General features: G+C 36.8%; 3 protein-coding genes across 4 annotated transcripts in view; 1 reads left to right on the top strand and 2 right to left on the bottom strand.

Annotated features, from left to right (window-relative positions):
- Nucleotides 1-218: 218 nt before the first annotated feature.
- On the top strand, nt 219-4,212 carry LOC131144245 (uncharacterized). Its single transcript, XM_058092772.1, has 8 exons — nt 219-497; nt 589-678; nt 1,801-1,860; nt 1,973-2,012; nt 2,112-2,205; nt 3,477-3,536; nt 3,610-3,701; nt 3,809-4,212. Exons 1-8 carry the CDS (start codon nt 388-390, stop codon nt 3,893-3,895), a joined length of 633 nt encoding a protein of 210 aa, XP_057948755.1. The 5' UTR covers nt 219-387; the 3' UTR covers nt 3,896-4,212.
- A 26,792-nt stretch (nt 4,213-31,004) lies between these two features.
- LOC131144244 (protein LOL2) lies at nt 31,005-62,866 on the bottom strand. 2 transcript variants are annotated; one of them, XM_058092771.1, is made up of 4 exons: nt 62,610-62,866; nt 58,768-58,875; nt 35,131-35,240; nt 31,005-31,298 (listed from the first exon to the last, which is right to left on the bottom strand). In XM_058092771.1, exons 1-4 carry the CDS (start codon nt 62,707-62,709, stop codon nt 31,227-31,229), a joined length of 390 nt encoding a protein of 129 aa, XP_057948754.1. In that variant the 5' UTR covers nt 62,710-62,866; the 3' UTR covers nt 31,005-31,226. The 2 variants fall into 2 exon arrangements, with proteins under 2 accessions (XP_057948754.1, XP_057948753.1); XM_058092770.1 differs by lacking the exon at nt 31,005-31,298 and having other exon boundaries at nt 34,902-35,240; nt 62,610-62,843.
- Nucleotides 62,867-66,032: 3,166 nt separating this feature from the next.
- LOC131144243 (DNA-directed RNA polymerase II subunit RPB2) overlaps nt 66,033-72,089 on the bottom strand; it is a 14,372-nt gene continuing 8,315 nt past the window's right edge. The window contains exons 14-26 of the mRNA XM_058092769.1: nt 70,486-70,641; nt 70,294-70,398; nt 70,047-70,172; nt 69,841-69,918; nt 69,645-69,740; nt 69,450-69,565; nt 69,279-69,348; nt 69,142-69,195; nt 68,901-69,044; nt 68,455-68,754; nt 67,159-67,581; nt 66,862-67,000; nt 66,033-66,585 (exon numbers count right to left, since the gene is read on the bottom strand). Coding sequence (XP_057948752.1) covers nt 66,881-67,000; nt 67,159-67,581; nt 68,455-68,754; nt 68,901-69,044; nt 69,142-69,195; nt 69,279-69,348; nt 69,450-69,565; nt 69,645-69,740; nt 69,841-69,918; nt 70,047-70,172; nt 70,294-70,398; nt 70,486-70,641 — 1,788 coding nt within the window. The 3' untranslated portion in view covers nt 66,033-66,585; nt 66,862-66,880. The remainder of the gene's footprint in view (nt 66,586-66,861; nt 67,001-67,158; nt 67,582-68,454; nt 68,755-68,900; nt 69,045-69,141; nt 69,196-69,278; nt 69,349-69,449; nt 69,566-69,644; nt 69,741-69,840; nt 69,919-70,046; nt 70,173-70,293; nt 70,399-70,485; nt 70,642-72,089) is intronic.

Genomic DNA, 72,089 nt, shown 5'->3' with positions numbered 1-72,089 from the left:
CAAGAAATTGACTTCACTTATTTCATGGATGATTTTTCATTCAAAAGCGAAAAATTACAACCATATCAAACAAGATTATATACTTAATTACGCTTTCCAACCAAGTGAAATACCACTAAATCAATTGCCATCTTCAATGGGATATAAATAAAGCAATCCAAAAGTGAAAAATAAATAAATAATAAAAAGTTTTTTTAAGAAAATTGTAGTGGGTTGGGGGGGGCGGGGGCACATTTGACATTTGATGCCCCCTAAAGATCTCCCTCTTTCAAATTTTCAAATTTCTGCCGCGAAGTGAGCTGCAAACTTTCGCCCTTTCGAGCTCTACGATTCGCCATCGAATTTCCACAACCATCTCCTTCTCCATTCTCCGATTCCAGAGCTGCCATGTCGGCTGCCAGAACAAGCGGGAGAAAACGCCGATCGGAGCCCCAATCTCCGAAATCCATCGAGCGAGTCGGACTCGAAGACGACATCTTCGGTCCAGATCTCTCCAGGTCCGTATTCCGATCTCCGCTTGCACCTCTCCTCCATGCTCCGTCGGTGAATTTCTGTCTTCGTAACTGTTGATTGTGTTGAAACGTTCAGTGACATCAAAGGCATCATGTCGGCGCTGTACCAGATCAGAGAGAAAGCACAAAAGGACGGCCAGAAGAAGAATGAAGAGACAATATCAAGGTTAATTTAGCTCTTTCTGCTTAGTTCTGAATTGACTCCGCCGGATATGCTTCTGCATAAATTACATTAAAATATTTTAATTCCTATATGTTCCGATTTATTTGCGTATACGATTTCTTAAATGATGCTGATAGCTCCGACTACACTACTATTTTTTATATGTTATTATCAGTTTTGCGCAGTGACTTCATGGATTTTAAAAATGAAATGCATATACATACAGTGAATTTGACGCCTGCAATTATTGCAATCCTGTTTCATTGGTTTATTCAGGAAGATAAATTTAAACGGGTAAATGCACTAATTCCTAAACTGAAGTCGTATCTAGAGGTTTATTATTATTATTATGATTGAGAATATGCACACAAATTGATTGATAATAAGCTAATTAGAATAACGCTGTGCTATAATAATAATAATAATAATGAGGCTGATTAATCTGGAGAAGTAGTTTTCTTAGGAAGCCTAACATTGTCTAGATTTTGATGAAGGAAATGGATATACTCTGCTTGCTTTGCCAAATATCACAGTTGTATACTTCTTGCATCAGAGACGTTCTAATAGGCTTCACTTTGCAGCCTTGAAATCTATCAATTAAATCATTATTTGATTGCGGTGGGACCAAAGAAGATAAATGGAAAATGGATATCAACATAATTTGAGCATCGTAGAAGTTTATTAGTGTTTCATTAATTTTTTTTTTTCAAAAGCTCTAAAGGGAATGTAATTTCCGGCTTACTAGACGAGAAGGGAAGTACGTCCAGAATTCTGACCAAACAGTACCCCAATTAAATTTTTATTTCTGATTCGATTACTGTTAAGAGCTAAAACTGCTTCAATTTTGACTCTCCAAAGCAATTCTAGTCAACAGTTTTGTTAATTAAACATTGTTTAAGATCCTATATTAAAAGCCAAAAAACTCAATAAACAAGCTAAATAATTGTAGAAAGTTATTTGAGTTAATTTTTCCATTAAGTAATTAAAAACTTTTGGTTCTTTCATGTCTTTTCCTTTTTTCTATTTTCTCTACAACCAAGCGGAAGCTATTTTAGATCTTTTCTGTTGTCTGTCCGGCAATATCACTCAAAATCATTACGGAGGTAAAATGACTGTTCATAACAGTGTGGCTGCAGAGATCAAGTCAGTGTTTGCTGAGATGAAAGCAAAATTTGAGAAGGAAAGGTGAGAAAGGAATTCCATGATTTCATGTGTTTGATATTTCCCCATAATAGTTGCTCCTGTTCCTAGTCGAAAATACACCAAACTAACTAGTACTTGTGTGCTTCTCACTCAGACAAAGTTTTGCCAAGGCATTGTCAAAGAGTTCAAAAGAGGTCCTAAAAACAAAATTCAAAGTGAAATTGTCTTTAATAAGATTGGAATTTGTGCTTTGTGTTTTTATTTATATGAATCACGTAGTTGCATACCTGCAGTGTGAAAATTCCTTGAAGATCGAAACCTCGAAGTTCCAAGCACTTTGGGAGAAATTTTCCAAGGAGAAAGTAGCACATCTGCAGGCCTTAAAAGGTGCACTCCATTCACTTCATTGTCTGGTGTAGTGCATCATTGGACAAATTGCATACTTCACTATTTTCCATTTTTCCTTCTGTATTTTTTTTTTTTTTTTAATAGTGTGGTTCATTGCAACAGTCAGTGAAAGATTGCCCGTCTTTTGTTAACTCCAACAAGTTTTAGCATATAAAATCACTTTACCATTTCTTTGGACTTCCTGTGTTTTCTTTTCTTTTCTCTCATCATGGTAGTTTTTTATTTTTGGAGGTAAGTAGCAGATCTCATCATTCTGTCTTGACAGCTAACATGTTTTTCATATTATGAGAAAGGGCAGTTATTGCATGCTTTAGAGCCAGCTCATAAAATGTCACATGCATTTGAGGTTCTCTGCTTCCTCTTGTATATAAAACAGCAGATAGTCGTCTCTTATGCATGAGCCCACCAACAGGTCAATCTCCCATTTGTAGCAAATAGAAACACTAAGCTGCCTTTATTTTTCTTGATTTTCTATGTTAAACTTGATATATTGTTGGTCCACAACCTAACAGCTTAAGCTTTTAGGTAAAGTGGTAATCTAACATGGTATCAAAGGAGGTACTGGATTCTAGTCTCATGGTATGCATTTATTTTATGGTATCTAAAAATTTATTGTGTATGTATCTGTCCACATGCTGTCGGGCTGCACGTGTGGGGGAGTGTTAAAACTTGATATATATTGTTGGCCCACGACCTAACAGACCTTGCAAAAACTCAGTTCCCCTTAATCTTTGGTCAACTTACCATTGTTTTATTCATTTTTGCAGAATGATGTGGTTTTGTTTCAGAGACTCTAGTGAACATGTTCATGAAGAGGATCTTTTTATTTGTCCTAGCTTTTCTTAAACACAAAGGGGGTTTTCTCTGGTTTGAGGGACTTCACTGCTAACTATAAGCTGTTGCAAGGATTGCAATTACCAATTTCATATGACCAGCCAAAAAAGAGAACCCATTTCACATGAATCATTATAGGATTGAGGAAATACTGCTAAAGCAGTATAATGCGACCCTGGTTTGACACAGCTTTCACCGTCTTGCATGATTGTAGCATACAGATTTCTCCACTGGAGAGCCATGACCTTTAAATTTATCAGTCAACTTGATAAGAAAATGGAATTTAATATATATTCATGTGTTTACTAAAAATGTTGAACATACGAATCGAGAAAAGCATAGATTTACGAAGAATACAGTTCCAAATGACTGCATATTTCAGTTGTTTTGGTGCTAAGATTAACTCTATTTGACAGATACGATAGCCAAATACGAAGAAGAGAAAGAACGATTGTTCACGCGTTATGAGCAACAGAGTGAGCCGCAACATGCTTTTCCTCTATTTAGTTAAAACATAATTCCATTTATATTATTATGAGCTATTTTCAGGGAAGAGAGAAAAGAACATGATATCTGAACAAGAGAAAGCTTGCCAAAGTAAAATTTCTGAATTGGAAGAATCCCTGAAAAAGAAGAAGCAGGTAAACCAATCAAGTGCCTAGTTACCCCCCCCCCCCCCCTCTCTCTCTCTCTCTCTCTCTCTCTCTCTCTCTCTCTCTCATATGTATATATGTTGTTGGAAATGCAGGATGACAAAACTTTCAGCATTTTGAGGAAGACGCTGGGATCATTGCTAGGAAATGCGTCAGATGAAGACTTTCTGCCTGATGATTGAAGGTTCTATGGCCTACGGTGGCCCTCTGCTGCCGATATCCTGCTGTAATAACTCTGCCATCCTTTCTGAGTAAAAGGGGTAATTTTTTTTTTTGAAAGAAAAAAAAAAAGCTTATTATTTTCTTCCTTCTTTTCCCCCCCTTTATTTCCTATTCTAGAACTCTTTAATTCCCACATTCATGCCCCACGAAGACCTTAGTTTGTTTCCAAGATTCCCTCTTCTTTATTTCTTCCCCTTAAACAATGATAAACAATCCGACTAGTATTTTGGTAACCACAAAAAAAGAAATCCATAATATGATGGTTATTGAAAGACAATTCAAGTGCTATGTTTTTTACATCAAATTTACATGCACCTGAAACATAAGTTTGGTGTTTGGCTTATTATTTCTTCTTTTTTTTTTTCCATGAACATCAATTTTCGAATGCCAATCCTAAATTTCTAAATCTATTTTAATGTAACATATAAATATCAAATTTATTTTCAATTTATGATGTAAAATAAGTAAATAACTGTTGTGTTCACGTTCATGATCTGACAGCTAATTGTAAAAAGTTACATTGCAAAAACACAATATATTTCATAAATTCATAAATAATAACAAATATATAAGGCAAAAAAGACAATGCCGGATCATTAATACAGAGAAAATATAATAAAAAAATATTTTTTTTTATTTTTTTTTTCTGAAACAAAATTCTTAGTTCAAATGCGACCTAAATGTGTGGAAAATAAAAACTTAGAAAAGGTGAAAGATGTTTACTGGAAGGGACTTGTGTTGTTACAAGCAATAAGCCTCTTGAAAAGAAGCACGCGCAGTGTCCATCCCTCCAATCATGGCTTTGAACCACTTTCCGCGGTAGCGTCGGCTTGTTTGGAAATTGAAAATTGTGGTTGAAGCAGAGCCCACCATGGCCGACAAAATTACATCAAAAACAAAAACATGATTGTTTCAATATAATAATTTTTAATGAATACGCAGGCGGCAACCACCCAATTCTAGCTTTGATTTTGAAAGCTCAAGTACATCTGCCCTTCTGCAAAGGGCAAGAGTTACTGATTGTTCAAGATACCTACTTCATATTAAAAATCATATAAAATTGGATAAAAATTAGTAAATTTTAAATTTAATTTAAGTGAACATGAATATAAAATTCAAATTGGAATTCCGAATCTCTAAATGTAAGAAAAAAATGAGGAAAATGCTACAAAACTTAAAATTATTTCAAGACACATTATAATGTTGTTTTCCTTAAAATGTTGTATGCCTCCACCAAATTGGTGTGTTTTAAGTCACCAAATACGTTTTTAAGATACAATGAAGTCCAAATTATGATTTGATATCAGTTTGCGTTATATGCAAACGAAAACTGATCACAAACACCCTTAAAGTAATCTGAATAAATTTTTTGGAATTCTATCTCTGCAAAAAATAGAATCCAGATTTTTAAGAGATATATAATTTGGGGAAGAATTTGAGAGAAAGTGAAGTAGAGAATGATGAATTTTCTTGTATATTTCATAGAGCTAACTTTGTCTTTATATAGACAAAATCGTGCTTCTTCCGATAGGTTGCATCTGTTCAATGTTGTTTAATGCATCAGTCGACTATGCCTATTCTGTTTGAATATTTGCAAACTCAAAATGGGGTTAGTCAAATGTACCTGATAGGGTCAGTCAACTGTGCTTATTTTGTTTGAATATTTTTAAACAGAAAAGCACTCTAGTCGCTTGATGACTTATCATCAGTCGTCTGACTTAATCTATATAAAAATATAAGATTAATGACCTTTCCTTTTTCACTTTTTCTAATGTGGGATAAACCCACATAACTTTAAATGTTTTAGAAAATTTATTAAAGGAAGATTTTGAAAAACCCACCCATAAAATCATATATTTTAGAAAATATTTCAACATTCTAGAAAAATTGTTCAGATTACTCTAAGGGTGTTTGTGATCAATTTTTGTTTGTGTATAATGCAAACTGATATCATATCATAATCTAAGCTTCATTATATCTTGGAAAAGTATTTGCTGACTCAATACACACCAATCTGGTGGGGGCAAATAACGTTTTAAGGAAAACGACATTATAATGTGCCTTGAAGCAATTTTAAGTTTTACAACATTTTCCTCATCTTTTTTCTTACAATCTTAAAACGTTATTCCAAAATGGTTGGTTTTTCAACCTTGAGGGAGTTTGCTGCAGATTTTGTTGACTTTTTGAATCCAATACCTATTTTGATGCTGACAAAACACAATCATCTTATGTGTGTTATTAAGTGATTGAGCACGATTCTATTTTAACACACACATAAGGAAAAGGGAAGATGGAAGTCAAGACGCTTAAAACTAGACAATCTGACACATTCCATAAAGATAAGGAGCAAATAGTAGAGGAAGCAGACATATTTGTTTTCAATTGTAATGCATTTAAGTTTAATCTTGTGGGTCTGTAATAATGGTTTGTAATATTTGCATCTCATGCATGATTTGGATTTAATGCTCAAAAGGTCATAGACTAATCGTAGGGAACCAAACCTGGACCTTCGATTGATTGACGCAGAATTTTTGGACTTAATTTAAAAGCCTAGGCCGTAGACTGACTCTTGGTCCCCAAGCACCTCATGACAAATCCCCTATAACTCAAGAGTTATAAGTATATGAATAGGGGTGACTATTTATCAAAATCAGGATCAAAATCGAAGCTTGAAAGGGCTTCGGGCAACCGAACCTTGGCGTTATAAGTGCCTTGGTTGACCGAACCAGACTAGGTCAAACTGTTGACTATGGCTCGAGCGATCGAATTGAAATTGAACTGAATGTCCACAGTCGACTGAAATTTAGAGCTCTCACTTTTTACCTTCCCCAGGCGCTCAAACTTGTAGTTCAAAATTGGCTCGGGCAACCAAATTGCAAGGTTCGACAACTCGAACCATAGATTAGGCGCCCGAAACCAAGAAGGTTGGGAAATCGCTCTCGCATTCAGCCAACTGGCCTTCTCTCGGCCAGCTGAACCCAAGAACAACATTGTGTCTGTTCGGGCAACCAACCCTAAGGATCGGGCGATCGAACCTCTTGGGTTCACTTAATTTAACAGCAATAATTGGGGTTAAAACTTGATTAAATATTTTTAAAATAACAAATAAGTCCCCAACAACTATAATTTGTAGAGTACCTATAAATACTCATTCATTTGCTTTGATTAAGAACGAGATTAGCAAATAGATTAACAAAAATTCTCTCAAATTTTATATACTCCTATTTGCTTATACTTCAAATTTTCAAGCCAAATATTTCATACTCTCTCTTACATTCTTTGCTAAAATTATTTTGAAAAAGAGAGTTTCATTATCTTACACTCCTCTCTTGCAAATTTGATTGCAAGATTGAAGAGTAGTCTCTATATTGCTATGAACATTTCTATATACTATTTTTAATCTTATGATCTCACATTTCTATACTCATTGAAAAAAACTTGCTTGAGAGTTAGCTTGGTGATTTTCCCTTATTATTTTCATATTGATTTACATTGTTGTGGGAAAATCTTACTTTAGCTTGTGAGTCTCTTGCATTTTGATTGCAAGACTTGAAAGCTTACATTTATCTTTGATAAATCTTTTTAGTAAGCTATAATCCATAACCTCTATGATGCTTAATTTGTGAAAAATATTATTGAAGCATTTTCTTAAGGTTGTTTAGATTTTGTGATTGCTTACATTGTGAATACATATTCTAGAATCAAAGGCCTTACTCACTCACACGTATACTTTGATACATATCTTGCTGTGAGTAGATACACTTTTTATAACAAATCTCACTTGAGCATTAATTCTCTATCATATGTGAGTGCATTGTTTACTGTGCTGAATTGTAGTACATATCTGCTTGTGTAGAAGTATTTGAATTGTACGCAAAAATTCTTATAATCTGTTGTATTCCAAGCGTGGCATGAAGGGGTGTTGATCTAACCCTTAAGAATCAGGTTGTAAAGGTTGGGGTCAGCCCTACAAATTTGACCTGAGGTTTTCTCTTGCCCAATAAGGAAAGGGGTGTTGTATTTGGTGTCGTTCGACCCGCAAGTAAGCGTTAGTGGAATCCTCATAGCTGGTGTGGCTTGAGGCGGCGATGTAGGCATAGTTGGCCGAAACCCGATATCGTATTTTGTGTCTAGCTTTCTCTTTCCTTACACTATTTAATTTCCGAACTTATATGTTTTTTATTGATTATTGTGAATGCTTAGGAAATACTGAGATTGCTTTAATTGTTTAAATTTCTACTTAGTTTAATTTATTGTTGGAATTGGAATTTGTTTATAAAGACCCTAGGTTGTGAAATACTGTTGTTTATATAAATTGACCTAAGAAAGTTTAGATTTCCAATTTACTCCCCCCCCCCCCCACCCCAAACCCCCTCACATCTTAGGAATACACCAATTCCAACAGATTTTGTCAAGCTTGAACGATTCAATGGAAGCAATTTTAGGCGCTGGCAGAAAAAGATGCACTTCGTTCTTGCGGGTCTCAAAGTAGTGTATGTTCTGACCACCCCTAGACCTGCTATGGATGAGAATGAAACCTTGGCTGAAGGACGTGCAAGGCTTAAATGGAAGCAAGATGATTATACTTGCAAAGGCCACATTTGCAATTCAATGTCAAATAATCTATTCAATCTCTATTAGAATATGGCTATTGTAAAGGAGTTATGGGATGCACTTGAGGCTAAGTGTCTCACAAATAATGTGACTAGTAAGAAAAATCCGAATGGTAAATTTTTCAATTATATCATGGTTGATAATAGGTCTGTTGTAGAATAGTTTCATGAAATTGTGCACATCCTTAATCAGTTTAATCAGCATAACATGAAAATGGATGAATGCATTTCTGTTTCATCTATTATTGATAAGTTACCTCCATCATGGAAAGATGTTAGAAAATCTTTGAAGCACAGGAAGGATGATAATAATAGGTCTGTTGTAGAATAGTTTCATGAAATTGTGCACATCTTTAATCAGTTTAATCAGCATAACATGAAAATGGATGAATGCATTTCTATTTCATCTATTATTGATAAGTTACTTCCATCATGGAAAGATGTTAGAAAATCTTTGAAGCACAGGAAGGATGATATGTCTTTTGAACAATTGGGCCAACATTTCCAAGTTAAGGAAGTGTTCAGGCAGAACCAAAGAGGCGCAGAAGAGCATACTTCCAAGGTGCATGTGATGGAAGAAGGAGGCAGTTCTAAAGAACCCCAACATCCCAAGAAAGGGAATTCAAAGAGGAAGTACAATTCTGTCAAGAATCAAAATAAGAAAAAGAAAGGTTCAAGCTTCCATTATGGAAAACCCGGACACTACAAAAGTGAATGTCGTCTTCTCAAGAAAAAGCAAGATGAAACAAACTCTAACAAGTTTGTGACAATGATTTCTGAAATCAATGTTGTTGAAGATGGTTGTGCATGGTGAATTGACTCGGGTGCAACAAGATATGTTTGCAAAGACAAGAGTTCATTCTCAAAGTATGAACCAGTGGAAAATGGCAATGTTTTCTACATGGGAAATGTGTCCACTGCTGTAGTCAAAGGTAAAGGAGATGTCACTTTAGAATTTACTTTTGGAAAAAGTATGACTTTCATTGATGTATATCATGTACCAAAAATTAGAAAGAATCTAGTTTTTGGAAGCCTACTTAATAAGTTTGGCTTTAAGTTAGTGTTTGAATCTGACAAATTTGTACTCTCCAAGGGTGGAGTCTGTATGGAAAAAAGGCTATATGTATGAGGGTATGTTTAAACTTAATATCAATAAAGTGAATGTTTATGGCATAATCGTTTAGGACATATTAATACTACAAAACTACATGATATGACTAAAATGAAATTAATTCCTAAATATGTAAATGACATGGATGACAAGTGCAGTGTATGTATTAAAACCAAAATAACTAGAAAACCTTTTCCTAAAAAAACTACTAGAACTTCTTCTTTACTTCAATTAGTGCATAGTGATGTATGTGATTTGCATGGTACACCTACCATAGGAGGCAAAAAATATTTTGTAACATTTGTAGATGATTTTTCTAGATTTTGTCATGTTTATCTTATGCATACTAAAGATGAAGTAATTGATAAATTTAAGATTTATAAGGTAGAAGTTGAAAACCAATGTGACACTAAGATAAAGTGTCTTAGATCGGATAGAGGAGGTGAATATCACTTCCCCGCCTATCGTGAATCAATAGGTGTGATACATGAAATTTCTTCAGCATGTACTCCACAACAAAATGGAGTGGCAGAAAGGAAAAACCGAACATTGGTTGAAATGGTCAATGCCATGATGTCAAATTCAGGAGTAAGTAGTGGTTATTGGGGTGAAGCCTTACTAACTGCATGTCATATATTAAACGGAGTTCCTTTTAAGAGGACTAAAACTTCTCCATATGAGTTATGGAAGAAAAGAAAGCCTAATTTAAAATATCTTAAGATTTGGGGCTGTAGAGCAATTGTAAGGCTTCGTGAACCTACGATAAGGAAATTAGATGAGCGAGGAATAGAATATGTATTCCTTGGCTATGCTGAACATAGCAAAGCTTATAGATTCTTGGTAATTGAACCAAATGATTCTATAGGAGTTAATTCAGTGATAGAATCCAGAGATGCAGAGTTCTACGAAAATAAGTTCACTTCCATACAAAGGGTTAGTGATCAAAATAAATCAGTGGAGACTTTGAAACGGCTTTGTATTAGTGGTGGACCTTCTGAACCTAGGAGGAGTAAGAGGAGGAGAACATCAAAGTATTTGGGACCAAACTTCATAATCTACCTAGTAGAAGGTACTAGAGAATCACATTCTAGACAAACTATAATGACACCAAGCGTGGAATCAGATCCTCTTACTTATGAAGAGGCAATGAAGTCTCAAGATTCTGCATTTTGGAAAGAAGTTATAAATGATGAAATGGATTCTATAATGGGTAATAAAACCTGGAAATTGGCTGATTTACCTCCTGGTTCAAAACCAATAGGTTGTAAATGGATCTTCAAAAAGAAAATGAAGGTAAATGGAACAATTGACAAATTCAAAGTAAGGTTAGCAGCTAAAGGCTTTATACAAAAGGAAGACATAGACTACTTTGATACTTATGCTCCAGTTGCTAGAATTGTAACTATAAGAGTCTTGCTTGTCTTAGTTTCCATCTACAAATTCGAAATCCATCAAATGAATGTAAAAACTGCATTCTTGAATGGAGAATTGGATGAAGAAATTTACATGGAACAATCTGAAGGCTTTTTATGCCAGGAAATGAATTTAAAGTATGTAAATTGGTTAAGTTTTCTTTATTGACTTAAACAAGGCCCAAGACAGTAACAAGAAAAATTTGACAAAGTTATTCTTTCTAATGGATTTAGAATACATGAATTTGATAAATGTATATATAGTAAGTTCGATAGAAATAAAGGTGTAATTATTTGCCTATATGTTGATGATATGTTAGTTTTTGGTACTGATATTGAAAGTATTAAAAGTGCTAAGAAACTGTTATCATCTAATTTTGATATGAAAGATATGAGTAATGTAGATGTTGTAATGCCCCGACCCGCCACGAAACCCGGGGTGATACTTAAGTGACGTCTGAGTACTTGATACCATATTCATAATATAAATGCAGCAGAAATAAATGATACATCCTCCAAATACATTACCAGAATTCTAAACTACTAACACACATAGAAGTCTCCCAATATCTATATTACATCCCAGCCAAAAGAAAGAAACCTAATTAGTCCATATGTCCGTATTACATATCCAGGGATTTCAAATATAACTGAATACATCAGAGTTCTTAAAGACACTCACAAAAACTGAAACTAACTATCACCCCACCCCAGAGCTTGCTAAGCTCGATCTCGAGATGGTCCTAAAAATGATATGTATATTAGGGTGAGACACTTCTCAATAAGGCATATTAAGTTAATATCAGTGTGTGGCCAACGTGAGTTTTAGTGTATACCAAATATCATCATTTGTTAAATAATCACAGTTATAAAAACATTCACAAACCTTACCCACACACACACACACACACATAATTATTATAAGCGAAAGTTCCCGAGGATAGGGGAGATTACACACTCATACATGTAGCTCCCCTCTACTCTAATACATTATACAACCCGGTATGACTACAACTGATACTTATTAGGGTACTCGCCTTTCTCAGCAAGCCCTCGGGCGTAGAGTTTACTTTGTCATAAACATTCATGCATTTTAATTAGTAAACAAATACTCACACCTTTACAGTTGAAAAATATGATTTTACTTTCTCTGTATAAACTAGTTCAATAAATAATAATACCATTTACATAAATTAACAGATATGCATAAAAGACACACCTTGAGACTAAACATCATTTACTTTCCCCATGGTACGGGTTGTGCAGCCTAAAGGCTAGACTTATGCCCTCGGGAATTAGCCCAGACACAGTCAAAGTAATCATCTGCAAGTACGTCTGCAGGCATCAACAACTCAGTTGCAGGTCCGCTAGCCTTACCACTTTCTCGTTCAACCCCCAGGAAAGGTACTTCATCCTTACGCAAGCTAAACGGCGGAGACCACCCTACACCTCTTAATACAGTGTGAGCGCACACAGTCTCAATAATTCCCTAGCAACGGTACCGTGCTCACAATACAACTGGTCCTCAAGGTTCTTAAATCATATCATGCAATTTAAGTAATAAAAAATTGTAGTATAAATCCCATTTTATTTACAACCTGCCTTTTAATAAAACCAGGCCCCCTAGTCGTCAAACAAAACCCGGCTCACAGCCGTTAAATAAAACCCGGCCCTCAGCCATCAAATATAACCCGACTCCTGGCCGTCAAGTAAAACCCGGCCTGCAACCGTTAAATAAAACCCAGTATTTTACAAAGGCAGTTCCAGTATATTTCACAAACAATTCGGTATTTTTCACAACCATACCCAAATTTAGTTATATCATAACCCGTACCTATTCACCTGCCACAGAATTTCAATATTTGAACATAGTCATTTAAACAATCAAGAAAACACAGTAAAAAATTCGTAAGATAAAACCTAATTTTCCATCGTTCGTTTTATCAAAAATACCATATTATATATCATAAATTTATAAAGTCGACTTTGAACAGTCGATTTTCGAAATAATCCTTCAGATCAAGTATATATATATATATATATATATATATATATATATATATATATAAAGCAATTTAATCGGTTCAAACTTAATAAAAGCCTGACTTAACTTAATCCCCTTATCTGTTTTCCCGAAACTACACTTGCAAGAATCCCAAAACTGCGCCTATAGCGCTCACACGAACCTTAAATTCATAAATCCTAATTTAATCAACTCAATCCCGGGTAAAATACTATTTAAACATTTCCTAAACCCACAAATTTCAAATAAATAATAAAACTTTCAAAAACATCAAATTTGCTTAATTCCCTAAATCTTACCCTAGCCTTGGAGTGGTGTCTGGAAAGTCCAGTTCAAAAATCTACTCCGCTAGACTTGTAGAGAAATGCTCCTAGATCAACGTGGTAATTTCTAATCGTCAGTTTGGCTAAAGATTGAGGAGAAATTGAGGAGAGTGAGTGAGTTTACCTTATCCCAGGAGTGGTGCCTACGACGCTTCTATGACAAATCCACTCTGGTTAAAATGTCGGTGGCGGAGAATGAAACTCAGGGGTATTTTCTGTTCTTCGATCGGCGCACGTTTGGCCAAGGAAATCGAGAAAAGAGAGAGAGGGAAGGCGGAGGAGAGAAAGAGAGAGACGCCTGCTCTCTATATCGTGAAATGGAAAATGAATCTTCCTTTGGAAGATTTATTTGCTTTACTTATATATATATATACCCAGAGGATATCATAAATTTGTCGTGGAATCTGCCGAATGATTGCAGATTGGCTGGGATTTCTAATTGGCTGGATCATCAAGATGAGCGTACGTCTCCTGAAGTGGGAGGAATACAGTATGTACCTACAAAACAGAGATATACTATATATACCATAATACATGAGTATTAAAGGATGATGGTTTGATAATGTAAGGATTGAGGAAAGGGTATGATGGGAAGGTTAGATGATGGTCTATCAGGCTAGCATAGTAGCCATAGAAGGTCTTTGCATAGGATTTGATTTTGGATGCATCATTGGTCTTAGGAAGTATTTCTGGAGGGAATTGTATCTGGGTAGAGGCATCAAGAAAGAGGATATCTGGGGATGAAGAGGATGATGAGGCCATGAGGATAAGCGGAATGGCTCGGTGTCTGGATATAAGGAAGGAAGTTTTCCGAGGGCGAGATAACATTTCGGCAAGAACATTGTGGTCGCCTTTTATATGCTTCACAGAGAAGTCATATCTGGAAAACCAATCTTTCAGTCTGAGAATCTGTGGATCAGGGAGAATCTTGTTCCGAAATTCAAGCATCTTTGGGAAAGATGAGTTATCCATTTCGATTGTGAAGTGCTTTGATCTGACATAGAAGTCAAATTTCTGAATTCCATTTTTTACTGCAATAATCTCTTTGAACACAGTGTGATAATGCTTCTGGGATTCTTTGAATTCTCCACTTGCATATCCACAATAGGATATTTTGTTGTCCTTATCTTCAAGCAGTAAAGCACCCCAATAATGGTCACTAGCGTCTGACTAGAGGATAAGATTTCCTGTGGATGGAATAGTCAGAGGCGGTGGCTCCTTTGCAGCTTTTTTGAGGTGTCTGACAGCTCGTGTCTAGTCAGGGCCCCATGGGGGTGGTTTCTTTTTCAATAGCTGTGATAGGGAACTGGTGAATTGACTTGCATGCGAGATAAAGTCTCTGATGTAATTAATGATGCTAAGAAATTGTTGTATTTCTTTAACAGAAAGATTATCATCAGGAAATTGTGATAATTGTTCAGCAAGATAAGGACCTGGGCAGATGGTTCCATGGGATATCTTCATTCCCAAAAAATCAATTTCGTGTTGTCCAATCATACTTTTCTTTTCTAACAGTATAATCCCAAATTGTGAGGCCAGCTGGTGAAAATGTCCAAGGAGGTGATAATGATCTGCATGACTTTTGGAAAATAATAAGATGTCATCAATGTAGATCAAAGTACTATGCAGGATAGGATTGAAAATCCTGGTCATTGCCTTTTGAAACAGTGATGGTGCAATCTTCAATTCGAATGGTAAAACAGTCCATTGGAACTGTTCATTTGGAATACAGAAGGTTGTTTTGAATCTATCATCCGGATGAATTCCAAGTTGCCAAAACGCTCCTTTTAGATCAAACTTAGAAAATATCATGGCTTCAGCAAGATGGATGAACTGAGTTATGGCCTTTGGAATAGGGAACTTATCATCCCTAATAAACACATTTAATGACTTGTAATCAATAACCAATCTTTTCTTTCTCCTGATCTTTTCTGATCTTTTTTCAATGTAAATTGCTTGGCATGCCCAAAAGGAATTGGTTGATTCAATTAAACCTTGTAGTAATAATGAATGACATTCTTCTCTAGCAAGCTTAAGATCTGATGGAGTCATACCCGGATGGGTGGCATTGGTTGGACTTATATCTTCATTGAGTTTGAAGGGGATGTGAATGAAGAAATATGGGTTTTTCCAGAGGGGATGATTATGGATGAACTGATCATGACTTTCAGCACAAAGTTTCAACAACTGTTTTTGTATGGGTTGGAAGTTAGGAAAGGAATAGGAAAGAGAATAAATCTTGTCGATCAGGGTAAAGGCTTTGAATTCTTTTTTGCACCGAATTCCTATAGGAAGAATCCTTAGGGATTTTGAAAGACAGTGACATCCCATCCTAAAAAAACATCTTTTTTAAGAAGTGGACTTCCAATGACGTGAGTCCAAATGATGCAATTAGGAAGAAGTTTAATCCCAATTTTTCTTTTGGAAATCAAGGTGGTAGTGAAAATCTGGTCATTTACAGCTCTAAAGAATTGAGTATGGGAAGACCAACAATCTGATGGTAGGACTTTTGGATTAACCATGGTCTTATGGGATCTCGTATCAATAAATGCAACAGCAGGTATGGGTTTACCATACTTTTCAGGAAGAAGCTGGATTTGAATATGAGGACTTATCTGAGAGTTTTCAGATGATAGAATAGGCTGGATATTGAATATTTCCTCTGACTGGGAATCGTTTTCTAAATCGGAATTTTCAAAATCAGTGAGGACAAGGATTGTTTCTTCAATTATTTCTTCTTGTTTTGATAGGACAGATTCAGCATCTGCATCAAGATCTTTGGCTTGTAATTGTTGGGCGAGTTTCGCAGACTTTGTTATGTTCATCGGGCACTGTTTGGCATAGTGTCCTTTCCTTTTGCAAATGAAACATCAAGGAGATTTGTCATGTCCTTGTTGATCCTTCTTCTTGAACAATCTGAATTTCTTTCTTTTCCTGGAATTTTTCCTGAATCTTTTGTCAGAACCATAATCTTTGAAGTGTTTCTTCTTTTTAAGACTACAGATGCAATCCTTTTCTTTGCATTTGATTTGAAGATACGACTTCTTGCATTGTTTAGTGAACTTGTGGTTCTGTTTCATCATCTTCAAGAATAGTTGATGAGTGTCACATAATTTCTCAAGAGAGGCTAAAGCAAGTTGGTGAATTTCTCCAAGAGAAATATCTCTTAAAGATCTTTGAAGAGCAGAGAGCTTTCTTGTAGTTCAAGTTGAATGTCTTCTAGGAGAGAATTAATATAGACCTGTCTGAGGTTTTCATCATTCATTTGGCCAAGAAGATAATAACGTCTGTACATTCTTTGATAATGAAAATCAAGATTTTTCTTTTTAACGAACAACATCTCATTTCAAAGAATTCCTGTCTAACTTCATTAGCATGAGTATCAGGGTCTCCAATAAATTCTCGATAAAGAACACCAAGGGCTTGAGAAGGAGACTGCGATCTAATGAACGTCAGCTGTCTATATTCACCAAGACTTTGAAACCAATCTCTTAATGTTCCAGTGAATCTAGAAACGAATTCAAATAGAACAGTCTCAAGATTGTTTCTTGGTTTAGATAGTTGGAGGTCAATCCAAGCACCAAATTCTCCAATTCTATCTCTCCATTTAGTTGGTGATAGACCTTCAAATGAGAACCAAGGACCATTCTAGGGAACAAATTGCTTTAGGACTGAATCAACCAGGGTTGCCGGGGCTGATTCAACTTCAATGGGTTCTTTTACAATGGGAGTTGTAGTCTCAGTCTGTTCATTGAATTCCTGGGTTCTGGATGATCCAGGGTCAGTTGGTGTTGCCATAAGCATATGTGAGAGATCTATAATCTCGTCATCTGATGTGGACAAGGCTTCTGACAATGCTTCAGTGGAAACATCACTGTCATTTTCTTCAGTGGATGCTTTAGAGATAGTTGGAATATTGTCAGCAAGCATTGATGGTGGCTGATCCTGGGATGGAAAAGGTTGTTTGAACTTTTGGTCAACAAAAGTGGGATTGGAGGATTCTGTTTTGGGCAGAGCTGAGGATCTTGAAGAGGAAGGTTTGAAGGGTGGTAGGAGAGAATTTCTTTTGAGCATTTCAGCTGTGGATTTGAAATGTTTGGAATAATCTAGCATGTAAGAGGGAGACGGTGGTGAATGAGATGGGAAAGAGGAATAGGATGGTGAATATGGAAAGGATTTAGGGACATAGGATACTGGAGGAGGACGATGGAGATCTCGTTCCATCTTAGATAATTGATCTTTGAGTTTGTTAATCTCAAACTCCTTCTGATTGAACATAGGTAAAAAATATCCTTCATCAATGTATCGTCTGAGCTCAATATCAAGATTAGCAATCCTTCTTTCCAGGCTAGTGTACATCTCATTAAGTTGAGAATCAAAATGATCAAGCCTTTGATTTATTTGAGTGCATGAGAAATAAGTTTGTCAACTTTATGATCAATGGAAGATAAAGTTGAATTCTGAGATCTAGCATTCAGAGTTTGCCAATTTAGAACTTGCTCTGCTTGAGTGGGAGGCTTTCTGGAGCCATCTGGTTGAACTTTAGTGTTTTGAACAAAAGGTCTAGAATGAATGTTTAATTTTGGATGTGTTCTGGGTTCCAGGGGTGGAAAATTTTTGTCATATGGAGAAGCCATAAAACAAGGACTAGGTTGGGTCTGGATTTGGGTAGGTACTGGGTCAGGTTCTTATGGAGGAAGTAATCCTTCTTGATGAAGAATTTCAAGTGCTCTGTCATAGATCCATAAAGGTTTTGGTTTAGGATCTGGACACCGGATTCCTATCCATAGGCTGCTTGGGTCATCAGGCTTTCTTTGAGGAGAAAAAGGTTTACAGGATGGTTTGGTTTCTTTCTGGTGTGATTTGTGGCAGTCACAATCTGGATCACACATCATAGAGTCGACATCCCCGATAAAGTGGCCATTAATCTTGTCAGCATAGATGGGAGATCCATCTGGATTGATACTGTCAATGGGAATGTCATCTTCAAAAGTGACAGGCTTCATCATCAAGGACTGGAAGACAGGTGGAGTGCTGGAAGAAGCACCATATTTTGGCTCAAACACCGTTTTTACGGTTCCATATGGAAGTCTCTAGAACTTTGGATCTGAAATATGAATAGGTATTGACTGCTGGTGAAGTTGTTCATAGTTGGTAATCCACTCCAGAGGGATCAGTTGCTTTAATTCGTCTCTGGGGATTTGTCGTGGAATCTGCAGAATGGTTGGCACTTCATCTTCTCTTTTAGCAGTGATCAGAATGGTGTTGTCAGACTGTCCCGGAATTGGAAGATCAACAGCATGATCTTGTAGTCTGTAGATAAGTTGATGGTGAAGAGTAGCCATGTAAGCAGATGATATCTAAGGAGCACCAGTGATTTGAAGCTGAACTTTTATGTAGTTCTTCAGATTCTTATCCCTTAAAGGAATATTGAAATTCGGGGAAAAGGTGAGGCAGACACTTCCAGCTTGAAGTGTAGTGAGAGAAGTTCCAATTGCAGCATGCTCATACTGAGTATAAGTGGTGTTGAGAAGAGTGATTCTTACTGTAACAGGAAGTCCTTTTCTGCCATGTAAGGTGAGAAGAAGTCGAACAGCACCAAAGTGAAGGTGAGTATAACCTTCTCTTATCCATTGGTTGATCAGATCTTGATCAAGTTCAAGATCAATATACTGTTCTCTAGAAGGGGCTAGGATAAGACACTTATCAAGGGCTGTAGTCTAAACAAACTCCTTAACTTGAGGTCAGTTATGAGATATAAGAAGAGTATAGACTTGGTCGGCTAAAGGTTTATTTCTTCTGAAAATATTGTAAGGATTTACAAGAGAGGAAAGGAGGTTTCTTGGATTTGAGCAGAATCAGGAATATAAGAGTATTCTACTAGGTTGGTAATTTTGGAAGAAGTAGTTCTTTTAATGGAGGGAGGAAGGGAGATGAAAGAAGAAAAACAATTGTCAGAAGAAGGTGTATCCATGGTTTGCAAGTTTCCCCTTAAACTATTTGTACCTCGTTCTTCTAAAAATCACTTCTATGATCTTAACTCTCTTAGTCTCCAGGAAAGAACATGGCTCTGATATCATCTGCTTACATGGCTACTCTTCACCATCAGCTTATCTACAAACTACAAGATCAAGCTGTTGATCTTCCCCTTCCAGGATAGTCTGACAACACCATTCTGATCACTGCTGAAAGAGAAGATGAAGTGCCAACCATTCTCCAGACCCAACCTATCCATTATAGTATTTATTTAATTACTTTAATTTAATCATGTTTATTTAATTAATTAATTAATAATGATAATAATTTTTTTTCCAAGTTATACATTCTTCCCTTCTTAAAAGAATTTTGTCCTTGAAATTCGCTAATCAATCCTTTTACCTAATCATTCTCAAAATTCAGCACACATGCCTGCAGCATATCCTCTAGAATCTGAATGGTCCTCTCGAACTGCCCATCCGTCTGCAGGTGAAACGCGGTACTGAAAGTGAGTTGAGATCTCAAGGCATCCTCCAAACTCTTCCAAAACTAAGAGGTGAACCGTGGATCTGGATCTAAAACCATGGAAACCAGGACGCCATGAAGTCATACAATCTCCTACACATAAAGCTCTGCCAACCTATTTATAGAATAACTAATTCTGATTGGAACGAAGTGCGCAGTCTTCATCTGCCGATCCACTATTACCCAGATGGCATTCTATTCATGCACCGCTGAAAGCAACCTCGATACGAAATTCATCAAGATATGCCCCCACTTTAGCTTAGGGATATCAAGTGGTTGCAGTGATCCCGCTGTCCTCTAGTGCTCTACTTTTACCTACTGACATGTCAGGCACAATTCTACAAATCCAGAAACAAACACCTGTGAATTCCCTTCTACTAACTCTACACCCACCCTTTCCAGGTCCATCCTGATCTAATGTTGTAAAACAACCGCTGAAACTAGCGCACCCACCGACTTTCGACTCAAAACATCAGCTACCACATTAGCCTTTCCTAGGTGGTAACTAATGGTACAGTCGTTATCCTTAATCCACTCAATTCAACTTCTCTGTCTCATGTTCAATTCCTTCTAGGTGAAAAAGTATTTAAGGCTCTTATGATTAGTAAAAATCTCGCACTTTTCATCATATAGGTAGTGCCTCCATATCTTTAATGTAAAAACTACAACTGCCAGCTCCAAGTCGTGCGTCAAATAATTCTTCTTGTACTCCTTGAGTTGGCGATAAGCGTACGCAATAACTTTTCCTTGCTGCATTAAGACACACCCGAGTCTTTTCTGAGATGCGTCATTGTAGATCACAAATCCACCCTCTCCTGATGAAATGGTCAACACTGGGGTAGTGACTAGTCATTGCTTCAATTCTTGAAAACTCTGCATGCATTCACTAGTCCAATCAAACTTCTGGTTCTTTCTCGTAATGCAGAGACCCAAACCCGTATAAGCAGGGTTCGTCGACGAAGGGTCACATTCGTCGATGAAGTCCTTCAGATCCTCGTCGACGTGGGGAAATATCGAGCAGGTCAGTAAAAATATTAGGATTAGGCTCGGCGACGAAGGTATGGCCTAATCGACGAGCTGTGTGGTGGATTCATCCATGAAGACGCCGCCTCGTCAACGAGTTAGACTTGGTCAAAGGCCTTATAAATATTCATTTTGAGTTGCTTAAGGGCTAAGTTTCTTCCAAAAGCTCTCTCTCTCTCTCTTTAACCTGCGGTTCTCTCTCTCTCTCTCTCTAAAATTCTTCATCGTTTGTCGTCTGTTTCTAAAAACGGAGGGTACTGCGTGGATCAGAAGAGGAAACTCTAAAATTTTAGTGGATCGGATCGTCGTTTCGAAGATTTTTGGATTTTTTCCAAAAATTGAGGTAAGGATCTGATCTCAATGTTGATTGGATATTTGGATAGTAGTCAAAATTATAGTAAGGTTATGTTCTGTGGTTTTAGGTTTCCAGGATCTCGGGTTGTCATATTGGATCGATTTTGTACGTAATTTCGTTTCGAGTTTAAGGGTAAGGGGAAATCGATTACAACAGCAATTTTGGAAAATTAAACTACTAAAAAGCTAGTTTATATTTATATATGATTTAACTACTTATTTGCTAAATTTTACTGAGTAGAAATGTCGGTTTTACGATTTTACGAATTTTGGTAAAAACGAGGATTTTGGCATACGATCTAAATCTTATGAAAATTACTTATTTGCATTTATATTGTAATAGGAGATGTTTGAATCCTTTACTTTTTCATTTAAATGTTGTTTACTGGATTTTTATCGTTTAGTAGATTTTTGGACTAAACTCGTGTGATATATGTTGAAATGGATATGTATGAATTTTCTAAACTATTGATATAGATTATGAAAACGGAGTTCCAATTTGTTATACTGAAAATGTGGAAAACAGAGGCCGATTATACACTGAGTTGTATATATGTAAAGAGGGTAAACTGAGCGGATAGACACCGGTTTGAACCCGATGTGATTGTTTGAATTTGTGAAAATACTGAAATTGCACAAGTTACTATATTTTGCTATAAATTGTATATATGATAAATGAAACCACAGTTTGCTACTAAAGGAGTTGAAAGATACTCCAATGTAAGAACTTGAAAAAGCTTCATTAATGGAGTTGAAAGACTCCCAATGGCAGGGAATTCCTCAGCTAGAAGGGTACAGTGCAACCACTCATGTTTAAAATCAGCGTGGGTACATAGATAGTTGGCTAGCAGGAGTAATGAAACCATTGGTGAAACAATAAACTAGATGGAGGCAGTCAGACTATATATAGATACTCGACAAATGTTTGCACGAATAGGGCATTATTGGAGATATCAGTGCACAACCCGTGCCACGGGGTAAATAGGCAATACATGTATGATAAGCTGGTTGTTGTTCCAATAATCATATGCATGATTTAAATTTTTGATATGCAGATAAATGTTATATGTTACAGTATTATAAACAAATGTTTCAAACGTATGAGTTTGTATGAAAACGTGCAAATATGCAGTCACACACTGTTGTAACACTTTCTTCCTTATTGAGAGGTGTCTCACCCTATTATACAACCTTTGTTTTCAAGTCCATCAGTACGTCGGTCCTAGTAGCTAAAGGGTCCAGGGAGACTATTTTTGGGTTTAGCTTACGTAAGCCTTCGAATCCTATATTAAACTTAGAAGAAGTTCTTTTCTGAAGGATTGTAATTACAGGATTTATTATATGTATGGATTTATGTAATTGTAGATGTATTAGTAAACTCAGGTATAAGACTAATAGAAATCCCAGTGGATGTTTATGTTTTTCCGCGACATTTACATCGAAATTATGTATGATTTATAACCGTATATCCTTGGTTAGGGTAGGTTGTTTACGTATCTTGAGCAGGTAAATGTATTTAGTATAAGTGAGTGACACCTGGATCCGTATAAAGGGTCGGGTCGTTACACGTAAGCTACGTCAGAGGACCTGATAGCCTCGAAAACCCCTCAATGAACCGGCGATAGTATCCTGTCAGACCTAAGAAACTTCTAACCTCATGCACGTTTTTTGATCTCGCCCAATCAACTATCGCCTCCACTTTGCTCGGGTCCACTAAAATTCCTTCCCTAGACAGTACATGTCCTAGAAATGCAACCTGTTCCAGCTAGAATTCGCATTTCTTAAATTTAGCAAATAGCTTTCCTTCTCTCAGCACCTGAAGCATTATCCTCAGATGTTTCTCGTGTTTCTCTGGCTCTTTAAATACACCAATATAGTGTCAATAAACACTACCAAGAACTAGTCCAAATACTAGTGGAAGACCCTATTCATCAGATCCATAAATACTGCTGGAGCATTTGTCAAACAGAACAACATAACAAAAAAGTAGTAATGGTCATACTTGGTCTGGAAATCCGTCTTTAGTACATCCTCTGATTTAACCTTCACCTCATGATACTCGGATCGCAGAACGATCTTGGAGGAAACCCCTTTAACTAGTCAAACAGATCGTCAATACGGGGTAACGGGTACTTCTTCACTGTCATCTTATTAATTTCCCTGTAGTTGATGTTCATCCTCATCAACCCATCTTTCTTCTTTACAAACAACACTAGTGCTCCCCAGGGTGACACGCTCGGTCTGATGAACTCCTTGTCAAGTAGTTCCTACAACTGCTCCTTTAGCTCCTTTAATTCGGCCAGAGTCATTCTGTATGGAGTCTTAGAAATTGGGGCTGCCCCTGGAGTTAACTCAATGGTAGACTCCACCTTGCAATCAGGAGGCAATCCCAATAAGTTCTCAAGAAAAACATCTAAGAACTCTCTTATCACTGGGATATCCCCCAACTTAAGTCTCTCCTTCGGTGCTTCTTTTACAAATGCAAGGTACCCCTAACTACCCTCCATAAATAACTTCTTTGCCTGAATTGCTAAAAGGATTTGTGGTGTAAAGCGCACACACGACCCGACGAATTTAAACTCCTACTCCCCTGAAGGTCTGAACACTTCATCCTTCCTGTGGCAATCGATACTCGCATAGTTGGATGCTAGCCAGTCCATCCCCAAAATGACGTCGAACCCATGCATGTAAAAAAAAATTAAGCTAGTAGGCAGCATTCTCCCCTGAATCTCCACTAGGTAGTCTCTGATCACCTTACTACACACCACAACTGACCTTGCCGGCGTGACCACACCTAACTTGGCATCTAACAACTAAATCTCTACCCTGCACAATTTAACCCATCCTCGAGATACGAAAGAGTGTGTTGCGCCTAAATCAAATAACACAACAACACTATTTGACAAAATGAAAATAGTACTTGTCACCATATCGCCGGCGTTCTCCGCACCTCTTAGCATAAGCGAGTACACCCGCACCTGAGCGGTACCCCTCTGGTGACTATCTCGGGGTGCCTGGTTACCTCCCCGATACTGATGCTGTGGAGGAGTGTGAGTCAACTTCGTGCGGCAGTCTTGCTCCATATGTCCAGCCTCACCACACCGGTAGCAGCTAGCTGGTCCACCCCTGCACTCACCCAATGCCTCTGATGGCATCTAGGATAGGTAGAATGTGGTGGATTCTCCTAATAGGCTCGATATCACATCTCTTGCCGTTGGCCCATGAAATTACCAAGCCTCCTCCATGAACTTTGGCTGGTGCTAGTCTGAAACCCCTGATGCAAAGGCCTCTTCTTCTGGTTCACTGCTCTCTCATCCGCTTGGATACTGGCCTCAACTGCCATGGCCTTGTCCACCAAATCAAAAAACTCTGAGTCAACAACACCACCACTTGTGCGCGTATTCCCTGCCTCAAACTCTTCTCAAATCTCTCGGCTTTCTTCGGCTTGTCTGGGATCATGTATGGAGCGAAGCGGGATAGCTCCATAAACTTGGTTGTGTACTACTATATGGTCAAGTGTCCCTGAGCCAGATTTGGGAACTCGTCTGCCTTAGCCTCTCTGATAGCAATAAAGAAGTACCTGTTAAAGAAAACCTCCCTGCAATAGCTCCAGGTTATAGTCGCAGGTCCTGGCCATTGTTCCTCCATCAGCTTTGCTGATCTCCACCACCTCTTCACTTCCCCCACTAATTTCAAAGTGGTATACCACACCTTCTACTCCTTCATGCACTCTAGCACATCCAATAGTTCCTCAATCTCTTAAACCCAATCTTCAGCTGCGATCGGGTTCGCTCCTCCTGCAGATGCCAATGGATTCGTCTAGGTAAACTGCTAAAAAGTGCAACCTCGTCCAACCGGTGGCTAATCCTACTCTCTAGAGTCCCAACGGGTTTCCTTCCTAGTCTGTCGCACTATACTTCGCAGCACTGTCGAGGCATCGACATCATTCTCACTCGAAGTATCCACGTGATTATCCCCTCCAACTATGATGTCCTTTCCCTTGGAATTCATCCTAAAGATAGGATAGAAACCGACTTATAAATTTTACATTTATCATGGTTGATGCAAGTATGAAATGACGAAATGATATAACATTTGAGTTTGCAGTTAAAGGAATCATTTACACAATTCTACTACAAAACCATCAAGGTGCGGACCTCTAATCACAACTCCGGAACTAAACACCTACTCACCCGACCTAACATTCCTACTTAAGTTTCCAAGTTCCAGTCTCTCAATCTAAAAATGAAACCATCACTAGATTTATCATGATTTTCCTAAAATCGTCATCCTAGGAAAAACATAGAAGACCGTCAAAGGATTTTCGCCTCTAAGCTTCCAGACCAAGACTCGCCTAATCTACCCATTCCTATCCTAACTTATCTCAACCTATATTCTGGTAATTATCAACTGTCAAAGTCTACAAAACCTAGTAAACCTAGGCTCTGATACCACCTGTGATGCCCCGACCTACCACGTGGCCTGGGGTACTACTTTAGTGACGTCTAAGTACCTAATAGCATATTCATAATATAAACGCAGTGGAAATAAATGATACATCTTCCAAATACATTACTAGAGTTCTAAACTGCTAACATATATAGAAGTCTCCCAATATCCATATTACATTCCAGCCAAAAGAAAGAAACCTAACTTAATCCATATGCCCACATTATATATCCAGGGATTTTAAACATAACTTAATACATTAGAGTTCTTACAGACACTCACAAAAACTGAAACTAGCTATCACTCCGCCCCGGAGCTTGCTAATCTCGATCTCAAGATGGTCCTGAAAATGATTTGCATATTGGGGTGAGACACTTCTCAGTAAGGCAGATTAAGTTAATGTCAGTGTGTGGCCAACGTGAATTTTAGTGTATACCAAATTTCATCATTTTTAAAATAATCACAGTTATAAAAGCATTCACAAACCTTACCCACACACACACACAATTATTATAAGTGAAAGTTCCTAAGAATAAAGGAGATTACACACCCATACATGTAGCTCCTCTCTACTCTAATACGTTATGTAACCTAGTATGGCTACAACTAATACTTATCAGGGTACTCGTCTTTCTCAGAAACCCTCGAGCGGAGAGTTTCTTTCACCATAAACATTCATGAATTTTAATTAGTAAACAAATACTCACACCTTTACAGTTGAAAAATATGCATTTACTTTCTTCATATAAACTAGTTTAATAAATAATAACATCAGTTACATAAATTAACAGATATGCATAAAAGATACTCTCTGGGACTAAACACTATTTACTTCCCCTATGGTACAGGTTGTTTGGCCTGAAGGCTGGACTTATGCCTTAAGTGATCAGCCCAGATACAGTCAAAGTAGCCATCTCCAAGTACGTCTGCAGGCATCCACAACTCAGTTGCAGGTCCGCTAGCCTTACCACTTCCTGGTCCAGCCCCCAAGAAAGGTATTTCATCCTTATGCAGGCTAAACGACGGGGACCACCCTACATCTCTCAATACAGTGTGGGCACACACGATCTTAATAATTCCCTAACAACAGTATCGTACTCACAATACAATTGTTCCTCAAGGTTCTTAAACCATATCATGCAATTTAAGTAATAAAAACTATAGTATAAATCTCATTTCATTTACAACCTGCCTTTTAATAAAATCCGGTCCCCAACCATCAAACAAAACTCGGCTCACAACTGTTAAATAAAACCCAGCCCTCGGCCGTTAAATATAACTCGGCCCTTGGCTGTCAAGTAAAACCTGGCCTGCAACCGTTAAATAAAACTCAGTATTTTATAAAAGCAGTAACAGTATATTTCACAAACAATTCAATATTTTTTACAACCATACCCAAATTCAGTTATACCATAACCCATACCAATTATTCATGTGGCACACAATTTCAATATTTGAACATAGTCATTTAAACAATCAAGAAAACACAGTATGAAGTTCGTAAGATAAAACTCAATTTTCCACCGTTCGTTTTATCCAAAATATCATATCATATATCCTAAATTTATAAAGTCCACTTTGAACGGTCGGTTTTCGAAATAACCCTTGATATCAAGTATATATATAAAGTAGCTTAATCGGTTCAAACTTAATAAAAACCTAACTTAACTTAATCCTTTTACCTATTTTCTTGAAGCTACGCCTGTAGGGATCCAAAAACTGCACCTGCGGCGCTCACTCGAACCCTAAATTCATAAATTCTAGTTTAATCAACTAAATCCCAAGTAAAATACTATTTTAACATTCTCAGACCCACAAATTTCAAATAAATGATTAAAACTCTCATAAACATCAAATTAGTTTAATTCCCTAAATCTTACCCTAACCTTGGAGTGGTGCCTAAAAAGCCCAGTTCAAAAATCTACTCTGCTAGACTAGTAAAGAAATGCTCCTAGAACATTGATGTGGTTTCTGATCGTTAATTTGGCTAAAGATTGGAGAGAAATTGAGGAGAGAGAGTGGGTTTACCTTATTCCAGGAGTGGTATCTACGACGCTCTTATAACGAATCCACTCTGGTTAAATTGTCGGTGGTGGAGAATGGAACTCAAGGGTATTTTCTATTCTTCGATCGGCGCACATTTGGCCGAGGAGAGAGAGAGAGAGAGAGAGAGAGAGAGAGAGAGAGAGAGAGATGAGAGAGAGAGCGAGAGAGAGCGAGAGAGAGAGAGAGAGAGGGAAGGCGGAGGAGAGAGAGAGAGAGAGAGATGCCTGATCTCTGTATTATGAAATGGAAAATGAATTTCCTTTGGAAGATTCATTTGCTTTACTTATGTATATAATATCCTTATTATATTATATTAATATTATAAACATATATATATATATATATATATATATATCCATCATAGTATTTATTTAATTACTTTAATTTAATAATATTTAATTAATCAATTGATTAATAACGGTAATAATTTTTTTCCCGAGTTACTACAGATGTGATTCTAAGTATTAGAATAATTAGACACAATGATAAATTGATTCTCACTCAATCACACTATGTTGAAAAGATACTAAAAAAGTTTAATCATTATGACTGCAAACCTGTTAGCACACCTTTTGATGCAAATTTGAAATTATATTCTAACACTGGCAGAGCAGTAAATTAATTAGAGTATGCTAGAGTTATTGGATGTTTGATGTATGCTATGACTTCTACTAGACCTAATATAGCATTTGCTATAGGTAAACTTAGTAGATATACTAGTTCCTAGTGATATACATAGGCATGCTATATATAGAGTATTAAAGTATTTGAAAAATACTATGGATTATGGCATACATTGTGAAGGATATCCTACTATTTTAGAAGGATTCACAGATGCCAGTTGGATAGCTGATCGTAATGATCATACATCAACCAGTGGGTGGATATTCACCCTTGGTGGAGGAGCTATCTCTTGTGGATCAAAGAAGCAAAATCTTATAACATATTCCACTATAGCATCAAAATTTGTGGCTTTAGCTTCTTGTAGCAAAGAGGAGGAATGGCTTAGGAATTTGTTATTAGAAATTCCAATTTGGTCAAAACCTATGCCACCTATATCTTTGCATTGTAACAGTGAGGCAACTTTGTCACGAGCATATCGTAACATATATAATGGTAAATCCAGACATATTGACTTAAGACATAGCTATGTGAGGCAGTTAATTACTGATGGTGTAATCACCATAGATTTTGTGAGATTAAGCCAAAATTTGGCTGATCCATTAACAAAAGGATTTGCAAAAGACATGGTATGGAAGACATCAAAGGGGATGGGACTTAAATCCGTAACCCATAGTCACCAATGATGGAAACTCAACTTAGCACTTGAAAATTTCAAGCTCTTAAATTCAATAAGTACATCATATGTAGTCACTGAAAGCACTACGATGTATACGTGTATCACATAATCCATCCCAAGGAAAATAGTGATTTGTACCTGTAATGTGAAAAAGGTGAATGTTGAGCTTAAGCTCTTAATTGGTTTATAACAGGTTCTGTGAAGTACTTTAATTATAGGGGTACTTTTGATAAACCTACCTATATGAGTGTCGGAAGTGGTGCTGCTTCCTATGAGAAATGGATTTATCTCTAGAGCGCTCATCAAACTAGGATATAGACGTAAGGTCAATCCATGCGTTGGTTTTTGGTAACACCCAAAGATTTGATAATTTGTATGTGATGTGAATCTGGTTAATCAAAATAGGATTGCTAGTTCAAAGTTCATCTACTATATAATCCTGATTAACTTTGATAAGTATTCACTAAGTGAAGGTTCAAGTCCTAAAGACGCCTTCATTTATGCATAAATTATCTCTTATTTGAATAAATTATTTTTCATCTATATTTTGAAAATGGTGGGGGAATGTTGAAATATTTTCTAAAATATACGATTTTATGGGTCAATTTTTCAAAGTCTTCCTTTGATGAATTTTCTAAAGCATTTAAAGTTATGTGGGTTTGTCCCACATTGGAAAAAATGGAAAAGGAAAGGTCATTAATAAATGATAAGGTAAAATAATCTCTTAAAATTAGTTAAGAGAAAGTGTTAGTGTACTCTAGTGCACCTTCGCACCGTCCGCACACTCACACATGCACGTGGCGTGGGCTGTACAACGCCAGTGGTGTATTTAGTTGGCGTACAAACACTTAACACTTGCGAGAGCGTGACCGTTGATCATGATCGGATGGCTAAAAATTAATCTTATATTTTTATATAGATTAAGTCAGGCAACTAGGGTGCTTCTGTAAAAATTCATCATTCTCTACTTCTCTTTCTCTCAAATTCTTCCACAAATTATATCTCTTAAAAATCTGAATTATATTTTATGCATAAATAGAATTCTAGAAAATTTATTCAGATTACTCTAAGAGTGTTTGTGATCAGTTTTCGTTTGCATATAACACAATCTGATATCATATCATAATTTGGACTTCATTGTATCCTGAAAACGTATTTGCCGACTTAATATACACTAATCTGGTGGGGGCAAATAATGTTTTAAGGAAAACGACATTATAACGCACCTTGAAATAATTTTAAGTTCTGCAGCATTTTCCTCATTTTTTCCTCAACACTAAATTTCTAAACATGTAGCTGGTTTAACCATTAACAGAAAAATAAATCTAACATAACTTTCTGATTGGACTTGTAGCGATGATTCATTAAAGAATGGCTGGTAAATGGTTGAATGATGACAGCAATATATTATTGGCATCAATATAACGTTTCTAATAAATTATGAGTTTCTCTGCATCCTATCTAGTCATTGTCAATCAATCACTGATTCACGACCTTATTTGGGCGTGGTCCACGTGCCTGTGACTTGTGAGCTCAAAACAGTGCTCTAATGATTAGGAGGAGGAGCATTAGAACAACGTGATTCCAAAGTCCAAACCACATTCAAATACAACACTTTCTAGTTGAGGTGAGACTTGAAAGTTGCCTAGTGTCCAGAGGATTACACCCACAAATTAATCTGCTCACAGGATGAACCCTAGTTCAAGTTGTTACCATGAACAAGACCTCTGCCTGCTGGGAATTTAATCTTGAGATTTTTTGCCCAAACCAGTCGGCAGAAACCACTGCAAACGCCCTCAAAGGAAAGAAACAAGGTGATAAAAATTAAAAGGTGTGGCATGTGGCTTATTAGTTGTTATTGTTTGTGATTCTAAAAAGCCATGGTCTCAATTGATCACATCGTTAAAACTCAAATGAGAATAAGAAAGGACCATGGGATTGAAATTCAAAGGAATTCTGGTGATTTTCTTACAACTGTGAGCTCTTCTTGTAGAGATCGCATAAAAAGCCTCCTATGGGGCAGTTAAAATATGAGGGAAAAAAGTTAAAATTACAGGTTGGCCTGCTGGTCTTATCTGGCATCTGCAACAGAAAAAAAGAAAAAAAAAAAAAGGGGAAAAAAAAAAAAAAAAAAGTTCACTGGAGAGAGTAGGGAGCTGCAGTTGCTTGGGCCTGTTGCACAGACAATGGAGGACGTTTGTTGTGCACCTACACATACCAAAAACAAATTCAGAACGCCTTTTTTTTTTTTTAGGATAAGCAGAAGTGAGCATGTTAATAAAGGAGTGCAAGGAGGGGAGACGGTACAACAGAAACTAAATACAATCCATCATAGGCAAACCAAAGTCATTAACAAAATCTGCAAGAGACTTGGAGGTTCTGGCAAAAAGAGCATACTGTCCAACAAGATGGAAACTAAATTTCTTTCAACATCCAAGAATCTAGCATTCCTGTCTTCACATGTAATTCAAATCACACACACACACATCATCCCACAAATGCGCCGCTCCTGCATTTGAAGCTTCTTCAAGCATACAACCCTGAGTTCATGCTACCAGCTACCACCCAATTAATACCCAAAGTTGCATAAACCAAAATTCCATAGCGTGCACACACTCTCACCCAAATAAAAGGTGGTTGACTGCTTGTTCCTTGGACAATCTGTTAGAAGTACACACACTTCTCTCCTTTTATTAACTACATCTAGGTTCTTATCAAGGTTGCTTCCCAAATGAAAAAAGCTACCTTGATTGTTACCTTACTTTTCTACTTTTCCCTTCCACTTTCATAATAAAAGAATAGACTTTACAGGAAAATTTCATCCTCAAATGAGCTCGTATAGCAATATCCACAATTCCTCATCCCTCTCTCTCACCTGGTCACTCTGATCTCATAAAGAGACTTCATTAGACCGAGACACCCCATTTCGGCCTCATTGTAATTGCTCAAGGCACAAAACAAATCCTACCTAACAGGATTCCTTTCCCTCACAACACGATTGCTACCCAAGACATTCTTGTTGGAGGCCAACCTAAGAAGTCTTGCAAATTGGTTTTTGTGGGGCATTTTTCCACACAAAAAAATCATGCCAAAAGAATTCATTCATCCCCTCTTCAGCATCAAAGTTAAACTAGAGAAGGATTCATCCCACCCCTCCTAATTTGCTTCTAAAAACCAACCAACCCTATGAGAACTACTATTCAACCCCACCACCCAATCACTATGACTGCGAATAATTTAGCACCAATCACCACTGTAGATAAATTAGTTTTGTCCATCTCCGAAGCCACTTTCCAATAAGACTGTTTATTACTTGATTATTTGCATATAGAACACTCTCAAGTTGGAAAGCAAAGAGTCACAACCCAACATTGAAGTTCTAAGAAAGCAGTACTTGAAAGTTGAGACCAAGTGATACAACCACCCAGAAATTACCTTTGAATGATTTCAATCCTCTTAGCAAGCAAACTAGGGATTGGAAAGAAGAGACTGAATGCTTTCATCTTCAGAATAAGAATGATGTCTTCAATTATTTATCATGCCACAAACCATCAAATATACCTGATTTAAATACAAACTTCCAGTGTTTGAGACAGCATACTTGTCCAACATTTTAAAGAACATTCTACTTCAAAAGGTTTATCTAATATTATGGACGTAGCCATTTATTTAGATTCATTAATAAATTTTGACAACTCAATGTTCCTTTACCATAAATTTGTAACAATTTGAGAATAAGTTCCATAGGATAATGAATACAACCTTTCTTTTTATAGCAAAAGAGATTCATTAGAAAGAGAAAGAATGTGCAATCAGAAGAAGAGACATATTAACAAAATATGGGAAACACCAGAGAAAATAAAAGTCAATGGAGAATGCCAATCGCGCTGAATATCTGAAAAGCATATCCCCTTGAAATTACCATTACCCACACACCATAAAGAAGCCAGAAAATGAATCTTCTCCCACACCAACATAATTTCTTCCTTACAAAATATACGTGGATTTCGTTCCTACCACAAACCCCAAAATACTGCAAACAAAGCACAAATCCATAACACTTTTGCCTCTTCCTACCAAACCCAACAAAAGATATTGCCAAAAACTCCTCCGCTGTCCCTGGACAAACCCATCTTTCTCCAAAACAACTGAATAACTTGTTCCAAACCTTCCTTGCAAAATTACAATGCAAGAAAAAATGCGGAGTGGATTCTAAGTAGTTAAAACAAAGCACGCATATATTTGGAGAGAATATCTTTAAAGGCCTCCTAATCTGCAGCAAGTTATCAGTATTTATCCTACATAGCACAACCAACCATAGAAAAGCTTTTATTTTAGGGGGGATTTAGGCCTTCCAAATAGTTTTCTAGAGTGGAAAGGAAAAACCGATGCTAACCAAGAGTTCACAAAAAGATTTGCAAGAATAAATCCCCAAAGGATCCAACAACCAGGATTGACTATCAGCTTCTGAGGATACCCGAGAATTATTCAAAAAGACTAACAATGAAGACAACTCATTTGTTTCCCTATCATTCAAGGATCTCTTGAAATGAAAATTCCAAGAAGGTAAAGGACCCCCTGGATCTACAAGAAAAGAGGAAATGGGATCATTCTGTCCTGAGCATAAACAACATACGTGAGGAAAAGAGGTGGACAAAACAACATTCCCCAACCAAAGGTCTTTCCAAAAACGGATATTACACCCCTTGCCCAACATAAATTTAGTACAGAGAATATAGACGGTAAATCTGGGATATAGCTGTCCACAGACTTTCCAAAGAACATTTAGAACCCAAAATGGTATATCCCACCAATCCCGTCAAGTCCAAACTTACTTTTAATAACTTTATGCCAAAAAGAAGAATCTTCTAGAGGGAACCAATAAAGCCATTTGGCCAAGAAAGTAATGTTTTTAGACAACAAATTTCCACGACCCAAATCACCATCCTATTAAGACCTATAAACCACCTTCCATCACACCAAATGATCCCTAAACCTCCTATCCCTGAGCAAAGAAAATCTCTCATAATTCTCTTGATCTTACTAGCAACACCCACTGGAATTTTGAAAATAGAAAGAAAACACAATGGGATATTAGAAGGACAAGCCTGAATTAGGGTCCCCTAGATAGGACAATGGCCACTCCAACTAAATGCAACCTACCTCCAAAGATAACTCCCTAAGACGCTCTACAGGCACATTAGTTGTTGTGATCATATTAATCTTCAGCCCCAAATTCTTTCAAAGATATGGAGAAACCCCAATATAATCAAAAAAGGTGTGAAAAAGTAATCTCCTCCCTCCCCACACGCAAACCTTACACTAAACCTCTATCCACTGCCCAAGAACAAGGAAAGAGGATCCCCTTGTCTAATCTCCCTTAGTACAGGTTTCATATGATAATGTATATAGAACCACCCCACTCACTCTCCCAAGAATTTTTTTACTCACCGTAGATCTGTAGAATAAGGCAGCTCAAAGAGAACCGCACAGTAAAACTGTAATCCTGATTAATTTTTTTATTTAAAAAGTCAATGGTGTAGGGTCATGTCCTTGGCATCACTTTGAGTTTCAGCTAATGGTTTTTTAGAGGAATGTCTTCAACATTCTACCAAGGGGCTAGAGAGCTGCTGCTTTAACTTTTTTTTTTTTGGTAGTGGCAGTGCAACTGTTGGTGATTTAGTGGAGGATTCTATATTATGCCTTCGCTATATTCTCTCTTTAGTCTTTGCTCTCTTAACATAATTCTTTGTTTATCTAAAACAGAAAAGAGTTCATTTCCTGACCATTAAGGTCTCATGGAATGCCAAGTTTGAGATAAAATGAGCATCAAAATGATTGCATGTGGGTCGCACGTACTATTGCAAATCATCTTTCTCCTGAATCCTCAAACCTCTTCATAAATAATGGTTTCATTTGTAGTAATATATACATATAATATGTGAGGGTGTGTGTGTCTATACATATATAAGTAAATTGCAATTAATACATCTAAAGAAAATGGCATTAGAAATCCTTCTGCACATAATAGCTCACATACTCCAATTTCTGTTGCAAAGTGGCAAGAGGAACACCTAACAGATGGAGCTCCATATGGATACATCAGCAACACTGCACATCCGCCACATTTAACTTGTCCAACCTGATGAGCTGAAAATATAAGAATTAGACTAAATTAAAATTATTTTGTCATTAAAACATAACTTGATGGCATACTTCACAAGCAAGGGCAAATGTGCGGTAAATAAACAAATATGTTATGTTCTGTATGAACTGATTGGGGAAACTAAACAAGAGACAGATGTCACTGTCATGCAGAATGCTGGAGTCATCACCATTGTAGATATATCCCTTTCCTAAACTATTGGGATCAAGTGACTGGCCAACTGGCTGAGTGGCATTTGACCCATGCCCCAATATGGAAGACTACAGGATCAAGCATTGAAGTTCTTGTCCATTATGTACAATAATAGCTAGTGGTTATAACAGTAAAACATGTATGTATTGTACTGAAAATTATACATATGATGTGTAAGCTTTATTTGATGTTAGAGAATAACGCAGGGGAGCATATTATGTGGCTATATAATTGAAATGACCCTGTTGTAATATGGTTTGGACTTTGGAGTCAGGAAGAGTCTATAAATATCATGTAGGGGCAAAAGGTCTACTCATCTCTCCCTAAGTCTTCTATTCCAATGCAATTCTCTCTCCAGTGTGCTCTTTATTCCCTCTCTGATCCTGTATCCTTCCAACTGGTTGGTTGCAAACTTGGTACCAGAAGTACATCCACAATAGTGAGGTGGGCAAGCATGCTAACGCTGGCTACGGACAGGGGAGGTTTCTCATAAAGGGGAGCAATGCAAGATAGAATCATCAAGAATGGGTCATGTTCCATCTCTTATGGAGGATAAATTTGATTTTCCAACGTTCTAACAATACTTGATATTTTCCTTGAACAGGAAATAAGGGGAGCATTTGCCCCCTTTTCATATATGTGGCTTCACCATACAAGCGCAAGAGAACAGATTCAGACATAAGAATCTTATGTCAGACTCAAAACCAGACTTCAAACCTCATATTGTACACAAGAGTAAACAAAAATAAAGAGATCATCAGCACAGCCACATAGTGTATGTGCAGTGTGGATGGAGGAAGAACAAATAGAGAAATCTCTGTTGGGAATTAACAAAAAATTCTCGAAACCTGTGAGAAACAAAATAGAGAAAGAATACATGCCAAAGAAAAATCAATCACACGCACAAGACAGTATTTACATGGTTCGGAAATTTTACCTACGTCCACAGAGTTGCAGGGATTTCACTATTATCAGGAAGAAAATACAGAGAATGCGGCGGTACAATGCTCTCCCTCTCGCTCTCTCGCGAAGTGTGACCGCCTACCCTAATCACCCAAATACAATCATTTTATATGCTGCACACAGGGTTCCGAATGGGTTACAAAACGGGCCCAAAAATTTTTTCCGGGGGCAAGCCCAAGCCGCAGCGCTCATGGACTAAGCCTTAGGATAGAAATCTCTCATTAAAGAAAGGTCGGGTCATCATCCAAATTTAATGCAACTAGGCTCCACAAAAGCCCAACAATCCCAAGGACATGGCATCACCCCATGTTGTAGTGCCACTTTCCTTGATGTTATCTCACTCGTAAATAATGTGAAAAGCCTATTGAATACAAACAAAGCCTGAGGTTAGAAACACATTCTGACACTGAGCATGCACTAATAACTCAAGGTCATCTCACTTGTAAATAATTGTCTACAGAAGGTAGAACACAAGGTGAGCTAAAATACTGGAGGAAAACGAGGAATTCAAATTGTATTTTAAGGCTGCAGAACTTGACTTGAGACAAGTTCTGCTTTTCTGCAGAGGACCTAATCCGCATAGACAGATAATCAACTGTCATTTTAAATATAACAAATTAATTCTAATTATTTTATTTTTTTACAGAAAAAGAAGAAAATTTATTGAGAAGAGAAAATAACAAGGAGCATAAAAAATCCTCCTTAGAAAATATGAAAACCAAAAAGAAAAAACAGAGAAAACATCAAAACAGCACTGCCAAACCCATCATGTTGAAGATCAGTAAAAGACAATCCTTTGAAACAACCAGCCAAGAAAGCCCACAATGATGCCATGTACTGAATCCTATCCCAGAGAATAAAGCAAGACATACTCTTCCCCTATGAACATTCCTCTCCAACCAAATACCCCACAAGATAGCAAAAACACGCACCTCCAGAAAGAAGAATCCTATCTACTCCTAAAAACTTTAATTAAGATAGTTAGCAAATCCTCAATTCTGGACAAATACAGCTCTCTCTCCAAATACTCCAAATAATTTGTTCTAGACCCTCCAAAAGTGAACAATGAAGGAAAGGGTGAGCAGCAGATTCTGAAAAATACATCCAGAGATAAAGACTTAAAAGGCCTCCTACATAGCAACTAATTGTTATTCTTAACTCTATTAAGAACAACTAATCAAATAAAAGCCTTCATCTTAGAGGGGACTTTGGCCTTCCAAATAGTAAAATAAAGTGAAAAAGACAGATTTTCGGGGATCAAGAACTCAAAAAAAGATTTACCAGAGCCAAGTCATTGGATATTAAATATTACACATCTACTAGGAGCCCTTGTATAGTACAAGTTTGTCTTAACTTATAAAGGGAAGGACCAAACGTATATAAAGCCTCGAAAGCTCTTTCCTCTTTCCAATGTGGAACAAACCTACCAAATTCCAATCTTATTTGGAAAACACTACAACAATCCCGCAACATTAAGGTAGTCAGAATGGCATGATTGTTAAGTCTTTGAATCAGTGATTCTGTTTTGAATAACTAAACATGCCTTACACATTCGTTTACAACATCAATGAGTACTCTAAGAAGCTGATGCTGTTCTGGCCATCTGTATGCATCTTTTCTATAAGTACTTTAAAAGCCTAGACCTATAAGAAGCTATCTCACTTAACACTTATATAGGTAGATTCCATCGAAAGTATCCCCATAATTAAAGTATTTCAACATATTTCTGCTATAGATCTACCAAGAGCATTTTCACCCCTCTTGCACTTTTACCCTGGGATGGTATTAAAATAAAATATAGTGCTAAAAATCACACTCGTGATGTACCTTGTCTCATTGAACTCACGACTTGATGTAGTATCAAGCATTATGCTTTAATAATTTTTTGTTGACTTTTAGTCTAACCTCCGTTGATGTGTTAAATACCAACTCTTGCAATTCCCTTAATTAATGGATACAGGGGTGTTATTGGCTTAGGCCACTGGGGAATATCATAACAAATCTTGTAATTAGCTGCATCTTTACTTGCCAAAGCTAAAGCAACAAATTCTACTGCCATTGTGGAAACTGCTGCTCTACATGTCTCCTTCTTGGCAGTCCAATCCCCACCAAAATGAAGATCCATCGACTCGTTGAAGCATAGTTTTCTCTAACAGTAATCCAACTGGCATCCAAATAGCCTTCTAAAAGAAATAGAATGATATCCTCTATATGTAAAACCACAATTCATAGTTCCCTGTTAATGTTCTCAAACTCTACGAACAAACATGTTAGTGTAAATTACTCTGATTACTCGTATATCTACTTAGCATTCCAACAGCAGATGCAATTCAAGTCCAGTACTGGTCATTGCATGGATTAACCAATCAATCACCTTAATATTCTAACTGAGCAATAGGCTTACCTGTGTTTTTTTTAGTAATTTAAGATCCCAGATAGGAGTAGATGCAACAGCATACTTTAAATGATCAAATATCTTAAGTGCTACTTCCATGTAACGAGATAGGGACAGTGCTAAGCCATCATTATTTCAAGAAATTCTCAATCCTAAAATATCATCGGCTGCACCCATATCTTACTAAATTACTGGACAGGAAATTCTTAGAATTTTAACTTGCTTTAAATGAGTACAAAAATTCAACATGTGTTTTGGACAAATTTCCTATGCACAGCATGATAAAATTTTTGGAGCAACAACAGTAGTTTTCCCAAATCAATCCCAGGAACATGGACATATTAATAAGAACATCAAAAATGCATACCTTACACCATGGATCCCATTGTTCTGGTCTACAGCAAACTTTAGCATGTCCAAGGAGCCCTTATGTATGATTTGGCGAGAAACTACACTAAATTAGGCTGAGGGCAAGACCTCTCCTTGTTGCTTAAATATTGGGATGAGGAAACCCTACCCATCATAGGCTTCTTGTGCAAACAAGGTCCAAACATCATTACTTCCCATAACTTGGTGCGTCGGGCCTAATACCAAATATGGTGATCACTTATCATAAGGCCCTTTGCATTGATGCTCCAAAAATGTCCAATATTCATTTCTTCTGGGTTTATAAAAATTGACCATGTAAGTCTACAAAATTCTAACAATCTCCCACTTGGATTGCATAGCCAAAATTTTATAAAGAAAGCAAAAAATTTCTTCAAACTAAATCATGCATGTGGCACTAAAAAGAATGTCAACTGAGAGCAAGCACCATTCAATCACAAAAGGCCCAAAATGAGATCATGAATATCCAACTATGCAGAAGGTCATATCTGATAAAAATACTAACATCATGCAAGTCAAAATACACATAATCCAATGACCATCATGTACATCAAGGTCCAAAATAAAATCATGTGTATCCAACAATGTAAAAAATCATATCTGAAAGGGATATTGATATTACATAATCAAAACACACACAATCTTATGACCATCATACACAATATAGGAAGGTGGTCAAAACACAATGGCAATGTGTAACCTATATGCACGTTTTGCAAATGGTCCAAGCATCTTCCCAAGATGCTCAAGCTTCAAAGAAACTCGTCGAGATTTAACAAAAAGCCTCAGTATATAACTAAATGAGACTAGGCCAAAATGTCTCCAATAATCACATCATCCATCAAGATTCACATGCTTCACACAAAAGCTAATCAAGACCAATACCAAAATTTTTCTAAAACACATTAAAATGAGACTGAATCAAAATGTCACAATGTTTTACATTTCAGGCTAAATCAAAATGCCAATTGAGACCAATACCAAGATGCCTCTAAATTACATTATAATAAGACTATCTAAACATCTCATATACGCCACAGCATAAGGCTAAATCAAAATGCCTCGACATTTTACGATTCATAATATGGTCATAATCATGATTTACCAAAGTGTGCACACAATCTAATAAACAGCAATCACATTGATCAATCCATATAATTCTCAAGAATAGCATAATTATCAAAACATAGTTTGCATATACTATACTCATGTACTCCCACCAACTCAAAGTATCAAATGAATTAACTAAACCTACACTAGTTACATTTTCCTAAAAAACTTTATGAGTAATTCCATTGGTTAGCGGACCATCATCTTCTCTGCAGCTATGTGCTCCAAGTGAGTCTGTCTATCTTGGATCTTCTCTCTAACAAACAAGAACTGGATATCTATATGCTTTGAGTGTGAAGAATTCTTATTATTTTAAGAGAATCTAACAACAATATTATCACATTTATCAATAAAATTCTTGCAATGGATTCAAACACGTTGAGCCTTGTGATGAAATTTCTTAACTTCAAAGCCTGACATGTAATGCCATAGCAGGCTATGAACTTTGCCGCCATAGTCAAGGTGTAAGAGTTTCTTTAACACTCTTCCAAAATACAACTCCTCCTGCCGTCATAAAAACATAACTAGATGAAGATTTCTTATCATCTACATAGCATGTGTAGTCAGCATAAGAATATCCAATCACCTCAAGGTGATCTAATCGCTTGTAAGTGAGCACGTAATCTTTAGTACTCTGCAAATATCACATGAACTTATCTATATCCATTCAATGAGTCACCTAAGGATCACTTAAAGATTTTCCAATCATACCAATTGTATAGGCAATGTCAGGAAATGTGCATACTTGTGCATACATAAGACTACCAGCAACCTGAAGCATAATGGACGCCATTCATACATTTTCTATCATCACCATTCCAAGGAAACTTATTCCTTGAGAGTTTCTCGCACTTCCACATGGATGTTGCACACAATGAACAAGACTAGATATTAAACCTCTTTAGAACTCTCTTAATATAGGTCTTCTAAGATAAGGCAAGATGCCTCAAGATTTATCACGATGGTTTTGTACAACCAAAACAAAAAAGGCGTCACCAAAATCCTCCATGTCAAACTACCATTAGTGCGGCAAACGAACCAAGCCGCTCGTAAGTGGCTTGGAAGCTCGGCTCAATAAGAGCTCATTCAGGCTCGTTAATTATATAAATGAGCAATTCCCAAGCCCAGTATTCAAACTCGTTTAATAAATAAGCTGAGCTTGAACACAAACAGGCTTAACTCGTATCGGCTCGTGAGCAGCTTGATTAGATTAGGCTCAATAATAAGCTCGAATTATCCATGACACAAGACATTGGTATAATGCACTAGTACAAAGAAGGGAAAAAATAGAAAGTAGCTACAATTCTTAAAAATTTAAGACTTACTAAACAAAAAAAATCTCACTTAAAATAATCTGTCGTCACTTATAACACACAATAACATTTTCTTTTATTACATAACAAAATGAGTGTGCTTGATGATCGTAATATTAACATTATTGGGTCTCTCTCATTTTGGCAAATCTTCATTCCTATTTTCTTTAACTAACCATCTTTGGGTGGCAAAATAGGGACACAAAAACTCAAACCCCACCAAGAATCATTACTAGAAGAGGGCAAATAGGACAAAGAAAAGCAATAAAAATAGAATCCCAAAGAACTAACTTGCTGACATTAGAATTCAAAGAAAACAATAGGGACATCCCCAAGAGTTCCATTGAAGGAATCCCCAATTTCTCTCCTCGATATGTAAGACGACCCACCAACCTACCACCTTTCAATGACAGGGGTGGAGAGAAAAACCAAACCCAACAACAAAATAAACCCTAGATACTCCCAGTTAAAACCTAGAACACAAAAATCAAAAAATACCCAAATGACAAAAGGGCAACTCAATGCACAAAGCTCCTATATAAGCAGGGTCAGGGAAAGAGGCAGACCGTGATGGGTTTACAATACAGTCTTGCCTTGCATTTTTGCAAGAAGTTGTTTCCACTAAGATTGTTCAAAAATATTTGAAAACAGATCCAATAAAATATCTAGTCTGAACCAAACTGAAATTTCGGTTAACCAAAACCAATTTGTTAGATTCAGTTTAAGTTTGTTTCTTTCACGATTTTCGGATATTGATTTGGTTTCAATTTTTATGTTCATGAACCGATGGTTACCCTAACCAAACCGATAAATGTATTTATTAACAATATGTATTATTTATATTATATATTATATATTTGAGTCATTATCTTTTTACTTTAGTAATTGATGAACTTACTAGGAATATCCAAAATGAGATCTCTTGGTGTTTGTCATTTGCAGATGGTATTGTGTTGATGACAGTAGAAGTGGAGTAAAATCTAAGCTAGAACTTTGGAGAGCCACTTTAGAATTTAAAGTCTAGGTTAAGTAGGAATAAGACAAAATATATGAAATGTAATTTCAATAATATAAGGAGCAGCAATAGAGAGAAGATTAAACTGGATAATCAAGAGATTAATGACATTGATAGATTTAGATATATCTTGGATCTATTATGCAAGCTAAAGGGTAAATTGAAGAAGATGCAGTACATACAATTAAGACAGGTTGGTTAAAATGGAGGAGTGCATTAAGTATGTTGTGTGATCGTAGAATATCCTTAAAAATAAAATAAAAATGTTTTATAAGACCAGCTATGCTATATGGTTCAGAATGTTAGGCAACTAAGAAACAACATGTACAAAAAATGGAAGTTGCTGAGATGCGTATGTTAAGGTGGATGAGTGGTTTAACATTAAAAAATAAAGTAAGAAAAATGAGCATATACACAATAATTTAGGTATAGCACCGATTGAAAACAAGACAAGGGAGGGGCGCCTTAGATGGTTTGGGTATTTAAAACGCAAGCCTAGTAGAGCACTTGTGAGGAGGAGTGAGTTAGTGTATCTGGCATGAAAAGGGATAAGGGTAGGCCTAAATAACTTGGAATGAGATAGTGAGGAAGAATTTAATAGCCCTTAATTTAATAGAGAAAAATGCTTTGGATCGGGTGAATTGGTGGGAAAGGATTCATGTAGCCAACCCCACCCAATGGGACTCAAGGCTTGCTGTTATTGTTGTATTATTATATAATAATATACATAATATATCTTAAAGTTACAAAATATTATGCAAAATATTCTTTAGGTGATTAATTTATATAAATAAAGTGTTAATCCACACACATAATCAAAACCTAAGTAAAATATCTCATTTTACTTTAGGAAAGTTATAATGGATTGAAAATCGATTGGAATCGAATAACCGAACCGTCAATTAGTCAGGCATTGGTTAACCAAAGGGTTGAAACCTTTGATTCGGTTCGATTTCTAGAGGTTTGGTTCAGGTAACCGAACCATGAACACCCTTAGTTTCCACGCCTCAAACTCGTGACCTCCAAGTCACATAACAACAACTTTACCGTTGCGCATAGGAAGAATGAAGTAGCCCACAGGTTTGAGAAGCGCAAGGGGACAAGCAAAGGCAACCATTATGAACGAAGTCCACATTCATAAAAAATAGTCAAAGAGAGACTCCTCCCTTTTGCTTTATTGTCCCACATCGACCCCATAAAAAACTTGAGAGCCACTCCTCCCTATAAAATGCCACCTTGCACTACTAAACAACCATACTCATGGGCTGCAGGATTGGACCTCTTATGCTATAGTAAAATGGGCCTGATTTCACTTTGCACTCTTATCTATATATCATTTATATTTTATTTAATAAAGAATATAAAGTTTTATTAACCATTAAAAATAATTTGATCCGGAGCTCAAACCCAAGCTTGTGGTTTAATTCTTAAGCCAAGCTCAAGTCCAAATCTTTGAGCTCGGTCTAGTCTGAGCCCAAGCCAAAGTTGAGCCTTTACTTTATCGAGTTGAACCTAAACACGTTAAAGCTCAGCTCAGCTTGGCTCATTTACAGCCCTAGTGATAGTATCTACTTCATTTCATCTAAAAGATCTCCATCATTGCTAGCAAGCAATATATCATCAACATATAGTGCAAGAATCAAAAAATTTACTCCCACTCACCCTCAAGTATATACAAGGATCAACAACATTTTCCTAAAGTCATAATCTCATCAAATTTCAGATACCACTGTGTCCAAGCTTGCTTCAATCCATAAATGGATTTCCTCAAATTGCATACCAGATGTTCTTTCCTAGATTCCTCAAAACCATGAGGTTGTTCTATATACACATCCTCAGACAGGTCTCCATTAATAAAGGTTGTTTTAACATCCATCTCATGAAGCTCTAAAACAAAATGAGCTACCAAGACCATAAAATGAATCCTTAGATGCTAGATAGAAGGTCTCGTTAGATCAATGCCCTTTCCTTGATTATTGTCCTTTGTTACCAATCTAGTATTGTATCTTTCAATTTCACTTTTCGTAGCATGCTTGGTTCCAAAAAAAAACACATTCACAAACAACTACATTTTTTGCATCCAACAAGCAATTCCAATGAATCCCAGACTTGTTATGATCCGTGATGCCAACATAGCATCCATACACTAGATGATTGAGAGCTATCCACTAAGATCATCTTAAATTACATGTTTCCTAACCCCAGGATCTCGTTAAAGGAGATAGCACGGTTTGAAGCAATCACTCTAATATTATAGGAAGGATAATAGAATCTAAAGCCTCTTGAGTTAGTGCAATGACCAATAAACTAACAGTTTTAAGGTCAAGCTTTTTTAGCTATGCATTATATAGTCTCACTTCCACTTTACAACATAAACATGCAAGTCTCTCAAGCTATGTTTCTACAACACAATCACAAAGAAATCTAGTTAGTGCAACAGTCCATGATTCTACCTAATTTCATCATACATACCTCCTACAATATTCATCATCCCTATTTGATCTCACAATTTTGATCATCCTCCCTATCATGAGCTCAATTGAGGCCTTAAATGCATCCAATCTGCAATTTTTTTATAAATGAGCTGAACAAAGTAGTTGTGGGAAAGGGCATCAAGAAAGGGGATAAAATAAATGTAAACCCCCATCGCAACAATAGTGAGACCACCACAAATATTTGTATGAATTAGTTCCAAATGTTCTAACTACTATTAGCCTCTTTGGTTCTCGCAATAGCTGTAAGTTTCCCTTTTAAAGGGTCAACACAACTTCCAAAATCATGTTGAACACCTTCCTTAATCAATCTTTTCTTTAGAAGTATGCCCATGTGAGTTTTCTAACAACTCCATTATGTATCAACAAATCAATCATCTAAAACAATGTTATACCAACCATCATAAAGACTGATAGATCTAACAACAATGGAATTATAGTTCGATCAACTTTACCATCGGCAAATGAAAGGGTAATACCAAATCTCTATAAAGGAAACAAAATTCCCATTGATGAAGTCACCATAAGCGCTATTTCCATAACCCCAAAAGTTATATTTCCATAATCCCAAAAGTTATACCAAAGTTGTTGAAGCCTAACCATTGTTATTTGCTTCACTTCAATTGTGCGTATGTTCTCAATGTTGACCTTTTAATCATTTATCAACATCCTTTTGAATCTCTCCATGCAGTCCTTAAATTTCCAATAATTTATTTATTTATGTCCTAGGATAATTTAAGTCCAAGTGGTTTCGGAAAAACCTTCAACCTTTTGACATTATCGGTTTTACCCTTCCTCCTCAAGTTTTCATCTTAAACATCTTTTTCCCACTAATAGATTAAGGATTTACATGAAGGAGAATAAGACATCACCCAATAAAATCTAGAGCAATCAGAAGGAAAATCTAATAATGAAAAAAGAAAGAAGAGAAGATAAATAAAACCACCACTCTCAAAAATCAAACCAACAAATTACTCCAATCTCATAGAACTTCTAGGAAGCTCACACCATTGAAATACCCAAACCCAACACACCACAACAATGCCAAATATTGCATCTCCCAGACCAACAACCAATTCAACTTCTTCCCGAAAAGATCCGTGCATTACACTCCAACTACAACCCGCATAATGCTGCAAAGAAACCAAATTTTCATAACAGAGCCCTATCCTTCCTCCTACCAAAACCCCTAAATGAAATGTTCAAAAGTTCCTCCACCAATTTCAGGCAAACCCAACTTTTTCCCAAGACACCAAATTACAAGTTCCATACTCTCCATGCAAATAATAATGCAAAAAAAGATGAGATGCAGCCTGTGAATTATTATAACAAAGCACACAAACATCTGGGAAAATATCCTTCAAAAACTCCTATTGCAACAATTTATTAGTATTGATTCTATTAAGCACAACCAACCAACCAGATAAAAGCCTCAATTTTTGGGGTAGTTTAGCCTTCCAAATAGTAGAATAAAGAGGAAAAGAGAATATAGAATGGGTCAAGAACTAAAAAAATGATATACAAGAATAAACCCCCAAATGATCCAAGGACCAAGAGCAAACATCCATCCCTGAAGAAAACAATAACAACAACAACAACCCTTAAGTCCTACTGGGTGGGATCAGCTATATGAATTCTTTTCCGCCAATTCACTCAATCGAAGGCAATGTCCTCTGCTAGCTTAAAAGCTATTAAGTCCTTCCTCACTACCTTATTTTAGGTTATTTTATGTCTACCTTTAACCCTGTTACTTTCAAAAACAACTACTGCCTCACTCCTCCTCATAGGTGTGTTTCCTGGCCTATGTTTCAAATACAAAAGCCATCTAAGCTACCCCTCCCTTATATTGTCTTCAACCAGTGCTATGCCTAGTTTATTGCATATATCACTCCTTAATTTATCTTTTAATGTTAAACCACTCATACATTGCATTTCGGCAACTTTGACTTTTTGTATATGTTGTTTCTTAGTTGCACAACATTCTAATCCATAAAGCATGGCTATAAAACTTTCCTTTCAATCTTAGTGGTATTCTACGATCACACAACATGCTTGACGCACTACTCCATTTTACCCATCTTGTTTTAACTCTATGTATTACATCCTCAACTTCTCCTTCCTCTTACATAATGAATTCAATGTATTGAAATATATTAGTGTTGTTAATTTATTTCTTGATTATCAAGTTTAATCTCATCTCCAATATTTCTTCTTCCATTACAGAAAGTACATTTCATATACTCTGTCTTATTTCTACTTATCCTAAAACCTTTAGACTCTATAGCAATTCTCCAAACTTCGAACTTAGATTCCACTCCCCTCTCGCTTTCATCAGTCAAGACAATATCATCTACAAACAACATACTCCAAGGGATCTCGTTTTGAATATTCCTAGTGAGTTCATCCATCACTAAAGAAAAAAGATAAGCGCTCCAAAGTAGAACCTTGATGCACACCTATTGTTAGTGGAAATTGTCTAGACACCCCTCCTATAGTCCCAAATCCTAACACTAATCATTACACTATCATACATATCCTTAATGACCTTAGCATATTTACTACAAACACCTCCTTTTTTTTTTTCTAAAAACCCACCAAAACACTTCCATAGGTACTCTATCATAGGCTTTCTCAAAGTCAACAAAAACCATATGCAAGTCCCTCTTCTTTTCCCTAAAGTTTTCCATTCATCTTCTTAAAATATAAATAGCTTATGTTGTCAATCTCCAGGCATAAAATCAAAATGATTCTCTGAAACCCTTTGTTTCTAGTCTTATTCTTAGTTCAATTACTTTTTCCCATAATTTCATCGCAGGACTTATAATCATTATCCCGCAATAGCTATTGCAATTTTGAACTTTTGTTTTGTATAAAGGTATTAAAGTGCTTTTCATCCATTTCTCCAACATTTTTCTTGGTTTTTATAACAGTGTTGAATAGAATAGTTAACCATATGCTTCCTTTATCCACTAAACATTTCCAAACTTCAATTTGTATGTTATTTGGACCATTAGATTTGCCACTTTTTCATCTTGTTTAAAGTCATCTTAACTTCAATGACTCTAATTTTGCAAATAAATCTCCTATTTAGTCTTTTCCTGTTTTTCACTTCCAATTTCAAGTGTCTAGTTTGGTTTTCATTAGACAATGTATTGAAGTATCTATGCCACCTCCCTTTTATATCTTCTTATTTGGTTAAGATATTATCATTCTCATCCTTTGTGTGTCCTTGAAGAAAGAGGACAAGTATTTAGTAAAATCAGTAAGGAGGACAACTCAACAACTCTCTATCATTAAGAGGTCTCCTAGAATGAAAATCCTAAGAAGCCAAAGAACCATCCAAATCACCCGCAAAAAAAGAAATTATGCTATTTCGCCCTAAGCTCAATGAAAGAGATGAGGAAAATATGTGCATAGTAGACATTCCCCAAATTTAGTGTAGAGAGAGAGATCTCAATGGGCTCTCTGAAATACACCTAAAACAAACATTGGTATCCCCTCCCCCCTCCCCCCCTTCTTGCTCAACCCAAACTTGCTTCTAATGACTCTAGAGAAGAATCCTCAAAGGAAAATGCCATAGCTATTTAGCTAAGCAATTCGTATTTTTTTAGGCACCAACTTTCCAAGACCCAACCCATCCTCCACTTTAGACCTGCACAACACATCCCAACTCACTAAATGCGATGACCCCCTACTCCATAGCACAAGAAATCTCTCATGATCTCAATATTTCTAGCAATCCCCACAGGAATCTTAAAAATTAACAAATAATATAACACAAGAATTGACAAACAAGCCTAAATAAGAGTGATTCTACCTGCAAGAGAGAGAAGAGCCCCTTCCAGCCATCTAAACGCCCCGTCACGCTTTCCATTGCTAAGTTCCAAAAATCCACTAATCTGGGATTCCCTCCTAAAGGAACCCCTAAATAAGTTGAAGGCCAATCCAATAAACCACGCCCCACATCAAAAGGCACTCCCTTGCACGCTCATTCGACACATTAGTAGCTACTAAACCACTTTTCCCACATTAATCTTAAGCTCAAACACCCTCTCAAAAACATGGAGAATACCCAAATACTCTTGAAAGAAGGGATATGATCATCTAAAAAGAAAATAGTGTCATCAGCAAACTTCAGGTGAGAGACCACACTCCCTCTCTCCCCAGTACCAACCTTTTAACCAATCCCCTACCCACTGCTCTATCCACCATCCTACTCAAAATATTAGCTACTAAGACAAACAAAAAATAACAAAGTGGACCACCTTGTCTAAAACCCCTTAAGGCAATAAACCAAGACTTAGGTTTAGAATCCAAATTTACCAAGAAATACACATTAGATATTCAACCCCTCATTCACTAATGCCACCTCTCACCAAAATCCTTTCTTATTCATGAAGCCTCAACTAACTCTATCATAGGCTTTTTCAAAATCCAATATATAATGAAACCCCTCTCCTTTCTCCTTCAATATCCTCGACCACCTCAATAGCCACCAAAATAGCATCTAGCATACGCCTAGCCCCACAAACACACTTTGAGCACTAGAAATGGTATTATCAAGCACCACACTCAACCTATTAGCTATACTTCAGTAATAATCTTCTATACATGCTAGAGACTAGACTAATAGGTCTAAAGTCCTCTATCTTAATATAGATACTCTTCTTAGGCACCAAGCAATAAATGTGGACTTAATACTCTTGCTCAAAATCCCATTCCCATAAAATTCAGTGAAGACTTTAACCAAATCCCCCTTAATCACATCACAAAAATCTTGAAAGAAAGAAATGTTAAATCCGTCCAGTCTCGTGCTTTATCCCTCTCCATCCCAAAAACGAGACCTCTTACTTCCTCCTCACCAAAAGGTCTCCCCAACCAACTCAACTAATCTCCAGAAATGGGATTCAATTCTAATCCCTCAACCATCGGTCTACAAACATCCTCTTAGAATACATGCTAGAATACAAACCTTTAATCTCAAAGGCAATCCAACTAGGGTCAGTAATAATCCTTCCTCCTCCCACATCCAACTCCCTAATACAATTCTTTCTTATTGTCCAATTAGCCAACTTATGAAAGAAACTAAAATTATGATCACCATCTTTGACCCATTTAAACTTGGTCATCTGCCTCCAACTCCTCATTTCCTTAAAAATCACCTCTTTCCAACTCATTCTTCATAGAAATCCTTTCACCTCCACACTTTTCCACGAGGTTACCATCCTCTTCCTTCCTATCCAAGGAACCGAACTCACCTAGAACTCTAGATTTTCTAATTCTAACATCACCAAACACCTCCCTACTCCATACTTTCAAAGTCTCCATCAAACGCTTCATTTTTCTCATAAATCTAAACCCTTTCCAACCCCTCCCCATGTCCTTTTCCAAGATCTCTTCACTAATAGCTTACAAGCAAAATGACCTAGTCACATATTTCCAAACCTAAAAGGAGTAGGACACGAAGAGACCTTACTTGATTCCAACAGGATAGGAAAAATGATCAAAAGTAGACCTTGGGAGAACTATTTGAGAGAGATTGGAAAGATTGTCCGCCTACTCACTACATAACAAGAACCTATCAAGCCTCCTAGCCACTGCGCTACCCCCACCCCCCCAACAAACCAAGTAAATTATTGTTTCCCAAAAGGAGATCTCACTGCATGCTAGTTGTTAGTCTACTCCCCCACCCCCCACCCCCCCTTTTCCCTTTATTTTCCCCTAGAAACCTCATCGCATTGAAATCACCACCCACGCTCCACCTATGGGAACAAACTCCAAAAACATAGTAAAACTCATCCCAAAAGGAACCCCTAAGAGTTGGTACAAAGGGACCATATACAAGAGAACCCCACCACTAAGCCCTCCCTCTCACTTCACCTAAAATAGAGCAGGAAAAAAACTTGACCAAACTATCCACTCTAGAAATAGAACAAGTGTCCCACGTAACAAGCACACCCCCCGAAGCCCCTCAAGAGGATAACAAGTCCCACCCCTTATTGCGACCGCCCTAAATACTCCTAACAACCCCCTCCCCAAGTATATCACCTCCAACTTAGTTTCCTGAATAAAAACAATATCAAGGGAGTACACTAGTCAAAACTTCCATAATTAAACTTCCTTTCCTAATGCCCCCTATACCACTCACACTCCAACTAATAATCCTTATAGTTTAACATGCTTAACACCTTTCCTAACCCCTTTTCACCCTTTATAATTAATAGATAAATCTAGGTCTTTCAAGTCTTTCTAAACTTTCTTCTTCCTCCTCTCATAAGTTCTAGGGCTTAAACCCAACCTCACCTTATTACCTACGTATGGGATCTCATAGTTTCAAACCCAGGTCATCAAGGAGTTTTTGTGGCCCTTTACAATCTCCCTTACACCCCCCCCCCCCCCGGGTCCCACCCCCAAAGCTAAATCCCAAGCCATCCCTCCTAAAAGACTCCTCCTTTTGGCATAAAGTATCTGAAGAAAGAAAAGACTGAACAAGAACAAGAAGAATACCTTTACTAGATTTAGAGGAGCTCAGATCCTCCATTAGAGAATCTTCCTTTACAAAATTAACTTTCCAACCAATAGAAGAAGATATAGCCAAGATGTCCACCATTATGGAATTATGCTTAGGGTCAAAAGGCAAAGACCCCACACTAATTAGGACTTCCCTCTTGTTAGAATTGTAAGTAAAAAAAATATTTACCTCCTTGCGCAATTTTAAAGTCTAAGTGTAACAAACCTCTCTCCAGCTGTGTATTCTTTCATGGGAATGCATTTCAGCCCGGAATTTCCTCAACTTCCTCTCTAAAACTCCCCTCAAAAATCTACAACAAACAATGCTCTTCTACAAGTTCAAAATCAGCTCTCAACTGGTCCACGAGCAGTCCCTTCTCAAGCTCGCACATGCTGCTCAAATTATCCTCCAAATCGAAAGATCAATCATCCTCTAGTTCCCCTTCTGACATAACCCTATACTTCTCACTCAAATCTGACCATAGGGGAGAGAATTGATTACTAAAAGTAGGTTTAATTTACCTCCACTCCATTGCTAAGAGACTTTGAAATTCTTTGTACCTCCTCAAGATCGGCAATTCTGTTTGGCCAAGAGTCACTTCCTATAATTTTGTTTTCCTCACTACTAAGCAATGAAGTTTCATTTAGCCTACCTTCCTTTGAATTCTAGGCTTCCATACACTGCACTTCCATTCATTCATCTATCATATTGACTTGATATATCTACTCGATAGTTCTATGCATCTCACTTTTTTTAGAGAGATCCAATCTACCATCTTCAGTTCTACCCAACACTTTCAGTCCCAATGGGCTCAAGACCCTAGCAACATTAGAAATAGAGGGCTTTCTTCTCTCTACCCATTTCAATTTAGATTTCCGTAACCCATTTGGAATGAGCCCACGAGCTATAAGCCCCCATGTTTGCCCAAGCCTTAGGCCCATCAAAAATTTTAAAACTTGAAGTCACACCTTCTCCACCTTTGTATATGAGAGTACAAGAGCTGGGGAAACACCCCCCCCCCCCCCCAAACGCCCTACAATTACAATTGCCAAACCTCTCAACAAGCAACGACCTTGTGCCAAAGCATCTCTAATCACCACGGCAAAAGAGACCCCAATTGAAAGCCTCCAAAAGATGCTTACCTTATCACCGTGCACCACTGACCTTTGTATGTCCGAAGAGCCACACACAAGGCATCGCCAACCACAATTCTGGTCACCACCAGCTTTATACTTGGCCATCGGCAGGTCCAACAAAACAAAGGGGAAGGCTTGCCACCTTGAAACCTCTCCCCATCAAGGATATGCACGTCCTAGCTCTTTCCTCCTTGGTTAGCCATCTTCAAACACAAAAATCTATCCTTGCGATCGAAAATAACTGCACGCTAATGGAGTCTCCCGCATCTCTAAAAACAACATCCACCTAACCCAACTCAAGGCCTCAATTACCTTCGCATGAAACACCCATCAAAACCAATATAAATTCATCCTTCTTCAATATGAAAAAAGGTGCGTGCCTCCTTGTGAATTCCAAAATGCGAAACGTAGATAGTGAGATTCATGTTGATCACCTTCCTTTCCACCTTGAAAGTAGAATGAACACCCATTGCACTCCCAGGATATTAGTTATAGATCCACATTCCAAATTCGAACAATGAGAGAAAAATCGATGTGGACAAAGAAGAGCCAAGAGAAGCAAAAAGAAAAGGAGATGAGATACAGGAATGAGAAATCAAAATGAAGAACACTAACTACCAAAACAAGAGACATCCCAATTGTCGAGGGCGATCATCACCATCTTCCCACTTTTTGTTGTCCTTGCTTGTTTTAATTATCCATCAAAGCCCAATGTTACTACCAACAATAGATGAAGATTGTTCAGTTGCATCTTACTAGAAGAGATTAGACATCATTTTATAAAATTCATTTTATTTTATTGAACTTTATTTTTTCATCTATGCTTTCAAGAAGTTTTAAGTCATCAAATATTGATGGAAGGCTTTATAGCCCATTAAACTAGAAAGATGTTTCCTTAAGTTGACTTTATTTCATTCCCTTCACTACGACAATAGTTACTAAGCTTCACAATATGCTCATGCACCGCACTAATGTCATCTAACTTAGTGGAAGTCAACAATATTTTATATTCTTCTTTCTACTTTATCAAATATTAAGAATTTATCAATAAGTGCTTCAAAGTTTCCAAATATTCTCTATTCCAAACACGCTATGTCTTATGGACTTTTCCATTAAATTCCAAATAAGCATCAAACATGCTCTATTAGAGTGCTCACATTTTTCATAGTGGGTCCTATTGTTAGCAAAAATGGTCTCAGTTGGTTTTATAGGCTCTACTTTTAGTGTTAATTCCATTCATAATAGCATGATGAACCCTAAAATACTCAACCCAACTCATGTAGGACAAGAAATCGACCATGGGTTGACCCTTCTTGTAGATTGATGGAGAAGTATTGGACTACGGTCGTTGCATTTAATTAACTAGTGTATATGTATATTTAGTTTAATTAGTACAAGAGTATGTGTATTTGGGGCTTGTTTGTAATGTTTATGTATTCTAAGGATGTGTTTGGAGTTGCATATAATTTTTGGGGTAAATGTGTGATTTCATGTGTTAGAAGCTTTCTTATAAATAGCATGTGAAATCCATGTAGACGTTCACCGTTGAATTTGAATTTGAAAGTGTACATATGATTCCCCCCCTCATATCTCCCTCTCTTCTTCTTCCTCCTTCCTTTTCCCTGCCCTCTCTCTCTCCTACATCCTATCGTGGCTACAAATTATTAATGCTAGCCTGCATCACCAGATCCCAAAATTGGTTCTAGATCATGTTTTAATGGCAGAAAATTGCATAGGCTGAGTAGCTGAGGAAATAATAAGTGAACATATTTCATTGTGCGTGCAAAACAAAATCATGTCATAAACATACTTTCGTCTCTATCTAATCAATCATGGGTACAAACCAAAATACCCAAGTCATTGAAGTCCTACCCAAGAGTCCCATACTACAATCCTAACCAATTTTCTCATGGTCAAATCAATTCAGAGGTACAAAATCATAATCCCCATGTCATTGTAGTCCCCTAAGGATCCCGAACTAAAATGCCTATCACAATTTATCCCCATAACAAAGCAAAATAATTGGATATCATGCAACCCAAAATTAAATACTGATAGGGTACTTGAATCTTTATATGTACAATACCCAACTTGCTTTCTTTATCTTCACTGAAAATATCACAGCCAATGACACACCAAAAGGGTATGACCTTCAATCATGGAATTCCCATCCCAACTACAATTCAAAAACAAATTTACATGATGATGACATTCAATCAATTTCATCACAATTAATACCATTAATTGGCCCCAAGATACATGCAGACACATAAATTATGCCCATTAATTTTCAAAATTTGCGATCCTGTGAGATTGCTTTCAAAATTTCAGATTTTTAATCAAGGAGGCTCTCAATTTTGAATGTTCATAGTCATGGCTTCATGTACAGTTTAACATATACAAAATGCATCGCCATCTTGTGTATGTAACTATGCCATAATCATATTTCACAAGCACATGTGAGGGTAAATACACATGCATGCTTACGTTGAATGCTTATGTTGTCCAAGTTCAACGTAAGCATGCAGTCTTCTTCTTTTTTCTTCTTTTTCTTTCTTTGATCATTGGCGAAGTAATTGGCACTCTTCTTTGTGAGTTTGCTTGATTTGCAAGACTGGCCTTCCTCCATCACATGAACTTTGGGCTCAAGTTTATACCGACATATAGTCCTTAATGCAAAAATGGTCGACCAAAGTCCTGAAGAGACATATCATCTTTCCTATGTTTCAAAATTCTTTTAAAATATCTACAAGATGGAGTAAGCTTTTTCTTAATAGAAAAATAAGATATATTCAATGCAAAGGAAAGAATTTATATAGAGGAGAATAAGAGATCCTCCTATGAAAAGAAGAAACCAGAAAATACTAGAAAACAACCAAAATAAAACTCTTTCCAATCTCTCTAAAAGTCTTAGAAAGGCACTCTTTTAAAACAGCCTATTGCAAAAGACCAAAGAAAAACCAATTTCTAAATCCTTTCCCAAAGCAAAGTACCAGAATTCCTCTTCACTAAGAAGATACAAGCATTCCTTTCCATGAAAATTCCCCAGGAAACTACATAAAGGCCACAAGTCCACAAGACTAAACCATCTCCACCCTTCCCAATCCTATAAAAGAGATGTAATAAATCTCCCACAGAACCGAAGCAAGCCTATTTCTCCCCCAACACAGCAAACGACTTATTTTAGAACCCCCCCCCCCTCGGCAAAGAATGCAAATAATAAATGCCACGCAAATTTGGAGCAGTTCTCATATCCTCATCAAGTCAGTTCTTGTTTTAAACCAGGTATTGTGTATACGCGACGCTCCCGCCCACAATCTCTTTAGGTAGCTCATCCAATAACTAATCCTACCACGCTCTAGATTCAGTCAGTTGCAGCACCTCTAGAGCCTTTGGTACGTCACTCTTCTCATGTGTCTGTATCCCTAGATAGGTATGGGTTTCCCTCTTCAAGTTCTGGCAATTCTGTTGCAACTCTTACTGTTGCATTGTCCAATTTAGATATTCCCACATCCTACTCACACGCTGCCAAGCATGATTGTTGGCGACAAGCTATGCAGGAAGAAATTGCCGCTCTAGAGGCCAATCACACCTGGGACATTGAGCCTTGTCCTCCCACCATTGTTCCTCTGGGTTGTAAATGGGTTTACTCAATCAAGGTCCGATCTGATGGAAGTCTGGATCGTTACAAGGTCACCTTGTTGCACTTGGGAATAATCAAGAATATGGTGTCAATTATGAAAAGACCTTTGCTCATGTGACTAAGATGACTACTGTTCGTACGATTCTAGCTATTGCTGCTTCCAGTGATTGCCACTACATCAAATGGATGTCAAGAATGTTTTTCTTCACGAGGATCTTAAAGAGTGTATTTATATGAAGCCACCCCCAGGCTTGTTTCCCTCTTCGACTTCACATGTGTGTAAGCTTCATTGCTCTCTTTATGGTCTCAAACAAGCTCCGAGGGCCTAGTTTGATAAATTCCACATCACTTTATTACAATTTTCATTCAAGCAGAGCAAGTATGAAACTTCATCGTTTCTTCAGAAATCAGACATGGGTATTGTTGTTCTTTTGGTTTATGTTGAAGATATTGTGATTATTGGTTCCGATTCTGCTTTACTTACTCAGCTCAAGACTCATCTCTCAAAGTCCTTTCATATGAAAGATCTTGGATCTCTCACATATTTTCTTGGTCTTGAGGTGAATCATAGTCCCTCTGGTATTTCACTCAATCAACATAAGTATGCTAGTGACTTGGTGGCCACAGTTGGCCTTTAGAAGGGTACTTTTGTTCATACTCCCATGGAATTAAATGTCAAGCTTTGTAAAAAGGAGGGTGACTTACTTGCTGATCCCAGTTTATACCAGAAGTTGGTAGGTAGTCTTATCTATCTCACCATTACTAGACAAGACATTTCTTTTGCTGTACCAAAAAAGTCAGCCAGTTTCTTTAGACTCCTCATCATCTTCATTTGGCTACTGTCCGTAGGATCATATGCTATGTTCAGGCTACTTCTGCGCGTGGTTTATTCTTCCTTGCAGACAATTCTACTTGCCTTGCTGCTTATAGCGATGCTGATTGGGCTGGTTGTGCAGATACACGTTGCTCCCATCACTGGTTGGTGTGTGTTCTTAGGTGATGCATTGATCTCTTGGAAGAGAAGCAAGACAGAGTTTCTAAGTAATCGACGGAATCTAAATACTGGGCGATGTCTCTTGCTTGTTCTGAAATTATTTGGCTTCGAGGTTTGCTTGCTAAGCTAGATTTTTTTGAAACCGATCCTACACCTCTACATGCCGATAATATGAGTGCTATCCAGATCACGGCCAATCCTATCTATAATGAACGCACAATGCATATTGAAGCCGATTGTCACTCTATCCTTGAAGCATTTGAAGCTCATGTTATCACTCTTCCACATATTTCCACTAAACTACAAATTGCAGATATCTTCACCAAGGCTCTCACTCGTCATCAACACTGCTTCCTAAGTAGCAAATTGATGCTTGTTGATCAAGCTGCAATTTGAGGGGGGCTGTCAACGGAACAGCAAACAGCAAAGCAAAAGATTTCTTTCCTCACTTCAGCCCAAAATTATTTCCTTATTTCTCAATTCATTATTTTGCACAGTTTGCATATATTTAGTTTACATGTATAGGGCTTGACAAATTATAGTTTACATGTATAGGGCAAGAATCATGCTAGAACTTATTTACTTTCCATGTATAGCATTCTTGTAAAGTCTATATATAATATACAGAACTCAAGGCCAAACCATTCGGCCATTCACACAATATTTTGACATGCATGCACTGTGAAAACATAACTAAACTCTGGCCAAAGCCCTATTCCAACCAATGATTTCAACAAATAACCTTCTGGAATGGTCATCTCCATAGCATGTCCCCACATGAGGATCATGGAATAAGGTGGAAGCCCTTTTGCATTGTTTAGGTAACTACCACACAGCAATCAGAGGTGCTTAGCATTTTCTTTGAGCAAGGCTACCAAAGGCCTTGGAGCTAGAGCATCTACATCCTACATCAAACCAATTTTCTGGACTATATTTTCAATAATAAAAGGCTTTTGATAAAATATTAGGAAAAAAAAAAAAGGAAGGAATTCCTATATTTCCAAATATGATAGATTGAGGCAGCCCACATCATTTTGCATAATATGGCAGTAGATCTAGAAACTACAATGTCTGGGTAAAATTCCATTTCAGCCAGCAGATAAATCTTGAAGCCTCAAAGATTTCGTAACCTTTTCACTAATATTGCAGCTTCACACAGAGTTGGGACTTGGATTACTAAAGGGCAAAACACATATGGAGGGAAAGCATTTAAACCTTTCAACGATAACCTCAAGAATCTCAATATGCAATTAAAACCTATTGATAACCCAAGCTTCCATAATGTCTAGAAATTTCATGCCACAAAAAAAATTCATCATTGGAAAAATTTGTTTAAAAGCAAGCATGACTTGTGACAAACCTTCCAGAACGACATTTACTGTGTGACAACATGAGCACTGTACATGTTTGGCTCCTTGTGGATAAGCAAGCAAATGATGGCAAGAGCCACAAACCATTTGAGCCATTTCTGCATCATAATTACATAGTTTATAGGGTGAGCAAATATTTGAAAATAAATAAATAAATAAACAAACAAACCAAAAAACAAAACATAACATAACAACACCAAAAAAAAAAACTAATAATAATAAAATCTGACAAACACTATCAATTGATGGGTGCATTCACCACAATCATCTAAAAATCGCTTAAATTTTTTTTTGCCTATTTTGGGGTGGTTGTCATTGGGTAGTAGCCTGCCTAGGAGAGGCAAAACAAATATGAAAGAATAAAATGAAATAATTATATAAGAATAAAAAATCAGAATTATAGAAAAATAGATTTCTTTTTTCTTCCGATAAGCTAGAAACAAATGACCAAGGGGCAAAGAGAAGTGATTTTTTATGTTGGTATGAGAACAATCGACTGAGAAGCAAATAATAACCACACATGATAAAAAAGGTAATTAGGAGTTCAACTTTTCTCCTTCTATATTGGCAGTCAAAGAAAAACACTCTCTTCTTCTTACAATGAGCTGAAACGAACATGGTAGTCATGGTTTCAGAGACTACCAGCTACTCCAAATCAAGTATGAAAAACAAAGATCTAGAAAAGCAACACTAGAAAAGAAAATCTCTACAAGACAGTAACTGAGATAATGCTAAGAAACAATCAGGAATGAAAACTACTCCAAAAGGAAAGATTGATTTTGATGCAATCAAGAACCTAAAGAGATTATTATTAAAAATCTGCCTAAAGGGAAAATTTGTGATTGCTTTCTAATGTATAAAATCTGCAATAATTTCACTTATTAATCAAATTCAAGCTTCTTAGCAGAATCTGGGAAAACTGCATCTCACTTGCTTTCAAAATAAGATCTTCCCACTACATGTTTTCCTAACAAAATGACAAGGCCAAATTTGAATCTGTTACACCAAAAAATTCAAATCAATGAGATGTCTTTAAATTCCTGCAGCTACCTCTTTTCTGGTAAATAAAAAATTCATCACAAAATCATAAATTAGGGCGCTAAAGGTCCACTGCTAAAACAGTAGCAAACCAAGATTACTGGTGTACCTGATTCCCGAAAAATACACACACATATAAAGCTCTCATTAGAAGCCCTAAATAAAGGAGCCAAATGCCAAGCATAAAAGGCTCAACTACTTCAATGAAAAACATTTTCAGGGGAGAGGTTTTAAAGGAAAACAAAATTAATCCATTTGTAAAGAGATGCTCATCACAAAAATAACCAAAGAAATGTAATTAAATTTGACCAAGGTCCCTGCTTATTTAATGCAACAAGATCTTGGGAACTTTGTGTCACATCCCTAGTTTTTTTTGGCACGTGACCGGCTGTGACGCCATCTAAAATCCAATGGGGTCACTAGGCCGGGGCAAGAATTTGTATTACAAATCATCATTTGGAACCAAGTTAAAAGCCAATTAAGAGTAAACATTTGTTGAAAACACAAAACATATATATATATATATATATTCCATAAGCAACTAAAAATGTTTTCATTTAGTAACAAACTCTTTACATTGGGCTGTACTTTTCACACAACATTTTTCTCACTCCCTAATCTACATACATTACGACCCAAAATTGAACACATGCCTAGTATCCTTATTGCCTTCCTGCCAACCTATAATACATGTCAAAATGGTAGTATCTTGGAAAACCTAATAAGTGGAGCTCTCCTTCAGTTTGAACTTGAAATTATTAAGTAATAGGGTGAGCAACCACAAGCTCAGTAGACATTCTTAACTCCCCCTTATTCAAATAAGGATAATGCATGATTTCTTACATGTATGCATGATCACAAGGTGCAAAAACAACAATCTTTATTCAAAGCAATCTATTCATCGCAAGTGACCAATGCAAAACATTCAAATAGCATGCATTTACACTTTTTTTTTTCCCAACATAGCAGTGTTGTCCCAACTTAGTGCACATTTTATCTCAAACAAGTGCCAAATGCCAGCTTCGCCAACCACCACTTAACACGGAAATAACCTCGGGAGGTTTAGGGCCTTTCACCCAAGGGAGACACAATCCCTACTTGCTCAAATTCCACAATATCATAGCCACAACAACACATGGTGCCATCTATTTCACGCAATAACAATTCAACATATGCATACACAAGTTTTGCCAAAGCAACTTAGCAAGTAAAACCATCATCCTTATAAGAGGAATATCTATCACATGAAAATTTTCCAACTAAACAAGATATGCAATTATGATAACCAAAGAAACATATATGTATTATGCTACCATATCAAGTAATTGGGGATAATAAACTTAAATCTTCCTTATTAAGATTTAACTTTTATACAAGTGTCTAGCCTTGTTTCCTTTAAATACTCAAAATCCAGAGGTGAATAAATGAAAATTAAGACCTACCTTGATTTTCAGCTTCTTCAACTTAGTCTAAGTTACCCTGTGAACTTCTTGTATTTTCTCTGAATTTCCCTGATTTTCTGTAGGGTTATCTCTCTATTTCTCTCCCTCTCTAGAACTAGGGTTTTCAGCAAGTGTTTTGGGGTATTCTTTTCCATTTTCAGGCTGTTCTGCAGGCTGGGGAAGTCAAGACAGCAGCTGGGCACATGGCAGGACCATAGCAGCTGGTCGTAACAGGGGTCCTGCAATGCTGACAGCTGTGCACTAAGCGTCTGCTGCTGGTTTTTCAGAACTGCCAGGTGGCAGCTGCTGATTTGTAGTGCTGCCAGGTGTCACACATGGTTTTTTTTTTCCTCTCTCTGCCCCAACTGTTATGCTATTTATGTTTTAGCTTGACACTCATAATTTGTTTTCATCAAAGCCCCTCCTACCACTAATAAGTATCAGTTAAATCAACTCCAATTACCGTGGCCTGACACTGCGAAGGGAAAAGAAAATTTCATAGTAATTTTTCCAGTGACTGCTCCTAAAAAGATACGCAAATAAGAAACAATCTCCCTCCAGATACCCCAACACCACTGCCATTGCCATAAGAAAGCTCCACTGTGGCAGCCCTAGCCATTAATTTGGCTAAGATGTTAGCTTAGTTCACTGGTAAATCAATATCGTCCTGAACACTGTCGAGAATTATGATTCAGAGGTAATTAAAGGCATACAACTGAATCAAATTACATTCCTAGAAAACATCCGAGGAAACCCATCAAAATTTAACTAAAATTATACAAACAAACAAACAAAAGCAGAATTGATTCTGTTTTGGGCAACACACTTCCAGCAGCTGCTAACCCAAAAGAAGCGAAAAAAAAAACAAAAACAAAGAACAATGAGGTTCAAAAGGCTATAAGTCGTCGTTAAGAATGGTTTGAAGAACCAACAAGACAAATATAAAACCAAAATTAATCCAATAGAGCTATCCTTTTTCTGGGTCACGATTCTCGAATCAATAGAACCACACCTCGAAAAGTCGGACAACCAGTTTCACATTGAGAGAGAGAGAGAGAGAGAGAGAGTGCAACAATAATAGGTTTCCGATCACTTGGATAGTCCAGTTTCACTTTCCAAAATTAATTTTCCTATAGCAAACTAATTTCCACAAATTCATAGTTAACCAAAAAAAAAAATGTATAAAATCACTATTCACTACTTTGATTCATGGGAAAATTGAAAAAATAAAGTTGGAAGAAATATTGAAGATGGTTTAATCAAAAATCAGAGGGATTTTCCATATGTGTGTGTGTGAGGGGAGAGAGTCAGAGATAGAGTAGAAAATGAGGAGAAAAAAAAAAAAAACTGACCGGAATGTGGCTGCGGGGGAGGAATGGAAGACCACCCAGGTGGAGGTCCTTCTTCTTCGTCTTCTTCTTCTCCCCCTCCTCTCGGTTCTTTGCTCCCCATCTCTCTCTCTCTCTCTCTCTCTCTCTCTCTCTCTGCAAAGCCCGAGGGAAATTCTGAAGCTGTGCGACTGCGGGCACGAGCAGGACGACCAAAATGACGCCGTTGCTTGCTGCATAAAGATTAATTTTTAGATTTTTTTTTGGGGGGTGTTGAAAATGACAGTGGACTCCTTATATTCTTTTTTACAAAAGAGGAAAATGTTCTTATTTTATGAATTTAATGATAAAATCTCTTTTTAAATTAATTTTTAAATTTATAAATTTATTCTAACTAAAGTATTTGTGCCATCATTTTCTTCCCATTTGTTAGTTAATTGGTCATTTTTTTATGAAATATAATCATTTTTTCTAAGCAATGGTAAAGTAGACCAAAGCATATCATATTTTAATTTATTTTATGTATAAGTATGACAGTGGACTCCTTATATTTTTTTTTACAAAAGAGGAAAATGTTCTTATTTTATGAATTTAATGATAAAATCTCTTTTTAAATTAATTTTTAAATTTATAAATTTATTCTAACTAAAGTATTTGTGCCATCATTTTTTACACATGAGGTGAGTCATGACCCCTTCATTTTGAGGGAGCCAAATTTGGAAAATTTTAATTGGGCGAGACGTATTTCTATTTTTCCAAAAAAGAGAAATTTGCTCTCTATATTTTTTTTTATAAATTGTTGTGTCTCTGATGTTGAGATTCTAGTGTTCTATGATACTCCATAATCACTTCTAATTATTTGGTCTTATCGTCATATCCTGTGACACCCAAATGATTTTTTTATCGAATTATTTTCCATTTCAAACATAGTATTCTAGTTTGATTATTTTCTTTCATTTCTATTATTTACTACAATCACTGCTTTGTTATTCCCATTCCAACCCTAGATCTCTATTTATGCATCATTTATCTAGGTTACTAAGTTGAAGTTATTCCTATCTCGCAAACGGCGAGCACCGGCCGATTGGAAGGGTTATTGTATCCCCAAGTGGACGTCAACAAGCCTTCCATACTAAATTGGAGAGGCAAAATTAAGGCTCCTCTATTTATTTTTGCTGCTTGGTGTTTTTTAGTTTAGCTTAGTTTCTAAAACAAGAGATGGAAAAATTGTAGTTGCCTTTGTACTTCAATTGTGGGATACGTGAAGCTTTCATGGGACTCCAGGGATCCAGGTCTCTCATCGGTTTGCTCTGTGCCTATACGCATACTTGGCTAAAGGAGTTCTTGGTCTCGGGAGTAGTTCACAAAATTTTTCTCTCATTCCAAGCTTTTGCCACAGCCAAATCATGCCTACACTGATTCCATGTCAAACCAAGTTCATCCCATGGTAGGCTACTATGGTGCAGATGGTATCACCATCACAGTGAATAGATACACTACTCTACAAACTCGCCACTCAATTAGGGAAAGAACTGGGTAATATGGGTGTGCAAGGCTCACCCTAAAACCAGATATCACTTATTTTTTGACTGTGCTGTGAATCTTGCCATCATCTTAATATTCAGAAAAGCCCATGAGCACCTTGTCTGTCCTACGAGGTATCCTGATGAGCAAAATAATCTCATCAGTTTATCTGCCATGAGGAATTCAAAAAAGGAGAAACCCCAGAAAATGTCAATGCCCATTTGTTGTGGAAAATAATTTTTTTTATTTAAATTTTCAAAAAATTGCAAAAATATTTGACTAATTTTTCATTTTTAGAAAGGTTGCATTTGGAACTCAAAAAATTTTTGAGAAAAAAAAAAAATATCAACAAACTACGTATCCATATTTAGTTATTAAGAAAAGTAAGAAAAAAAGAAAAAATATGTCAAATTTATGAACAACAATAAATAATTTTGACATTATCTTCTTGTGGAAATAGATTTATTTTTTATTACTAGTTTTCAAATAATTATAAAGAAACCACCTTATTTTTAATATTTTTAAAATTTATATAAAAAAAAGTATTAGAAACATCTTTTCACTATTTTTCAAAATGTTTATCTTACTTTTCGCATAAGATTATAGAATTCAAATCTCTGACTTTAAGTTGTGTGAATTACATAAAAAGCTTTTTATCTAAAACCATACAGATAGCTCCAAATATTACCCTAGAACTCTTGCGAGAGTGATTTTTTTATGCAATTATTTTATTTTTATGAATCTACAACTGTTTACATAAATTTATATAGAAATTTATCTTATTGGATTACAAAATATCATTTTTTATATTATCATACATAAGAATCTGCTTTGAGTCCTTATCTTTTTGCTTTGGTGATGGACCAATTGACTAAGAGTATTCAAAAGGAGGTTCCATGGTGTATGTTGTTTGCAGATGATATTATATTAATTGACGAAACTAGAGATGGAGTAGAGGCTGAGTTAGAATTATGGAGAGAAGTTTTTGAATGTAGAGGCTTTAAGATAAGTAGAAATAAAACAGAATATATGAAATGTAATTTTAGTAATGATAGGAGGAATATTGGAGACAAAGTTAAACTTGATGATGAAGAAATAAATAACACTTGTAGATTTCGATACCTTGGATCTATTATACAAGTTGAAGGAGAAATTGAAGATGATGTAATGCATAGAGTTAAAGCAGGTTGGGTAAAATGGAGAAGTTCTTCAAGTGTTTTATGTGATCGTAGAATACCCTTAAAATTGAAAGAGAAGTTTTATAAGACAGCTATAAGACCAATTATGCTATATGGATTAGAATGTTGGACGACGAAGAAACATAATATCCAAAAAGTAAAAGTTGCCAAGATGAGGATGCTTAGATGGATGAGTGGTATAACATTAAAAGATAAATTGAGGAATGAACATATTCGTGGTAAGTTAGGTGTAACTCCTATAGAATATAAGATAAGGGAAGGACGACTCAAATGGTATGGTCACTTACAACGTAGGCCTTATAGTGCACCTGTAAGGAAGAGTGACTTAGTTACTGTGGGAAGCAGTAGAAGGGGTAGGGGTAGACCTAAAATAACTTGAGAGAAGATAGTGAGTAAGGATTTAATATCTTTGAATCTATAAAAAAAAATGATCCATAATCGCATAAATTTGCGAAAAAGGATTCATATAGCCGATCCCACTTAGTAGGACTAAGACTTGATTTTGTTGTTGTTGTTGTTTGTTATTGTTGTTTGTTGTATCATACACAATTTATACTTCTAAAATAAAATTAAATTTTAAACTCACAAGAGCTACATATTTTCTGAAAACTGCTTTGTTTTTTCAAATTATATATTAAGCTGTAAATAGGCTTTTGTTTCTAATAATGTTCTGTAGTCAAAAAAATATAAAAATAAATTTCTTTCTTTCCTCTGGAGCGAAATCTTTTATCCAAACGGGCATATTAACTTTGTCATGAATTAATTTGATGTAGCAAAATGTATTCACCCAATCGATTACGTAAATTACCATGCCTAAAATCTGAAAACAAATTGATTCTCTCCTAGTATTTGAGCTCTCCTTTAATTATGCATACAACATATCTTCTTGACACCAATATCCGTGACATATTTCAGCCTCTAATTCCTCCCGAGTCCATCCTCCATTTTCCACTTTCCATTTTCCATGCACTTGGTAAGGAAGACCCATTGGATCAGAGTCGCTCAACAATCTCTGGTAAAGGCTGCTCTGCGACAAAGGGGGCTTCTGCTGCTATTCGGTAAGACACAGGATCCATCCATGCATTTGGGCTAACCAAAAACTAAAAACACCGTAGGAAAAGGGTCTAATTGGAGGTTGAATGGACTGTACAATGAGAGGCCCTCCCTTGTTCCCACATTCTCCGGGCAGCAAGGAAAGGGGCCTCTTCCTCTTCTCAAAACTCCCTCTCCCAACCAGTTGTTTGGACGAATGCAAATAGCATGTTAATAATACAGCCCTATAAAAAAAATTATGTAGTTAATAAAATAACTGAAAAGGAAATGATAGTGCATAGAATAAATATTAATAAATGATTTGATTTTTTTTGGGTTATTTTACATGAAAAACAGACCAAAACAAAGAAAAAAATATTTATAAAAAATGAAAAAAGAAAGCCGAAGGCAAAAAATACAAACCAAAACGTCGAACGATTTGGTTTCAGTTTGTTTTAGTTTTTTGTTGGTAATTGTACAGCTCTGTTCATGTGGATAAATAAGGCTATGGAAACAACCACCTTAAGGAAGCCAGGCATCTCAGGCACCTTTCTTCTTTTGGTTTTTGGACGGTTTGACGTCCTTTGTGAGCATTCGAGGTGCTATGGCCATGGCCATTAGCTCTTGGAACAGCAGTTTACAAGCATAAGGGATATGAACCTGCATATAGAATCATCAGGAACCCATTAAGAGGACAAGCTCTCATTAGTGCAATGACAGAGATTACTTTAAAAAAAGCAGGATGGAAGAAGAGGGAAAATAAGAAGGGGGAGGAGAGGACTTTTCATATTGCAGGAGTTGATAAATAGGATGTTCACCTGAACAATATCAGTTTTATTCTTGCAACCTCTGCACTCAAAAGAATTCTTCTTGAGGTTAGCAATAGCTATCAACCCACAACGCTCACATACATGAACCCTGTATGCATCACTTTGGTCAAACAATCGCTCTTTGAGAAAGTGAGCAGCACCATGTGCAATCATGCAATCCCGTTCCATCTCCCCAAAACGAAGACCTCCATCACGGGACCGTCCTTCAGCAGGCTGCCTTGTAAGAATCTGCACAGGGCCCCGCCCACGGGAATGGATCTTGTCATCAACCATATGCTTAAGTCTCTGGTAATAAGTAGGGCCAAGGAATATCATAGCAGTGAGACGCCGCCCTGTATGACCGTTGTACATGGTCTCAAAACCACGCATTTGATATCCACACTTGTGAAGAGCTTTGCTGATATTGTCCACCTACATTGCGTCAAGGTCAGTCAATATTTGCAAAACTGCATAACACAATTAATGATGAGAGCTTCATTCTAAAGCACAAAAAAGTTCACGTTATCCATGTTTGTCCTTTCCGCAAAACAAATGAGCAACATATAAAGAAAAAAAAAAACTACATTTTAGAATAGAAAGAGAGACTACCCAAAAAAAAAAAGTGATTCCTAAAAAGCAAAACTTATGCTTTGACATTTCAGGTGTGAAGACCACGGATGGGAAATTAGAAAATGAAAATAATTTGGTTCTAGATGCCAGTTTTATAGCCAAACTATCCACATAATCCACCTGGTTTCATGAGTTATACTGGATGGTCTGACTATAGAGACTGGTTATCCAGTTTGGCAGCATATCATTGCTTTCAGAAAAATTATACCTCAGGCATTGCTAGAATAGCCAAACTGCAGCACAAGAATTCAGTAAATGATCTCAACTGGTTTTTATGAACGGTTTAGCACAACTAATTAAGAGCAAAAAAAACTCCCAGTATGTCTACAAAAGGCCACTAAAGTTTAGTTGCTTAACACTTCTATAAGTGAAATGACAGCCTTTTGCAAGGGGTAAATAATGTTTTAAGAAGAGAGCGAACTAGCCCCTACTGACTAGTCATAATAACAATTCTTGTTATTCTCTATATCCCTGGTCCCAGCTCCAACTCTTACCTGCTACAAAGACCATATGTAAAAGCCTACTCTGTTAGCATGCAATTAATTTTAAGGGACTCCATTTCTCTGAGATTAAGCTTCCTGGCTTTACATGTAATCAAAGTGACCAATAACTGGTACTACGATCCATGCACACTGCTGCATAAAAAGATTTCAAAATTTTCTGAGAAAAACTTACAGTAACATCGGTAAAAGGAGTAGCATCCCCCTCCTTTCCCATGTGAGCAGCAACCTTCCCCATGATGCACTCAATAAGCTGACCAATTGTCATTCGAGAAGGAATAGCATGTGGATTCACAATAATATCTGGAGTGATGCCTTCTACTGTCCATGGCATGTCTTCTTGCGTGTAAGTCATGCCAACAGTCCCCTTCTGACCATGTCTACTGCTAAACTTGTCTCCAATTTGAGGTATACGAACAGATCTCACCCGAACTTTCACAAATCTCAACCCATCAGCATTTGTTGTCAGTAAAACCTACAGAAGTACCAGAAACATGAAGCTGGTACCAAGTTTAGCCAATGCCAAACAAGTTGCACAAAATAGTTGGGTTCAAGCATTCAACAAAAGCATGAACTTGCAAAACCCAAACCTATATTAGATTGCTATACGATACAGTTTACCTGATCCACAATCCCAGTTTCACTGTGCCGTAAGCTTGTGCTATGGTCACGCCGTGTGTAACGTGCACTCTGCCCCTGAGACTCATCTTGAGCAACAGGACTGGTCTTACCAATGATAACATCCTCACCTGAAACTCTGGTGCCCTGAACACAATAATATATTTAATTAGATAATTTAATCTATTATAATTAAAAGAATGCGGTACAAAACAAGGTGGAGAACAAATTCTTATATACTCACAGGAGCTGCAAGACCATCATCATCCAATTTATCATAGGAGCCATGTCGCATGCCCTGCAGAACAGCTTCTAAGTCACAATGCCTGATTACGCCAAGAAGTAGCAAAGAATCAGAAATTTTTGACACTCAGCACTTACCATTGTATCAGTTCTGTTTGGCCGCCCAAAATCCTCCTTAACAAGTGTCCCCATTTTCTTCTCTTCATCCCTATGTAAGGGAAAAGTCAATAATTCACCTCTATAGAGCAAAACAACAAACACAAGCAGGAATTAGTAGGGCAATAATCAATCTGTTAAAGACCTCCTTACCTATATGAACGGAAGAATAGGGATCGAAAGAATCCGCGGTCTACTGAAGATTGGTTCATAATAACAGAATCTTCTTGATTATACCCCGAATAACATGCAATGGCGACAATGGCATTCTGAAGCAGATTACAGAAAAGGATAATAAGAAACAATGTTGAAGTGTGATTAAAAGATGGAATTTCAATAGTTGCTTACAATGCCAGCTGGAAGCTGCCTAAAGTGCAGATGCTCCATAGCTCGAGTAGTAACAAGAGGCTTTTGCGGGTAGTAGAGAACATATGCCAATGTATCCTAAGGGAAGAAGAATTAGCGATCCTGTAACTCACGGAAGCCAAGATGCAATAAAATACAAAATGAACATAATGTCATCGAGATGAACCTCACTACATACCATTCGAAATTGATAGTTGGTGACATAAATTCCCATGGCTTGCTTCCCCATAGCAGACTGATACGTATTACGTGGGGACTGATTGCAAGCAAGGACAATAAATGAGAGGGATTTTTTTGTGGGAGTGGTGAAAGGAAAAGGGGTATTGTTCTGTGTGCGTCCAGGTGCATACATGCATGAAATTTCACTGCAATGACAAAACTTACCTGGTTATGATCGGGAAATGGTATGATTGAAGCACAAACACCCAATATCAATGATGGGTGGATTTCACAATGGGTATAAGTTTCAGAATATGCTTCTTCTGGATTGAGCCTTGCCGTTATAAGATCCTACAACATATTTTTAACTGTTAATTTCTAAGTACTTTTAGGCCCCTCAATGAGTTGATTGATCCAGACACTAATTGAGATGGGCATTTTGCCTAAAAAAAACTAGATCTTAGAAACTCACATTAATGGTCATAGAAATCATTGTAGTCTCTTCTTCTTCTGTATCAATATATTCAATAAATCCCTTAGAGACAAGATCATGCCAGCCACCCTCTTCCGCAGTTTCCTAGCGAAAAGGTAGAATAAAATTGATATAGTCAAGGGCAAAAACTTAAGCCCAAAAGATGTTTTTGAGAACTTCAACTGAACATACCCTTTGCTGCAATGCTTGAATATCTTTCTTCTTTATTAGAAGCTTTTGTTTCTCCACAATAAATAATGGCCGACTGCAGCGCCCATAGTCTGTATATATTCGAAGTTCTTTCAACCGGATATCTCGAACAACCCCAACTTCAGTATTAACATCAACCTGTGGATGTTAAGATAATTTTAGACTTGCACATAACTGCATTGTTTTCATTTAAACAAATCTCCATGCATATGAGAAAAAATACACATGAATAGACATAAAAATAAGGTATCATGTTATGGTTGTTATGGAAACCTAAAACAAAATGACTTGACATGAGTCTGCCTGCAGCACAAAAACCTCATAATGGTAAACAACAAACAAAAGATTGGGAATGTTTCTAACTCTTATGCCATAAATATAGTAGTCCAAAAAGAGAATCAACACATGCAAACAGTTGGGAGAAAATAATGAGGCCCCTAAAATTTTAAGAGTTTGGCCGAACAATAACCAACTTCCCTTCCTTGGACAAAACTTCCCAATCAGAAACCCTTTTTTGCTAAATCATGTGTAAACTGAAATTGTTTGTTGAGAAAGCACAACAATTCTTCCCTATGTTATTTCATAACTCATTCGTGTCTGTATAAGTATGTAGCCACACACCATACAAAGAACTGTCATGTTAGAGATAAGCACGAAGTAAGGAGATGTTCGGTAAAATTAAGGGCCGAATTGAATTCAAATCTGATTCACATGGACCGGCACTGAATTTTAACTTGAACCAATCATTAATCTGAATACAGAACTGTTCTAATTGTTTTGTAAGTAATATCTGAGTATGTATTGTTTTTAAACTGTCCAATGCAAAATTGATTAACAAATGGCTCCCAAAAGTGACTCTCAACCACCACACTAAAGGCAAGCCCAAGGAGGAGTAAGAAAATGATGACAGTAGAGGTTGCAGGAGCCTCTGCATGATTGAAGGAAAGCAACCCGAAGGCCACAACAAGAAAGACTGTCAGAGAGTTAATAATACATGTACCAAGTCCTTCACTTCACTCGTCAATTCCCTACCTGCTGTTCAATTTATTTATTTTTTGAAGCAATTTTGCTCAACTTGAAAATATTCTTTTCTATGTACACAAAAACAACTTACTTTCTGCAATTTCCAGAAGAGTTGTGAATACAAAAATAAGCAATAAATAATTTTATTGCTTCTCCACATATGGTTGTCTTAGGATTTGATGATTATAATCGAGATTCATCCTAATTCATTTAAAAAAAAAAAATCTTGGTGCAAATATGAGGATGGAATATTCTGTGACATAATACCAGAAAACAAGTCCCACTCAATCACTTGATGGGGAAAGAAGAACTATGAGCCAGCATAGTGCAGTTGACTTGAAAGTTAGGGCGTTTACACACACCGTGTGGGTGCATACCACACACCTTATCTTTACATTATCATCCCTCAATCTGCACCAGTTTGCATCTGGTATCTTAAATTGTCATGGGGTTCAGATATCTTACTCCACATTGTACATACATTAGGTGTGTTGGCTTAATATTGAAGTATAGATAATAGGATAAGAAGCACAATAAGGAGATTAAACAATGGAAAAGAGGAA

Source organism: Malania oleifera, chromosome 12 (assembly GCF_029873635.1).
Source record: "Malania oleifera isolate guangnan ecotype guangnan chromosome 12, ASM2987363v1, whole genome shotgun sequence".
Classification (NCBI taxonomy): domain Eukaryota; kingdom Viridiplantae; phylum Streptophyta; class Magnoliopsida; order Santalales; family Ximeniaceae; genus Malania; species Malania oleifera.
The sequence above is the reverse complement of the archived record's forward strand: the minus strand, read 5'-3'. Positions and strand labels throughout refer to the sequence as shown.

Bases quoted from the DNA above. Each gene is read 5' to 3' on its own strand.
- LOC131144245 (XM_058092772.1), top strand. From the start codon at position 388: ATGTCGGCTGCCAGAACAAGCGGGAGAAAACGCCGATCGGAGCCCCAA. The intron at 1,861-1,972 runs GTGAGAAAGGAA...CTTCTCACTCAG, and splicing joins GCAAAATTTGAGAAGGAAAG to ACAAAGTTTTGCCAAGGCAT. The intron at 2,206-3,476 runs GTGCACTCCATT...TCTATTTGACAG, and splicing joins ACATCTGCAGGCCTTAAAAG to ATACGATAGCCAAATACGAA.
- LOC131144244 (XM_058092770.1), bottom strand. From the start codon at position 62,709: ATGGGGAGCAAAGAACCGAGAGGAGGGGGAGAAGAAGAAGACGAAGAA. The intron at 58,876-62,609 runs GTCAGTTTTTTT...ATTATGATGCAG, and splicing joins TCCCCCGCAGCCACATTCCG to AAATGGCTCAAATGGTTTGT. The intron at 35,241-58,767 runs GTTTGTCACAAG...TTATATTTTCAG, and splicing joins AGTAAATGTCGTTCTGGAAG to CTCATCAGGTTGGACAAGTT.